Below are 72089 nucleotides of genomic sequence, written 5' to 3'. Positions count from 1 at the left end.
CTGAGTCTGCCGATAAGAATATGGTGATTGACAGAGTCGAAAGCCTTGGCCAGGTCGATGAAGACGGCTGCACAGTAATGTCTTTTATCGATGGCGGTTATGATGTCGTTTAGTACCTTGAGCGTGGTGAGGTACCCGTGACCGGCTCGGAAACCGGATTGCACAGCGGAGAAGGTACGGTGGGATTCGAGATGGTCAGTGATCTGTTTGTTGACTTGGCTTTCGAAGACCTTAGATAGGCAGGGCAGGATGGATATAGGTCTGTACAGTTTGGTCCAGGTGTCTCCCCCTTTGAAGAGGGGATGACCGCGGCAGCTTTCCAATCCTTGGGATCTCAGATGATACGAAGGAGAGGTTGAACAGGCTGGTAATAGGGGTGCGACAATGGCGGCGGACAGTTTCAGAAATAGGGGGTCCAGATTGTCAAGCCCAGCTGATTTGTATGGGTCCAGGTTTTCCAGCTCTTTCAGAACATCTGCTATCTGGATTTGGGTAAAGGAGAAGCTGGGGAGGCTTGGGCGAGTAGCAGCGGGGGGGCGGGCTGTTGGCCAAGGTTGGAGTCGCCAGGAGGAAGATTGCCAGCCATTGAGAAATGCTGTTTGAAGTCTTCGATTATCACGGATTTATCGTGTGTGACCGTGTTACCTAGCCTCAGTGCAGTGGGCAGCTGGGAGGAGGTGCTCTTGTTCTCCATGGACTTTACAGTACTCAGAACTTTTTGGAGTTAGAACTACAGGATGCGAATTTCTGTTTGAAAAAGCTGGCCTTTGCTTTTCTGACTGACTGCGTGTATGGTTCCTGACTTCCCTGAACAGTTGCATATCGCGGGGCTCTTCGATGCTATTGCAGTTCGCCACAGGATGTTTTTGTGCTGGTCGAGGGCAGTCAGGTCTGGAGTGAACCAAGGCTATATCTGTTCTTGGTTCTGCATTTTTTGAACGGCATGCTTGTCTAATATGGTGAGGAAGTAACATTTAAAGAATGACCAGGCATCCTCAACTGACGGGGTGAGGTCAATATCCTTCCAGGGTACCCGGGCCAGGTCGATTAGAAAGGCCTGCTCGCAGAAGTGTTTTAGGGAGCGTTTGACAGTGATGAGGGTGGTCGTTTGACCGCGGACCCGTGGCGGATACAGGCAATGAGGCAGTGATCGCTGAGATCTTGATTGAAGACAGCAGATGTGTTTGAGGCAGGTTGTCAGGATAATGTCTATTAGGGGCCCATGTTTACGGATTTAGGGTTGTACCTGGTGGGTTCCTTGATGATTTGTGTGAGATTGAGGGCATCAAGCTTGGATTGTAGGACTGGGGTGTTAAGCATATCCCAGTTTAGGTCACCTAACAGAACAAACTCTGAAGCTAGATGGGGAGCGATCATTCACAGATGGTGTCCAGGGCACAGCTGGGAGCTGAGGGGGGTCGGTAGCAGGCGGCAACAGTGAGAGACTTATTTCTGGAGAGATTAATTTTTAAAATTAGAAGTTCGAACTGTTTGGGCATAGACCTGGAAAGTATGACAGAACTTTGCAGGCTATCTCTGCAGTAGATTGCAACTCCTCCCCCTTTGGCAGTTCTATCTTACTTACAGTTGACCGGGGAAGCTCTAGCAGAGCAGACATTTGACGAACTGAATTGTTGGAAAGGTGGCATCCTATGACGGTGCCACATTGAATGTCACTGAGATCTTCAGTAAGGCCATTCTACTGCCAATGTTTGTCTATGGAGATTGCATGGCTGTGTTCTCGATTTTATACACCTGTCAGCAACGGGTGTGGCTGAAATAGCCGAATCCACTCATTTGAAGGGGTGTCCACATACTTTTTTATGTATAGTGTATATATATTATTTTCTATATACTTTTCCGCCCATACCCTACCATCCCTAGCCTGATTGGGGTAAACTAACAGACAACAATACTTCTACTGCTACTTACAGCTATTTCGCTCACATCTTCGGTACATGTAGTTAAATAATTATACATATATTCCTATTTTCCTCTTTCTGCAAGTGCTGGATTTTAACCCACAGCGGCCAATCCACCATTCATTGTGATCTTAACTCCAGCCCTCCGGTRTCCACAGATTAACCCATCTTTCCCAGTATAACGCCATTTAGCAATTTYCTTTTGCAATACATCCCTCCATTTTACTGTGATGTCTTACGAGAGTGTTGTGATATGTCCTATATCACCCTCTAACTGTTTGGATGCTTTGTCTTTCAAAGTTAATCTCACATGCTGAAAGTTGTTGTATGTAATATATAATAATTATACAGTAAATGCCATTTAGCTGACACTTTTATCCAAAGCGATTTACAGTCATGAATTGATATTTTTGAGTAGGACTAGGCACAGACAAGTCAAATACAAGTACTGCTGTAATAGCATACCAAACATACTTATGTTTATCCTACTACATTCTTATAAAAAAAGGGTTCCACATAGGCTAACCCTTTTTGGTTCCAAATAGAACCCTTTTGGGTTCCATGTAGAACCCTCTGTGGATAGGGTTCTACGTGGATAGGGTTCTACATGGATCTCAAAATGGTTCTACCTGCAACCAAAAATAGTTCTTCAAAGGGTTCTCCTATGGGAACAGCCAGAGATCCCTTTTAGGTTCTAGATAGCACCTTTTTTTCTAAGAGTGTAGTCCCTGAACAAACAATGTAATCCAAGTGTGGTGTGGACCGGCACTCTGAACCATAACGTTATAAAGTCTTGGTAAACGGCCCTTCCTACAGAATTCTGATCAACATAACCATCACAATATCATACTGGTCCTATGGGATCTGTGCCAGATTTGAGATGACTCCATAGAGGTTGGTAACGTCCTTTTAGTCAGTTGAGAGCCACGTTAGCTTCCACACAGGGTACAGTGAAGAGCTGGTCTGGGGTGGGTGATGATGGTGGCGGGGTTAGTATACAGGCCTGTCTCCCAGTATTTGCACTGTAAGCATAGAGAGCAGTGTGATAACATCTAAACCGAGCCTCAGCAAAACACCTCCTCAACTCATCCTGATCCATGTGCCCTGGCCTAGTCATCATGTTTGTATGCTGCAGCTCTCTGTGTTATGTCCCCCTGGCAAAACGTGCAGTCGTGTATGGGGATATTGTGCATAGATGACTAATATGGTTCACTTGAACAGCTTTTCCACCCTGTGTCTTATCTAATTCTACCTGGCATGTGTTTTCCACCCTGTGTTTACTAATTCTATGTGCATGTGTTTCGTCCCTGTGTTTTATCTAATTCTATGTGCGTGTTTCCACCCTGTGTCTTATCTAATTCTACGTGCATGTGTTTCCACCCTGTGGTTTTATCTAATTCTATGTGCATGTGTTTCGTCCCTGTGTTTTATCTAATTCTATGTGCATGTGTTTCACCCTGTGTTTTATCTAATTCTATGTGCATGTGTTCACCTTGGTCTTATCTAATTCTACGTGCATGTGTTTCACCCTGTGTCTTATCTAATTCTACGTGCATGTGTTTCCACCCTGTGTTTTATCTAATTCTATGTGCATGTGTTTCGCCCCTGTGTTTTATCTAATTCTATGTGCATTGTGTTTCCACCCTGTGTTTTATCTAATTCTATGTGCATGTGTTTCCACCCTGTGTTTTATCTAATTCTATGTGCATGTGTTTCCACCCTGTGTTTTATCTAATTCTACGTGCATGTGTTTCCACCCTGTGTTTTATCTAATTCTATGTGCATGTGTTTCGTCCTGTGTTTTATCTAATTTCTATGTGCATGTGTTTCCACCCTGTGTTTATCTAATTCTATGTGCATGTGTTTCCACCCGTGTTTTATCTAATTCTACGTGCATGTGTTTCCACCCTGTGTTTTATCTAATTCTACTGTGCATGTTTCCTCCCTGTGTTTTATCTAATTCTACATGCATGTGTTTTCCACCCTGTGTTTATCTAATTCTATGTGCATGTGTTTCCACCCTGTGTGTTTGATCTAATTCTATGTGCATGTGTTTCGCCCTGTGTTTTATCTAATTCTATGTGCATGTGTTTCCACCCTGTGTTTTATCTAATTCTATGTGCATTGTTTCGTCCTGTGTTTTATCTAATTCTACTATGCATGTGTTTCGTCCCTGTGTTTTATCTTATTCTACCTGCATGTGTTTCCACCCTGTGGTCTTATCTAATTCTACCTGCATGTGTTTCCACCCTGTGTTTTATCTAATTCTACCTGCATGTGTTTCCACCCTTGTGTTTTATCTAATTCTATGTGCATGTGTTTCCACCCTGTGTTTTATCTAATTCTACATGCATGTGTTTCCACCCTGTGTTTTTATCTAATTCTATGTGCATGTTTCCACCTGTGTTTTATCTAATTCTATGTGCATGTGTTTCCACCCTGTGGTTTTATCTAATTCTATGTGCATGTGTTTCCACCCTGTGTTTTATCTAATTCTACCTACATGTGTTTCCACCTGTGTTTTATCTAATTCTATGTGCATGTGTTTTCCTCCCTGTGTTTTATCTAATTCTACCTACATGTGTTTCCACCCTGTGTTTTATCTAATTCTATGTGCATGTGTTTCCACCCTGTGTTTTATCTAATTCTACGTGCATGTGTTTCCACCCTGTGTGTTTATCTAATTCTATGTGCATGTTTTCGTCCCTGTGTTTTATCTAATTCTACTGCATGTGTTTCGTCCCTGTGTTTTATCTAATTCTATGCATGTGTTTCCACCCTGTGTTTATCTAATTCTACTGCATGTGTTTCCACCCTGTGTTTTATCTAATTCTACCTGCATGTGTTTCCACCTGTGTTTTTATCTAATTCTATGTGCATGTGTTTCCACCCTGTTTTTATCTAATTCTACATGCTGTGTTTCCACCCTGTGTTTTATCTAATTCTATGTGCATGTGTTTCCACCCTGTGTTTTATCTAATTCTATGTGCATGTGTTTCCACCCTGTGTTTTATCTAATTCTATGTGCATGTGTTTCCACCCTGTGTTTTATCTAATTCTACTACATGTGTTTCCACCCTGTGTTTATCTAATTCTATGTGCATGTGTTTCCACCCTGTGTTTTATCTAATTCTATGTGCATGTTTCGTCCCTGTGTTTTATCTAATTCTATGTGCATGTGTTTTCGTCCCTGTGTTTATCTTAATTCTATGTGCATGTGTTTCCACCCTGTGTTTTATCTAATTCTATGTGCATGTTTGTCCCTGTGTTTTATCTAATTCTACATGCATGTGTTTCGTCCCTGTGTTTTATCTAATTCTACCTGCATGTGTTTCCACCCTGTGTTTTATCTAATTCTACCTGCATGTGTTTCACCCTGTGTTTTATCTAATTTACGTGCATGTGTTTCTCCCTGTGTTTTATCTAATTCTACGTGCATGTGTTTCTCCCTGTGTTTTATCTAATTCTACGTGCATGTGTTTCCACCCTGTGTTTTATCTAATTCTATGCATGTGTTTCCACCCTGTGTTTTATCTAATTCTAGTGCATGTGTTTCCACCTGTGTTTTATCTAATTCTACTGCATGTGTTTCCACCTGTGTTTTATCTAATTCTACTGCATGTGTTCCACCCTGTGTTTTATCTAATTCTACATGCATGTGTTTCGTCCCTGTGTGTTTTATCTAATTCTACTGGCATGTGTTTCCACCCCTGTGTTTTATCTAATTCTACTGCATGTGTTTCACCCTGTGTTTTATCTAATTCTACGTGCATGTGTTTCCTCCCTGTGTGTTTATCTAATCTTACGTTGCATGTGTTTCCTCCCTGTGTTTTATCTAATTCTACGTGCATGTGTTTCCACCCTGTGTTTTATCTAATTCTATGTGCATGTGTTTCCACCCTGTGTTTTATCTAATTCTACGTGCATGTGTTTCCACCCTGTGTTTTATCTAATTCTACGTGCATGTGTTTCCTCCCTGTGTTTTTCTAATTCTACGTGCATGTGTTTCCTCCCTGTGTTTTATCTAATTCTACGTGCATGTGTTTCACCCTGTTTATCTAATTCTACATGCATGTGTTTCCACCCTGTGTTTTATCTAATTCTACGTGCATGTGTTTCCTCCCTGTGTTTTATCTAATTCTACGTGCATGTGTTTCCACCCTGTGTCTTTATCTAATTCTATTGGCATGTGTTTCCACCCTGTGTTTTATCTAATTCTATGTGCATGTTTCGTCCCTGTGTTTTATCTAATTCTACATGCATGTGTTTCGCCCTGTTTTATCTAATTCTATGTGCATGTGTTTCCACCCTGTGTTTTATCTAATTCTATGTGCATGTTTCGTCCCTGTGTTTTTCTTAATTCTACTGCATGTGTTGTTCCACCCTGTGTTATCTATTCTCGTGCATGTGTTTCCTCCCTTGTGTTTTATCTAATTCTACGTGCATGTGTTTCCTCCCTGTGTTTTATCTAATTCTACGTGCATGTGTTTCCTCCCTGTGTTTTATTAATTCTACGTGCATGTGTTTCCACCTGTGTTTTATCTAATTCTTATGTGCATGTGTTTCCACCCTGTGTTTTAATCTAATTCTATGTGCATGTGTTTCCACCCTGTGTTTATTCTAATTCTATGTGCATGTGTTTCCACCTGTGTTTTATCTAATTCTATGTGCATGTGTTTCCCCTGTGTTTTATCTAATTCTACTACATGTGTTTCCACCCTGTGTTTTATCTAATTCTCATGTGCATGTGTTTCCACCCTGTGTTTTATCTAATTCTATGTGCATGTGTTCGTCCCTGTGTTTTATCTAATTCTATGTGCATGTGTTTCGTCCCTGTGTTTTATCTAATTCTATGTGCATGTGTTTCCACCCTGTGTTTTATTCTAATTCTATGTGCATGTTTCCCCTGTGTTTATCTAATTCTACATGCATGTGTTTTCGTCCCTGTGTTTTATCTAATTCTACCTGCATGTGTTTCCACCCTGTGTTTTATCTATTCTACCTGCATGTGTTCCACCCTGTGTTTTATCTAATTCTACGTGCATGTGTTTCCCCCTGTGTTTTATCTAATTCTACGTGCATGTGTTTCCTCCCTGTTGTTTTATCTAATTCTTACGTGCATGTGTTTCCACCCTGTGTTTTATCTAATTCTATGCTGCATGTGTTTCCACCCTGTGTTTTTTATCTAATTCTACGTGCATGTGTTCCACCTGTGTTTTATCTAATTCTACGTGCATGTGTTTCCTCCCTGTGTTTTATCAATTCTACGTGCATGTGTTTCCTCCCTGTGTTTTATCTAATTCTACGTGCATGTGTTTCCACCCTGGTGTTTTATCTAATTCTACATGCATGGTGTTTCCACCCTGTGTTTTATCTAATTCTACGTGCATGTGTTTCCTCGCTTTTTTATCTAATTCTACGTGCATGTGTTTCCACCCTGTGTCTTATCTAATTCTATGTGCATGTGTTTCCACCCTGTGTTTTATCTAATTCTATGTGCAGGTGTTCGTCCTGTGTTTTATCTAATCTACATGCATGTGTTTCGTCCCTGTGTTATTCTAATCTCTATGTGCATGTGTTTCCACCCTTGTGTTTATCTAATTCTATGTGCATGTTTCGTCCCTGTGTTTATCTAATTCTATGTGCATGTGTTTCGTCCCTGTGTTTTATCTAATTCTATGTGCATGTGTTTCCACCCTGTGTTTTATCTAATTCTATGTGCATGTTTCGTCCCTGTGTTTTATCTAATTCTACATGCATGTGTTTCGTCCCTGTGTTTATCTAATTCTACCTGCATGTGTTTCCACCCTGTGTTTTTATCTAATTCTATGTGCATGTGTTTCCACCCTGTGTTTTATCTAATTCTATGTGCATGTGTTTCCACCCTGTGTTTTATCTAATTCTATGTGCATGTGTTTCCACCCTGTGTTTTATCTAATTCTACCTACATGTGTTTCCACCCTGTGTTTTATCTAATTCTAGTGCATGTGTTTCCTCCTGTGTTTTATCTAATTCTACCTACATGTGTTTCCACCCTGTGTTTTATCTAATTCTATGTGCATGTGTTTCCACCCTGTGTCTTATCTAATTCTATGTGCATGTGTTTCCACCCTGTGTTTTATCTAATTCTATGTGCATGTTTCGTCCCTGTGTTTTATCTAATTCTACATGCATGTGTTTCGTCCCTGTGTTTTATCTAATTCTATGTGCATGTGTTTCCACCCTGTGTTTTATCTAATTCTATGTGCATGTTTCGTCCCTGTGTTTTATCTAATTCTATGTGCATAGTGTTTTGTCCCTGTGTTTTATCTAATTCTATGTGCATGTGTTTCCTCCCTGTGTTTTATCTAATTCTACCTACATGTGTTTCCACCCTGTGTTTTATCTAATTCTATGTGCATGTGTTTCCTCCCTGTGTTTTATCTAATTCTACCTCATGTTTTCCACCCTGTGTTTTATCTTATTCTATGTGCATGTGTTTCCACCCTGTGTCTTATCTAATTCTATGTGCATGTTTTCCACCCTGTGTTTATCTAATTCTATGTGCATGTTTCGTCCCTGTTTTTATCTAATTCTACATGCATGTGTTTCGTCCCTGTGTTTTATCTAATTCTATTGTGCATGTGTTTTCCACCCTGTGTTTTATCTAATTCTATGTGCATGTTTTCGTCCCTGTGTTTATCTAATTCTATGTGCATGTGTTTCGTCCCTGTGTTTTATCTAATTCTATGTGCATGTGTTCCACCCTGTGTTTTATCTAATTCTATGTGCATGTTTCGTCCCTGTGTTTTATCTAATTCTACATGCATGTGTTTCGTCCCTGTGTTTTATCTAATTCTACCTGCATGTGTTTCCACCCTGTGTTTTATCTAATTCTACCTGCATGTGTTTCCACCCTGTGTTTTATCTAATTCTCGTGCATGTGTTTCCTCCCTGTGTTTTATCTAATTCTACGTGCATGTGTTTCCTCCCTGTGTTTTATCTAATTCTACGTGCATGTGTTTCCACCCTGTGTTTTATCTCTAATTCTATGTGCATGTGTTTCCACCCTTGTTTTTATCTAATTCTACGTGCATGTGTTTTCCACCCTGTGTTTTATCTATTCTACCTGCATGTGTTTCCTCCTGTGTTTTATCTAATTCTTACGTGCATGTGTTTCCTCCTGTTGTTTATCTAATTCTACGTGCATGTGTTTCCACCCTGTGTTTTATCTAATTCTACATGCATGTGTTTCCACCCTGTGTTTTATCTAATTCTTACGTGCATGTGTTTCCTCCCTGTGTTTTATCTAATTCTACGTGCATGTGTTTCCACCCTGTGTCTTATCTAATTCTATGTGCATGTGTTTCCACCCTGTGTTTTATCTAATTCTATGTGCATGTGTTTCGTCCCTGTGTTTTATCTAATTCTACATGCATGTGTTTTCGTCCCTGTGTTTTATCTAATTCTACCTGCATGTGTTTCCACCCTGTGTTTTATCTAATTCTACCTGCATGTGTTTCCACCCTGTGTTTTATCTAATTCTACGTGCATGTGTTTCCTCCCTGTGTTTTATCTAATTCTACGTGCATGTGTTTCCTCCCTGTGTTTTATCTAATTCTACGTGCATGTGTTTCCACCCTGTGTTTTATCTAATTCTATGTGCATGTGTTCCACCCTGTGTTTTATCTAATTCTACGTGCATGTGTTTCCACCCTGTGTTTTATCTAATTCTACGTGCATGTGTTTCCTCCCTGTGTTTTTATCTAATTCTACGTGCATGTGTTTCCCCCTGTGTTTTATCTAATTCATCGTGCATGTGTTTCCACCCGTGTTTTATCTAATTCTACATGCATGTGTTTCCACCCTGTGTTTTATTCTAATTCTACGTGCATGTGTTCCTCCCTGTGTTTTATCTAATTCTACGTGCATGTGTTTCCTCCCTGTGTTTTATATAATTCTACGTGCATGTGTTTCCACCTGTGTTTTATCTAATTACTATGTGCATTGTGTTTCCACCCTGTGTTTTATCTAATTCTAGTGCATTGTGTTTCCTCCCTGTGTTTTATCTAATTCTATGTGCATGTGTTTCCACCCTGTGTTTTATTCTAAATTCTATGTGATGGGTTTCCACCCTGTGTTTTATCTAATTCTACATGCATGTGTTTCCACCCTGTGTTTTATCTAATTCTACGTGCATGTGCTTGGCGTTCCTCTATGCCTTTCCTATCTATTATCGGCTACCCTCTCAGTCTTCAGGCTATTGGATACATACCATGTGCCATTATTTTTTGTGTGTGTTTGTCTTGAGAATAATGTATGATAACAAAAAAGTCATTTTTGGAAGAGGGTGTTTTAATTTGTCATCTTTACCTCACTTGACTGTTTCTTTGAGGACTACTGGTCTGATAGAAACCTTCAAATAGGCATACCGTTGCTTGGTTAAAATAGGATATAAAGGATACCTCTTCAAACAGTATCTCCTCCTCACCTCGAAAAACCCCCACTTCACCAGTACTTGCACTTGGAAATAGGCATTTTCTATGCCTGTGATATGTGATTGTCCCACTTAGCTATCTTCAGATGAATGCAGTAACTGTAAGTTGCTTTGGATAGAGCGTCTGCTAAATGACTAAAATGTACTATGTAAGAAACTCCATTAAATACTCATATTCATGTTTACTTAGTTTCATCAAGGTATTACAAGAAAAGTGACATCCACAATCATGTGCGCGGGACAACATAACATAATTCACTCATCACGGAATAAGGCTCAGCTGAGACATGCGCTAACAAGCCTGGAAAAGAGGATTCATTTGCATGTCGTTTTCATAAGATCCTGGTTAGTTGGAGAGTGCCTGGAGTGTAGAGCAGGCTGTTAGTACCAACTGTCAGGGATTCCAGGATGAACCAACGGAAAAGGGGATGTGAGAGTGAACAGGATAAGAGGCTTTGCCAGCACAAAACAGACATATTATTCCAAACCCACTAAATATATAGACAGTTTGGAACAGTTAGAGATCTGGTGATCACGAAGAGTTGCTAACCTGTTGGAAACCACAGACAAATGCTTGAGGAGCTGATGTTATTGCTGATTTCACAAAGACCACACTGAATTCCCTGACTGCGCTTTGTTGCTTAGACAGACTCAAGTCCAGACAATTCCCAATGAGACACTGAAAGCTTATAATCTTTGTCAATGCTTTATGTTTTAAACAAAACTATATGTTCCTAGTTGAAGCTTTGAATGGATTGTAAGTTATCCTCAGTATTTAGAGCTCTTTTAGAATGCATGGTAATATAATACAGAAATGAATATCAGGTTGATTATCTAGTGGTCATAAAACAAGTAATCAGACACAGATCTGGTGATTTTGATTTGGTCTGTATGTTCAACATACATTATGTATTGTAATCATATGAAACAGAAAAAGAGCCTTGTAGCTCACCACGTGTCTCTCTTCACCAAACGAGATGGCATCATACATCCTGATGGTTCAGTTGTTTTGCTCAAAGCATGCTTTATCAAAGCTTGCCAAGACTTAGTCCTTAGAAACAATTTGACAGTCTTCAAAAAAAGAACCAACCAGTTGAAGGCTCTCTATCAGTTCCTGGTTATAGCCTAGTGACTAGTCGTACTATACTAAGCAATATTCAGGGAGACGTGAGTTGTATCTCACCACTCAGGGCCCAAGTTCTAATGAAAGCATTGTGTCTGATGCTCAACGGAATTTAGGCTAAGATATGTCATCGAAATCATTCTTCATTGGTGTTGGAAACAGTAGGGTAATAGTCGGATTCTATATTTCAAATATAATGTCTCAAGGTAAGATCACCTTATGGGTAACCATACTCTCTTGAAGAGTCCTATAGGTTGATCCCATGGGTTTGTCCTGCCTATTTGCTGCATACGTACTTCCAGTCTAGTCTACATGCTATACTACTTAGTCAACACCCAGTGTAATTCCGGCCTAATCTCCAGACCTGGCTGCATGGCGGGTACTCCCAACTCCCTCCCTGCCTGTATCCCTACCCTCTGGCTCTGCATGTCCCGAGTGCAAACAAAAACACGTCTTCCAGGAGAAGCAGGCCAGGTGCCCTTCCAACGGGATATATCAAAACAATAAAACAGGACGTGTGTGTGCTTGTGGGTGTTGGTGTGTGGGTGTGTGTGTGCATGTGTGTGTGTGGGGCGGGGGGGGGGGGGGGGGTGTGCCTCTATCAGCACGTTGGGATAAACTTTGCATCTTGCTGATAGCATCTCCAAAGCTCCTCAGATTAAGAAGAACTGCTGTTTATTTCCCCCCTGTGTGTCTCTTTTTAATTTGATCTGCGTTAAAGCTGGGTATTAAAGATTAGTGGTCCATGTAAATAGGGCTCTCCTCTGTATACCAACCCTACCTTGTCACAATGCAACTGATTGGCTCAAACGCATTAAGAATGAAAGAAATTCCACGAATTAACTTTTAACAAGGCCCACCTGTTTTATTTTTTATTTTATTTTTTTATTTTATTTTTTTACCCCCTTTTCTCCCCAATTTTCATGGTATCCAATCACTAGTAATTACTATCTTGTCTCATCGCTACAACTCCCGTACGGGCTCGGGAGAGACGAAGGTCGAAAGTCATGCGTCCTCCGAAGCACAACCCAACCAAGCCGCACTGCTTCTTAACACAGCGCGCCTCCAACCCGGAAGCCAGCCGCACCAATGTGTCGGAGGAAACACCGTGCACCCGCCCCCCTTGGTTAGCGTGCACTGCGCCCGGCCTGCCACAGGAGTCGCTGGAGCGCGATGAGACAAGGATATCCCTACCGGCCAAACCCTCCCTAACCCGGACGACGCTAGGCCAATTGTGCGTCGCCTCACGGACCCCCCGGTCGCGGCCGGCTACGACAGAGCCTGGGCGCGAACCCAGAGACGCTGGTGGCAGAGCGTCTCTGGCGCAGTGCCCTAGACCACTGCGCCACCCGGGAGGCCCAAGGCCCACCTGTTAATTGAAATGCATTCCAGGTGACTACCTCATGATGATGGTTGAGAGAATGCTAAGATTGTGCAAAGCTGTCATCAAGGCAAAGGGTGCTACTTAGAAGAATCTAAAATCTAAAATATATTTTGATTTTGTTTAACACTTTTTTGGTTACTACATGATTCCATATGTGGTATTTCATGGTTTTCATGTCCTCACTATTATTCTACAATGTAGTAAAAATAAAGAAAAACTCTTGAATGAGTAGGTGTCCAAACTTTTGACTGGTACTGTATGTTTAAGCAATAAAGCCAGAGGAGGTGTGGTATATGGCCAATATACCACGTCAAGGGCTGATCAAAGCAATGCGGAGTGCTAGGACACAGCCCTTAGCCGTGGTATATTGGCCATATATCACAAACTCCCGAGATACCTTATTGCTATTATACACTGGTTACCAACCTAATTAGAGCAGTAAAGATTTTTTTTGTCATACCCATGGTATACGGTCTGATATACCACGACTTTTAGCCAATCAGCATTCAGCGCTCGAACCACCCAGTTTATAATGACATTTACATTGTTTACAAACATTGGACTAAAACAAGCTTATATTTTGGGTTCTGATGGGGTACAACAATTGAACTAGGCTCCTGTGGCATTTATCCATAGCCTATTATACTATGCTAAGCATTCTAAGCTGTGGGAGGATCTCCTCCTACAACTTTGTGAAAATTTTCTTATTTTAGGCTCAAAAGAAGTGTATCATTCTCTTACATCAGACTGGCCACTTTATATTCCACGTGTTTTGTCTTTTGTACCCATAATGCTCATTGACTTGACATTCCAAAGTATTATTAAATAAAGCCCTGAGTGATTACTTCTACCAGGTTTCATTGAGTAGGCCAAAGAAACGGAATGCTGTTTACATTTGCTAAATCAAAAATATCACTATTGCGTCATCCTGCCAATGCTACTATGACCTCACTGAAGACAATAGTTTAAACAATTCTAACTGTCATTATTGCGTCATAATTTATCCCATGATGACGTCACTCCCGCACCCCGCCATCCATATGAAAAGTCATTCATAGTCTTATCTATCAATCAAAATGGCCAGAAGACGCAGACGATCCAGCCGCGCTGTCCGCAGGCGCCGCCGCCGCCCTAGGGCCCGGCGTCGTAGGAGAGGAGGCCGCAGGAGGCGCTAGACTGGCCGGGTAACATACCTGACCTAACTGCCCCGTTCCGGTTCTCCCGACCGACCCCTGGTAGTGTTAAAGTCTGCCTAAATAAAAGATGGGCTTTCAACTAAAACTATTATGACTGACTTTTTATTATTAGATGTTTTATAAGAGTTTTAGGCAGTTGAGTTAATAAATAAGTAGATAATAGTATCTGTTAGGGACATACAGTACATATACAATTTAAAAACTGAATAATTGTATGCCTATCTATTCCTAACAAATACATAAATACATTAAAACAATGTTATATTTAAAACATTGACTGACACATTCAATCATCAACAGTCAAGTCAGATGGATTGCAGCATAATGATTTAGTTTGCGCTCATTTACAGTATAGGTCCATCATTTCTTGATCCAACGGCTGATCCAACGGTCCAACCATTATAGGCAAATCACTATAGCTATAACATTGCACATTGACAGACAACTAAGGAAGAGCATAGACACGGGAATATAAATTAAATAGGCTATTAGTTGATAGAGGATAATTTCAAGATCCAACTATTATAAATGGTAAATCATCTATATTCTAATACAGTGAGCCTCTCAGCTGCTTTTACAGATGAGGCCTAAATGACATACATTACAGAAAATACAGACATCAATATAAATACAAAAGGGCGTCGCCCTCTTACATGCCACTGCCCACTTTATATTCTGCTGTGTTTTGTATATTTGTTTATTTTCCCGGTTTTGTTTTTGGAATGGCACGTTTACTGTGGCAGATTCAGCTGTGTTAATGACAACGTTTATAGGCCCATTTTGAATCTGTAGAATGACTGCTACCATAACCAATTGACTGAACATTCCAAATGACCATGGTAATTATGCATCACAATAGTTGTTATATTTATTTCTATGGTGAAGGGCCTTCTAAGGTCTAGGACAAGCCAGTCATTTTTGCAACCAAATTATTTTCCTGTGCCCGGTCACACACAGACTTTTATGGTCACACAAAGTGCAACAGGTGTATTCAAAATGAGTAGCCTAATTATTATTTACATTTTGCATTTGCAAACAAATATTTTTACTGTGCCTGGTCGCACACAGACTTGTATGGTCACACAAAGTGCAACGGGTGTATTCCAAATGAGTACACTAATAATTATTTCATGGCCCCAGTTGCATTTGCAAAAAAAAATAATCTGTATGAAATCAATAATAAGCATATAGTGTGAAAGTGAGCAAAATAATCATAGATAGGAAGTTGGCAATGGCTTTTACTAGGCAAAAATACATTGTATTTCTATGGTTGCAGTCCTCAAAGATGGTATTGATTTGAATCAAATGAATCAGATCCAGTGATTTACCGCCCATAGTAGGCCTAAGTTATATTCTTCAAGAATAAATGAGTGAATATTATTAATTTATAAATCCCTAAATTGCAGCTATGTAGCAACTAATGATTCTAGTTTATGCAAAGCACATACAAATTAGAATTGCTGGCAATCATGTTGCTTGTCTTATATTTTACATGTTTGTTCTTTAACAGACAGTCTTATCCAGAGCGACTTACAGGAGATAAGTGCCTTGCTCAAGGCAGATGTTTCAGCCTAGCTCAGTGCTTTAAGTGGTTATGGTGCAAGCCAGCAGAAAATAGGAGCATTGCACCGTGATTGGCTCAGTGTTCTGTCACTCATGGGGACACTACGTCATCGCCAAGTTGAAGTCCTTAGTAAGGGTAGACATCCAACATGTCAGCCCTTTGGGTCCTGCATAGAGTTATACTACAAGTGCCCTTCCAAGAAGTCTCAAGGTCATTGGCCACAGATAAAATGACTCAAATCACGTTATATGTAAAGTAGCTTTGAAAGGACTGATCAGTCATCATCATGAATCAAGTGAACAATATACTGGGAAATCCTTTTTAATCCTTGTCATATGAAGAGAAATAATGAAGAGAAATTATAGATAAAACCTATCGGTGTTCGTCGGCCATTGGTCATAAACATTACACAACAAATTGGAAATCGCAAATTCAACAATGAGTGGTTTGGATAGAATCGGTGACAGTGGCTAACTGCGTGCATTGCAACTGGGAAGTCGGGAATAAACGAGCTCAAAATACGTTTTGAACGGTCATCCAACTTGGAATTGTAAATCCTTTCTCTTTCTTTGATGACAAAATTTGCCCACGAAGGACCGCTGCGCCAACTTCCTGTTCAAGTGAGCACATCACAACAAGGTGAGTCCAAAAATGTCTTATATGCTGCTACATAAATTATGCAATATGCCARGGAGACATGTATACAGTAGCTAAGAAAGTAATACTGAGTGTATGTTGTATGTAGTAAGCTGTTAGTAGCCCATGTGCCTCACCCTAATAATTTGGTCTATTTACACCTCTTAATTTTGCCTAATGTTACTGTTCTGACTCGGTGGTGCACATGGAGTCAATAACCTGTTTTTGAAAAATGTCATAATCTAATATTATAAGAGCTTTCATTGTCTGCTTATATGCCTCCTTTATTTATCTAACGGTTCTGACTTGGTGTACAGGGAAAATACTTTAAGAGCAGCCCATGTTCTGCATTCTGTCGCTGTACATTTCAAAAGTGCTGAACACATAGTTATATTGACTACGTCCGTTTTAGCTCGCTCATTAATGTCATAATCGAAATTACAGAATGCCTCTTATCCGCTCATCATTCCCTTACGCCAATGTTTGTACATCTCAATTGTCAGTAGAAACCACATTTGTTTAAGCAAGTCAGCCACATCAGCTATGTGTTTTAAAAAGGCAGTAATCGAGGCAGTAATCGAGGCAGTAATCAAATTAATTGTTTCGCTGCCAGACAAGGCTCCGCTGATAGCCAGGAGTAGCAGTGGTATAGTGCAATTCATGTATTGTTTAGTGTTGTGTTGTGTAGTGGCTTTGCTGGCATGCGTCCCACTTTTTTTTGTTTTGCCCCACCAAGGTTTACATGCTAAAATCGCCACTGTCTAGAACTACACAATTACTAAACATTTACTTACTAGGAAATATAATAAACCATAAAAAWAAAAAAAATGTTTGCCCCACCAAGATTTACATGCCAAAGTCGCCACTAAGTGTGAGACGGTTATTTAAGCCTGCTACATTAGGTTACCCTTCATTCTGTCACAGTCCCATGTCACTGTCATCCTCATTGGCTCATGCTCTGGCTTCTAACCAAGCCCACAGGTAGACCAACACAAAGTACCAACACATGTTATTGACTATTGGGCTCCGCCCCTTACCTCGTTGTAGSCTAATCCAATCCCATGCCTTGTCACAGGTAAAACCGGCCACATATTCTCACTCTACACTCCAAAAGCGAGAAAAGCTGACAAAACCCGTTCGTTCAGAGACACCTTTGCCGTGGCCCTCATCGTGCTTGAGTTTTTCTGGTGAAAGTAGACAGATCGGATTTACAGTACCAACTAGAAAGTCCAGTTCCACCAACCGAGATGTCACAGGATCATGACAAGTAAGTGTTTTTAGTCACCACTGCAAGTCCAGCAGAACCAACGTGTTKAGCTCTAACAGTTTACTGAACTTTGGTGCAAAATGACCAATGGATATTTCTTTAGGTGGTTTACCCGCGCAGGTGGATTCTAACGGAGTTTCCTGGACTGTGTGAAAGTTGACTTTTTTCCTGCCAGGCAAAACGACTATGATTCAATCTCCTTCTTCATTGTGYTTAGTGATTCAATCTCTATTTATCGTGTTTAGGATCCGTGTGAGCGCCGTTTGGGGTTCATAGCTACAAGCGCTGTTTCTCTGGTCGGGTTCCAGCCTGCACGGCACAGGTGTATATCTCGCCACCTGTCGTGCTAGTTCAGGCGCCTGTTCCGAGTAACGTTCTGCCAACCCGTGTGTTATTGATGGGCGGTTCATTATTTGATTTGGCTCACAGTTATGTGGTTAGACTTTATTTTGTTTGTCGAAGATATTCGTCTTAACCCCCCCCCGTATTATTTTCCTAGTTGAGGTTTGAAATGTATTATTTGATGCCCTAATCCATGGTTGTAATGGCATTTCTAATCGATCATGCAACTTGAATCGAAAAAATATCATAATTGTCTTGTAGGATTTTTATCTTTGCTCCAGAGTGGTAATGTGTGAATGTATTTTGTCAGTTTTTGAGGGCAATGACAAGGAGACTGTTGACTCCAGTGAAATCGTACACCTTTTAGGCGTTGGCCCCTTTAGTCAGAGGAACAATGTAAGCAAGATTTTCTCCGTTGTATTGTAGACACAGTCACTGGACGAATAATTCATGTTGACATAATTATTTAATTGATTGAGATAGTCAATACGAAAATGTTATATTAAGAAAAGGGATTATAATATTCACAAATAGGCCCTTGTTAAAGAAAAATGATACAATGATAAAGACGAGCTTTTTCGTTTTCTTTTCTTAATCTCATCATTTTCAAACGATTAATTTAGGCCTTACCGCATAGGCCAGCCTGTTTCACGTGAAATCAAAATACGGTGTGAGGCAAATGGGCTTCTCTCTCTTCAACCTTTCAGGAAAAACAATTTAGGCTCAGCTATTTTTTCAGTATCCAATTGGGGGGGCGGTGAATAACGGATCTATCGGGTTGCAAATCCCTAACGCCCCAATTCGACCCGGGAAACATTTTGTGAATTAAACAATTAGATATTGGATTACTAATAATACGTTTGCCTTGACCATTCCGAATAAAATAATTTGCTGTAGCAACTATAGCTTGGAAACCATCCGTACATTCTATTTGTGCCACTCTGGAGACGCTTTTGTGTGAATTGAGGACAGAAAATGCATATGTCTCTTATCTCACACTAGCCTCTATAGCATTTGGTTTGTTAATTTAAGGGAGTATATTTAAGGAATTGAACAAATAAGGCGTGTCTTTTTGTCTAAGATGTCATCATTGTTTGCACTTTAAATATTGTGCTAAACCTCAAAGGTTCTGTTTGTGACTGTAAAATAATTCAGTTAAAAATAAAGGCAAACTATTTATTAAAACAATATTTGTGTGATCATCATACACATGTATATAACATAGAATTACACCATGCATGTTAGCCTACATTCAAATCACTGAAATACTACAATCTAATTGTTCAATAATGTAGGGCTTGTGGGCTATGTAACCCTCTCACATTCTATGCAATACATCTTGGTAAAAATTACTTATAGGCTTACTGTAAGTACCAAAATTGTAGAAAGTGTAATAATGGACCCTTTCTCTAATACGTAGAATCACCCATCCTGTATGCTCACTCCTATGTTCTCAAGGTAGATACACTTTTGTTCCTTGTACCTAATCGACCATGACTGACTGACTGACTGACTGACTGACTGATTGACTGACTGACTGTCTGATACAGTACAGAGAGGATGACTGATTTTCTTTGGCATTGAGTCAGTTAACGATGATTGTTCCAAACAGGTTCTTTAAAAATAAAACAACAACCCAGTCATATAAACTCTGGAATGTTGTACTAGATCCCTCCCTGGAGACAACAGACAGGTAACCAATAGGAAACACTTAACTGAAGACAGGTAACCAATAGGAAACACTTAACTGAAGACAGGTAACCAATAGGAAACACTTAACTGAAGACAGAGACAGGTAACCAATAGGAAACACTTAACAGTAGACAGGTAACCAATATGAAACACTTGCCAGCAGACAGGTAACCAATAGGAATCACTTAACAGCAGACAGATAATCAATAGGAAACACTTAACAGCAGACAGGTAACCAATAGGAAACACTTAACAGCAGACAGGTAACCAATAGGAAACACTTAATAGGAAACACTTAACAGCATACAGGTAACCAATAGGAAACACTTAACAGTAGACAAGTAACCAATAGGAAACACTTAACAGCAGACAGGTAGAGCATCTTTTCTCTCACAGGTTGCTGAGATTTGTCTCACAATCGACTTTCTTGTACAACAGGTCTGGAAGATAAAGAGTGACGTTGTTGATATCTCCAACCTGTTCGTCGGTTGTGAACAATGCAGTGATTGTTGCTCTGACTGTCTGTTGATTTACGTGCTGTCAGTCTKGCCTATCCATCTGATGTGAGTGACTCCCTGTCTGAATCTGAAGTGAACCAGTTAGAGAAACAGGACCATATTAACTAAATATTTATAACTCAGTCCGTCTTTTGTGTGTAGCTAATAATTATGCAGCTCCTGGTTTTGACATACACTTTATCTAGCTAGCACATGTTACTTTCCTTCAATAAATTTGTCACTGCACTCCTGCTAACATGTCTCTCTCTCTCTTTCTTTCTTTCTTTCTCTCTCTCTCTCTCTCTTTTTTTTTCTCCGTTCTCCCTCTCTTCTCCCTTCTCTTTCTCCCCCTCCCCAGTAAGAGGCCAGTCCTGTTGTTGCAGAATGAGCCCAGCTACGGTCAGCGGCGGCCATTCACCAACGAGGACGAGGCGTGGAAGTCGTTCCTGGAGAACCCCCTGACGGCCGCCACCAAGGCAATGATGAGCATCAACGGGGACGAGGACAGCGCCGCTGCCCTGGGGGTGCTCTACGACTACTACAAGGTAACACAGGACCCAGGCTGGTCGAATACAGGCTGGTACGACGCGTACAAGGTAACACAGGACCCAGGCTGGTCGAATACAGGCTGGTACGACAACTACAAGGTAACACAGACCCAGGCTGGCGAATACAGGCTGGTACGCCTGCACAAGGTAACACAAGACCCAGGCTGTCGAATACAGGCTGCGTACGCCTTGCTACAAGGTAACACAGGACCCAGGCTGGCGAATACAGGCTGGTACGCCTGCCTACAAGGTAACACAGGACCCAGTCTGGTCGAATACAGGCTGTACGCCTGCTACAAGGTAACACAGGACCCAGGCTGGTTGAATACAGGCTGGTACGCCTGCTACAAGGTAACACAGGACCAGGCTGGTGGACTACAGGCTGGTATGACTATTACAAGGTGGCCTAAAAAAAACAAAATCAGTTGAGTCATTACTGGTGACAGGACCTGTGCTCACCCACAGGTGTCATGACACTGTTGAGGTACGACATAAATCTGAGCCTTATAGACTAGGCCTACAACTCTAATAGCAACACAACCTCTCCAGTTATTACTGATACAGAGCCATTGTTCACCCACAGTTATTTTGATACAGGAGCCATGTTCACCCACAGTTATTACATGATACAGGAGCCATGTTCACCAACACTTTTACAGATCACAGGAGCCATGTTCACCCACAGTTATTACATGGTACAGGAGCCATGTTCACTAACAGTTATTACTGATACAGGAGCCATGTTCACCCACAGTTATTACAGACACAGGAGCCATGTCACCCACAGTTATTACAGATACAGGAGCCATGAGAACTCACAGTTATTACAGATACAGGAGCCATGTTCACCCACAGTTATTACTGATACAGGAGCCAGTGTTCACCACATTATTACTGATACAGGAGCCATGTTCACCCACAGTTATTACTGATACAGGAGCCATGTACCAAGTTATTACTGATACAGGACCATGTTCACCAGTTTACTTATACAGACCCATGTTCACCCACAGTATTACTGATACAGGAGCCATGTTCACCCCACAGTTATTACTGATACAGGAGCCATGTTAACCCCAGTTATTATGATACAGGAGCCCATGTTCACCCACAGTTAGGAGCCATGTTCACCCACAGTTATACTGATACAGGAGCCATGTTCACTCACAGTTATTACTGATACAGGAGGCCATGTTCACCCACAGTTATTACTGATACAGGAGCCATGTTCACTCACAGTTATTACTGATACAGGAGCCATGTTCACCCACAGGTGTTACGACACTGTTCCACAACAATCCGAGCCATAGAGATCGACAGCGTTGGAGAAACTAATTGAATTAACAGCTGTGAGGTCTTAGTACTATTGCCTCTTAGTCCCGACTGAAGTAGCTTTACTTCCTGCATCTGTGAAACAGCAAAAACTAGCAGTGTTGTCTATGTAGACATGGTTCTATTGGATGTGGTCAGACTCACAGCGGCTGTGTTTACCTTCCCATGCAGGTGCCCAGAGAGAAGAGAACAATATCCCAGACCAAGACAGAGTCAATGGGCTCTGATGTGGATCCCAACAAAAGGTCCATGTAGGTAGAACATCCCTTTACAAACCACTGGGGAGGGCAAATGTGCTGTGTGCGCATGTGTGCATTTATAGGAACTACTAGGAATTTAGAAGTGAGAGGAATACAGGTCCTCCACACAACTCACCACACCTCACTACACCTTACCTTACCAGACCTCACCTCAACTCACTACACCTTACCTTACCACACCTCACCTCACCTCACTACACCTTACTTCACCACACCTCACTACACCTTACCTTACCACACCTCACCTCGCCACACCTCACTACACCTTATCTTACCTCACCTCACCACACCGTCAGTTTGGTCCTTGTGATATTTCATCATAAACTGACATTTTACCTGCTGTGTTTTTTGTTTTTCTTCAGGCACTTGATGGCCCCCCTGCAGGAAGCTTCCATGGCGTCAGTGGAGAGCAGGATCCAGTTCCTGAAGGGCCCCATCAACATCCTGCTGCCCAACCAGCTAACTGGCCAGGACAACAAGAGAGGGGTCCTTTTCCCCTCCCCGGACACCACTGTCACCGTCTCCATCGCCGCCGCCCCCAACTACCCCAACGTCAAGATGGAGGTGCCCTCCCACAGCTTCCACTGTGCCGAGTCCGACAGCCACACGGCAGAGTTCGCCAGGCAGCTCACACACAGCCAGTACAGCCCTAGCACCCAGCCCCGTACCCCCGACTCCACCTTCCCAGAGACCTACAAGGATGGTTCCCAAGAGGTGTGGACACAACAACAGGAATCCAATAGCCTCTTCTCTAGTCTAAAACCCCCACCACCCTCCTCCACACCCCCACTCTCAGATCTCTCTCTCCAGTCAGACAATAACCCTTTCACCTGAGCCTCTGGAGCTTACAACAGTGGGTCTCAACCCTCCCTGTTTTTATTTGAACATTCCAAAATAGCAGGCCAGTGTGTTATTATGCCATTGTCTGGCCCACACAATAAAGTGCTGTACTATTTCCCCCCTTCAATAGCCCAGGCCTTTATCTCTCCTCGCTCTCCATTTAACCTGGAGGGGGATTACCTTGGAAAGGGATAACCCAACACAACCCCCTTCACACGGGGAGCAGAGGAAGGAGTGAGGGAAGGAGAGAGGGAAGGAGTGAGGGAAGGAGAGAGGGAGGGTAGGATGGGAAGTGGTTTGTTTCCACTTCAGTGAGAGAGAGCAAGAGAGAGAGAGAGAGAGAGCAAGAGAGAGAGAGCAAGAGAGAGAGAGAGAAAGTTTAACAGAGAAAAATAATGGTAGAGATGCAGCGAGACAGTGTAAGAAAGAAAGAAACACTAAGAGAGAGAGAGAGAGAGAGAGAGAGAGAGAGAGGGCTCCCTATACTCCCTGTAACCCCTGAGAGCGCTAGCTACAACCCTTGTCATGGATGCTTGTCTAAATCCAGACCCTCTCTCCCCACTTCTCTGTCCTCTTTGTGTGCCACAGGTGTTCTCCTTCCCAGGGGATCTCCAGTTACGCATGGCCTCCATCTCGGCAGAGGAATACAGCGTGTTTGACACCGTGCCTGGGTAAGCCTTCCAGCCCGGCGCCTGCCCGCTGTCGCTCGCACCCCGCCATTCAGCCCCTGATAGGAGAATAACCTCATTCACTACAGTCACCTGGGGGTCAGCAGATTCCCTCAGTTTAAAAGCTACAATGCCAAACGTAATGTTATCAGGGACTCAGTGACACTACGAGGATTCGGGGTCACAATCTAACCAATGGGAAGGGACTGATGAGGTTGGTCTTATTCAAGGGGTGACATTTGCAATGTATTTCAGATGTGGAAAATATAGATAATCAATATTTGCATAAGGTATATTCATAAATACTGAAAACACGTCTAGATTGTTTAGAATAAAGATAGATACCAGATAAACATCAGCTGAATACTAGATACATTACTTTTTCCATCTCTAGGCCTACTCTTTCCCTAGCCTGAAATCCAGGCCTGTTTTATGCCAAACATATGACACGGAGTACAAGGAGTGGAATGTCAGCACAAAGCAGGTCTGGATTTCAGGCTACTCTTTCCCTAAAGGAAAATACAAATGTAGCCTACTGTGGTTTTGTCACTAATATTTATTTCCTGATTAGGAATAATTTTGAGTACACCCTGGATGCTTCCAAGTCGCTGCGTCAGAAGACAGGTGACGGTACCATGACGTACCTGAACAAGGGCCAGTTCTACCCCATCAGCCTCAGGGAGACAGACAACAGCAAGCTGCAGCACCCCATCAGCAAAGTCAGGGTAAGACCACACCACCAAGCTAGTTAGTTGTTCTACAGTAGTTCATGGTCAATAACAGAAAACTTTTAGATTGGTCCTTGTCTGTAACTAAATATGTGCAGATAATTTGGCTAGGTCTCTCATGTTAAAGATACATTTTTTGACAGAAAAAACAGAGAAATCTTAGTCTAGTTGGTAGCTATTATGCTAATAGTAGCTAATGTACTAACAAGTAGGAACTTGTTAAGTGGAATGTGTCAGTTAAGCTAGCATGATTGATGGCCCTGGGGTTGTGTGCACCATTTCAGAGTGTGGTGATGGTGGTGTTCGGAGAGGAGAAGTGCAGAGACGACCAGCTGAAGCACTGGAAGTACTGGCACTCCAGACAGCACACAGCCAAACAGAGGTGTCTTGATATTGGTAAGAGCCCCTACATGGAACACTGGTCCTCACAAACTCTTGAAGGAGACGCTACACCAAGACATGAAATACCTCATTTACGGTGCAAAGCACAAGTTAGTACAAGTTTTCAACTGTTATTATCTAAAGCGAGGAAAGAAACTGGCTAAAACATGAGTTGATTTACCCTTTAAGATTGTTCATGAACCTTAAATGTTGTATTACCTCTGGGGAAATAACAGGTGCAAACTTCACATTACAAACGCTGATTAAATCAGGCCATAGTTTTTATGTCACATAAAGTCACCAGAAGTACTGCCTGAATGGTTCTGAATACATTTCATCATATTTACCTGACACTCTTCTTACCATACCATCCTGCGCTGTCACGAGTCACTGTTGTTCCCTGAGTTGTTGTGCAACAGTCACCTTCCATCTCCTCCCCCGTGTCACATGCTGTCTCTGTCTCAGCTCAACTCTCATGACCTAGAAGGAGAAGCAGCCAGCTAGCCAAGGAGCCAGGCAGACAGACCCACCAAATGAGCCAAAACCTCTATGCCACCTTAAATAAATAACTTAGTAGGAGATCTAGGATGATCACGTCCCCCTTGTCCATATACTCTTATTCTAAAAGGGGRAAATTATCCTGGATCTGATTGGTTGAACCTTAACAAACCTCTTTAGAACAATACACATGATTGGATGGAGGGTGATAATGTGAGTGGATATGGTACAAGGCCAGTTGTCCTATTTACTTTTACTTCACTACATTCCTAAATAAATGAATGTACTTTTTACTCCWTACATTTTCCCTGACACCCAAAAGTACTCRTTACATTTGGAATGCTTAGCAGGACAGAAAAATTGTCAAATTCACACACTTATCAAGAGAACATCCCTAGTCATCCCTAYTGCCTYTGATCTGGCAGACTCTCTAAACACAAATGCTTAGTTTGTAAATTATGTGTGAGTGTTGGAGTGTGCCCCTGACTATCCGTAAAATATGCTGTCTGGTTTGTTTAGTATAAAGAATTTGAAATGATTTATACTTTTACTTTTGATACTTAAGTATATTTTAGCAATTACATTTACATTTGATACTTAAGTATATTTAAAACCAAATACTTTTAGACTTTTACTCAAGTAGTATTTTACTGGGTGACTTTTGCTTGAATCGTTTTCTATTAAGGTATCTATACTTTCACTATGACAATTGGGTATGACAATTGGGTACTTTTTCCACCACTGCCTATTTGTTAATGATACCTGTGTCAACTGAGCTCCATGGTGGCTCTCTGTCGGGACAATACAGCAGCTTAATTCTCTGGAGGTAGACTGATCAATCTTACTCTGCATGCACACACTGTGAAAGGAGAACTTAGTTCTGCTTGACAGAGGAAAGTGTATTGTCTCACTTGCAGTCTGACTTTGATGGAAGGACTGTGGGCGAAAGGTGACCATTGAGACAATCTGCTTGCTTTCGACTAAAGTAGTCAGTCAGCAACGTAGAAGTGCCCTACTAAAACAGTGTGGTTTCTGGCATAGGGGTATAGGTCTAATAAGGGACTTTGATGGGATTGGTCAGAATGTAAAGTTTGGAGACAAGCGCCTCAATTTCCGAAAAATGGCATAGTGAAAACGTTTTCTGAAGGATTAGACTTGTAGTACTACAACGCAAGACTACGAGACCAATACCACGGATCAAGCTTTTTAAGCCGCACCTTTTGAGGACAAAAAGCTTGTTTGTTTATCAAACATCTAAGATGTGGGATGGGAGCTCACCAGGGTGGGAGCACATTCTCAATGGTTGTATCTAATACGAGCTACTGACCTTCACTTCATTCTTATGCAAGGCTCCTAAAACCTTTCATTCAGCCCAGTCCTAATAATGATAATAATAATACTAATAAAATAGCCTTCCACCTCTCCATACTTAGTTTCATAACTTAGCCACCGCCACGCTTATCTTAGCGCCCTCTCTTCATTGAGCGTCTTATGTCAGTGCTAACTGTACTAACAGCCCATTATGTGTCCCATGGTTCCCAGCTGACTACAAAGAGAGCTTCAACACAATCAGCAACATTGAGGAGATCTCCTACAACGCCATCTCCTTCACCTGGGACATCAATGAGGAGGCTAAGGTGAGGTATAGGAAACACACCTTTTGGTATGAGGAATCAGAGAACAAAGGTGAAGAGAGATGGAAAGATAGTTGTAAGCCTAGTTGTTTTCCCTAGAACACATGATGATACCAAGTGTTTCTGGAGGATTCGGTTCATCTGATCACAATTTCCTCATCAACATTCTGTGTAAATGTGGCTGAAGATTCTTCCAAAAATAGACTGCCTTCCCTTGCTCTGAAGGTTAGGATGTGTTTTGGCCATCACAGAAAAGGTGTCAGGTGATGCAAACCAATTTGTCAGCAAGCGATCGTCACACGCTTTGTCCTTTGTTTTCTTCTAAACGCCTATTATGGAAAGTGGTCCTTCGAGTTTTGATCGGAAAATAAAGACATTTATTGGCCCTTGGGGAGTAAGGGGAGTTTTTCCAGTGTTTTGGGTCTATGGTTGCTTAGAGACCATAGTGAATAGGTGTGTAGGTGTTTGTCTGCCGTCGAGGCCACATGCTGAACTCGTTCTCGTCACCCCAGTTGCTGAGCTAAAGTGATGCACGTACAAGGGAGGCCTAAGGATCTAGGACTTGCCTACTGCCTAACAATGGGAGTTGGAATGAGGAAACGCGGCAGGGGGGCAGAACTGGATTTGACAGCTAGCGATGGAATCCCGTCCGACCGGGTACGAGGTGACAGACATAATCCACCGTCCCTGACCAGTTTGTTGGGTTGTGAGGGATGGCGTCAACAGACAATCTCACAGACGCTTTAGCTAGCGCTCTATGTTCATGGGGTGCTATGACACTGCTACTGTTGACTGTTGTACTGTTAGCCTGGGATGCACAAACAGACTAACAGCTAGACAGTTCATCTATCCCTTCCATCTCCTTGCTCTTTGGTTTTCACTGAGACACACACACACACACGCACACACGCACACACACACGCACACGCACACGCACACGACATTCAAGACCGTGATTGTTAGAGTGTTGTAGAGGATGATCCAGGGTGTCCAGGACTGGCCGTTTCGACACAACACACAGCACACACACACACAACACACACACCACACACACAACACACAACCACACACACACACCACACACACACACACACACACACACACACAACACACACACACACACACACAACACACACGCGCGCATGCATACATACATATAACCAGGGTGTGGATTCTTCTCATCTCATGACCTGAGGCCTGTGTCCATAGGACTGAGGACTTCCATCCTTGTGTTTGTACTGTGTATAATCACCTGTGTCTATGCACTGTCTGTTTGTTAGAACCACATATGAGTCAGGTGTAAGGTGTCACACTAAGGATGGTTTTGTATGTGTGTGCGTGCGTGCGTGCGTGCGTGCGTGCGTGCGTGCGTGTGTGTGTGTGTGTGTGCGAGTGAAAGACGCTTTACCTTCTCTCGCTGTGTCCCCTGATGATTTAATAACTTAGGCACACACAGTTTACTCAGAAGGAGGAAATGAAACAAGGAAATGAAACAAGGCAGAGTAGGAGCAGCCTTTCTCAAATGTTGACGCGCTTTGGGCTTCTTGACAAAACACTCTGCATGAGAATAGAGCATTATACGATGAGATCATCTTTACTGAAGATGAGCAATTGCAAAAACGTTGAAATGGAACATACTTGTATTCGTAGCTCGTGAAACTATGTTGCACCATACATGACTTTACATGAAGTTAGCCACATAGCCTGCTGGTTACCCAAAGTGGTAAGAAACTATTTGATTAAACCAAGGATCTCATTTAGAAAACTAGTTACATTCTGCTTAAAATGAACTGCAAAAACGTGTTATGAAATAGTTACTAGGTGGCTATACCAATAAATTAACAGTTCAGTCTAACTACATCAAATCTGTGCAACTTGCAGTAAAGGTTTTTCAGTATAGTGGTTATATGTTAAGTAAGCATATTGATATAGTTATTTCTCTAGTAAGCGATCTATTGRAATAGCTTTCCGCAACCTTGTTTTAATGGTTGGCAGTAGAACCAAGAGTCAACATGTAATTACCACTCTCTGCCAAAAGAGGGAGACACACACCAGTTCAGTGAAGACAGCATGTTCATAAACAAGGAACCAGACAAAGAGATCCTTTGCGCCTGAGAATTCAGTGGGAGTGGAACCAGTGGGAATGCTCTTGAATAACTATTATCTAATTTACTGTGTATGGAACATCAGTTAATGACAAAGAATATAATTAACATTTTACAATTTGCATTATTATTATTATTTTATTTAAAAAATCTATTCATTTTTTTAATGTAACCTTTATTTAACTAGGCAAGTCAGTTAAGAACAAATTATTATTTACAACGACGACCTACCCCGGCCAAACCCGGACGATGCTGGGCCAATTGTGCGCCGCCCTATGGGACTCCCAATCACGGCCGGATGTGATACAGCCTGGATACAAACCAGGGACTGTAGTGACGCCTCTTACATTGAGATGCAGTGCCTATATTCTGTGTCCAGAATATATAAACAAGGTATATGCCTTAAGTGTAAGATACCATACACTGTGCACAATCACTATAATGTTTAACATAGAGGCAATGGAACACATCTCTTTTGTTAATTTATCAAACTCCCACCTCCTCCCCCTCCCTTCTGTCCGCCCCCATCCTCCTATGAGCCAGTCAGGAACCACCTCCTATGTAATTCAATGTAATTCCAATTTGCATGTTATGTGTTGCTATGCACAGTTTTAATGTACCTGAATTACTCCACAAACAAAATTCGAAAAAACAAAGTCATAAATCTTGCTCCTCCTCTTCCGCCTTCATCATCCTCTTCCTCCTCTTCCTTATTTTCCTTCTCCTCTTCCTCCTCCTCAGATCTTCATCTCGGTCAACTGTCTGAGCACAGACTTCTCTTCCCAGAAGGGTGTGAAAGGCCTGCCCCTGAACCTGCAGATAGACACCTACAGCTACAACAACCGCAGCAACAAGCCCATCCACCGGGCCTTCTGCCAGATCAAGGTGTTCTGTGACAAGGGAGCTGAGAGGAAGATCAGAGACGAGGAGAAGAAGCAGTCCCGTAGGAAGGGCAAGAGCACCGACCTCAACACCAGTCTGGGATCATGTGAGTTCCCACTGAACACACACACACACACACACACACACACAGTCAAAGCATGTGTATACGCGCTTATATTATGCTATATTTTTTTGTGATCACACACACACGTCTATCTTGCAATGATGCACATCAACAAGTCTCATTATTTGTCATTTTTGCCCCTCCATAGATGTGGACGTTAAAGTCCCTTTCCTTCAGAAGCGTAATGATGTCACAACCTTTAAGATGATGACTGACTTTGAGACCCAGCCGGTTCTCTTTATCCCTGATATCCACTTCTCCATCTTCCAGCGCCATGTGAGTACCTAGCCCCTAAACACTGATATGTGGTCAGTTTTTCATTTTACCCTCTAAAGGTTAAGGTTAGGACTTGGGGAGGGTAAGCTGATCCTAGATCTGTGTCTAAGGGTCAGCATTCTGGGCTAGGTCACGGGTTATGCAGAGTATAGCTACCACATAAATCATGTTAATCAACGGAACCTGTGACATTCAAACTGATATAAAAACACAGTTTGGTTTTCCTAGTATAGTGTAGTTGTGGTGATAAGGCTGTTATCAGATTCATTGGAACAAAATGATAAACCCCAACCCTTTTTTGAATGCATTCCGCAAAAACGTTAAAAAAACTAAAAAAACATTGTTTTTATCTATGTACACTCCCGTTCAAAAGTTTGAGGTCACTTCGAAATTTCCTTGTTTTTGAAAGAAAATCTAATTTTTTGTCCATCGAAATAACATCAAATTGATCAGAAATACAGTGTAGACATTGTTAATATTGTAAATGACTATTGTAGCTGGAAACGGCAGATTTTTTATGGAATATCTACATAGGCGTACAGAGGCCCATTATCAGCAACCATCACTCCTGTGTTCCAATGGCACGTTGTGTTAGCTAATCCAAGTTGATCATTTTAAAAGGCTAATTGATCATTAGAAAAACCTTTTGCAATTATGTTAGCACAGCTGAAAACTGTTGTCTGATTAAAGAAGCAATAAAGCTGGCCTTCTTTAGGCTAGTTGAGTATCTGGAGCATCAGCATTTGTGGGTTCGATTACAGGCTCAAAATGGCCAGAAACAAACTTACTTCTGAAACTTGTCAGTCTATTGTTGTTCTGAGGAATTAAGGCTATTCCATGCAAGAAATTGCCAAGAAACTGAAAATCTCGTACAACGCTGTGTACTACTCCCTTCGCAGAACAGCACGATGTGCCATTGGAACACAAGAGTGATGGTTGCTGATAATGGGCCCCTGTACGCCTATGTAGATATTCCATAAAAAATCTGCCAGCTACAATAGTCATTTACAACATCAACAATGTCTACACTGTACTTTTGATCAATGTGATGTTAATTTAATGGACAATTTTTTTTATTTCTTTTTAAACAAGGAAATTTCTAAGTGACCCCAAACTTTTGAACGGTAGTGTATATTTGCACAAGTGGTTAACAACAGCCATGCCTTTAGATAACATAGTAGTTATATCTATTAAGATAATATACAGTACTTGGTGCAGATTCAATCATAAAAACCGTATCAAAGGGCATTTGAATGCAACTTCAATCAGCCTCTGACTCCAAAGAGTCCAGTCCACCCTCTCCATGTCTCTTTCAGACTTCTAAAGAGCCACTCATTCTGGCAGTCCTTCACTAAATACCAGGAGTTCTTTAGAGAGTGGATATCCCCTAAGGCAATCTTACTTTAGGGTGTATTGGCTTTTGCCTATTGTTAATAGATGAATTAGAGACCAAACCCTAGTGTTTGAAGTCTAAGCCCTGAACACCATTGATGTCCAGTGATTTTCTGGGGATGCGTAGTGCATTATGGGGGATCAGAGTTAAGACATTTCAGAAATGTTCCCAAAAATTCCCAGGTTTTCCAGAAATCCTGGTTGAAATAACAGAATAGTTTATTTTGGAACTCTACATAGGGGGATGTGCTATGTCTATGCCATGTTATGACCTTGTATAGCCCGCCCAGCACTCCTCATGACAGTCATTCCTCTCCAGCTGGTTGGGCCAGGTCACGGGTCATTCCTCTCCAGCTGGTTGGGCAGGTCTACGGTGCATTCCTCTCCAGCTGGTTGGGCCAGGTCACGGGTCATTCCTCTCTAGCTGGTTGGCCAGGTGGCGGGTCATTACTCTCGAGCTGGTTGGCCAGGTCACGGGTCATTCCTCTCTGCTGGTTGGGCCAGGTGACGGGTCATTCCTCTCAGCTGGTTGGGCCAGGTCACGGGTCATTCCTCCTCAGCTGGTTGGGCCAGTGACAGGGTCATTCCTCTCCAGCTGGTTGGGCCAGGTCACGGTCATTCTCTCTAGCTGGTTGGCCAGGTGACGGGTCATTCCTCTCAGCTGGTTGGGCCAGGTCATCAGTCATTCCTCTCTAGCTGGTTGGGCCAGGTGACGGGTCATTCCTCTCCAGCTGGTTGGGCCAGGTCACGGGTCATTCCTCTCTAGCTGGTTGGGCCAGGTGACGGGTCCCAGACCCCACACTCTGGCAGTCTCTCGCAGAGTGGTGTTCTCTGGGATGTATATATGATCACCATGGACAAGCAGCTCTTTCTGTTTTCAAGACCTATTAGAAAGAACGGACTAGTCGACTGGTGCYTGGCCAATGTCATTGTCACTTTGTCACTATGAGATCAGAGGGTTTGTCCCAAATGGCACCCTATTTACTATGTAGTGCAGTACACTACTGTTGACCATAGCCCTATGGGCCTTAGTCAAAAGTAGTGCATCTATTTCATATATAGTGCACTACTTTTGACTAGGGACAAAACGTAGTGCACTATATAGGGAGCTATTTCAGACACAACCATATAATTTGTTATGATTTTTTTAACCTTTATTTAACTAGGCAAGTCAGTTAAGAACAAATTCTTATTTTCAATGACAGCCTAGGAACAGTGGGTTAGCTGCCTTGTTCAGTGGCAGAAGGACAGATTTTTACCTTGTCAGCTCTGGGATTCAATCTTGCAACCTTTCAGTTACTAGTCCAACACTCTAACCACCAGGCTACCTTGGTCACACCTTATGTGGTTGCTGGCTGGTAAACAGTTTCAACTCCTACTCAGGACAAGGTGCAGGTCAAGGTGACTAAAATATACAGTGTTTGGCCAATTGGCCAGGATACTGTAATCATGTAATATCATGGGATCGGGGGTTGGTTATATAACCTGGGAGGTTCCAGTGCCATCTGATAGGTGGAGATGGCCTTGGGAGAGATCCCAAGGTTTCTAGGTGTGTGAGTCAAATGATCTTACATGGTGCTTCAACGAATCCAAACATGTTTGGAATCACTCTCATATGTGTGCATATCTCATCATTTCAATATCAYTGATTATGGAAGCCCAGTGGTTTCTTAATACGGCACCTAATGCAGTATGTCTAGAGTAGACTGCACCTGTTGCACTTGTGACTTGGCTTTATGCGAAGGGGACAGGAGACAGAGGGGAGTGTAGCACACGKCTGTCTACGTGTGGTATGTCAGGTCGCTCTCTCCATTCCCCAACAACACACCTCTTCCTGGCACTAGCAGTGCTCCTAGCCACCCCTGGACTCTGAACCCTCCTTGGCTTAGCAATGTGATATCACATGGCCCTCAGGGTRGTTGCAGGAAGCCTAGAGTGAACCATTTTCCCTAGACTTGTAAGATGGGCAGACAGTTGTTTTGATTCATCCCTGTGGCTCTGTAGAAAGTGAACTTTGACTGCCCCCTGTTGGCAACAGTGGCACCAGGGTCCGTTCATGAGGTTTGCGTATTTGAAAATATTATTGCAACAGAAAACGAACATGAGTGTTTCACATTGGACAAGTCCAGGTAGTCCCTCCCTGTTTCAGTCCGTTTGGTGCATAATGAACATGACCCAGCTGAGCTGACTGAGTTCTCTGGTTTCTGGGCCACATGACGTTGCTGACATGCAGGGTGGACCGAGCTGAAAATAAACCTTTACTGTTTACCATTCTGATCCAGCCTGGAAGGAAACATTTCTTTTGACACACGATTGGCATAAAATGGCAACCCAGTAAATCTCTAGCGCTCCTATCAGTTAGTGATTAGCAGGGGGACTTGGTTTCCTCTGAGAATAGACTATTGATGTGGTCTGGTCCAGGTGTTTAGTACGTGCTCCTTAACTACATAGTGGAGGAGTACACACTAACAACCAGAGATAATATTGATTATACATTCCAGAATTCCCCCTAAAATATGGACACTGCTTAGTTACAACACACGACTGCACTCTGTTACCTGTGAATGTGTTTAGTATTGATAAGACAATCAATGAAGGAATGGAAACCAGGTTAGAAGGCAAGTGGGCCAATTAAATGTATCCTTCTAACCAGGTCAGAGAGCGAGTGGGCCAATTAAATGGATCCTTCTAACCAGGTTGCACTTATCTTGTGCTGCAAGAATGGCCTTTAGGATTTAGGAATCGAAAGTGTTACTCAAAATAATCTGAACTGCATATTACAGTAATAAATTAAAGCATGCTCTCATGTTGAGGGGAAAATATTTAAATCATATCCAAAACACTGCCATCAGTTTTGATTCAAGAGGTCCCTTAGGATTGTTGACACGGCCCACAAAGTTCAGTAGACCTGTTCCATATTAGATCAAATGACCTCTTTCATATGTATGACTGTGTTATTTCACCCTTGACCCATATCATTCCCTCCCCTCATTCTCTGTTCTCTCCCTCTTTCTCCATCTTTCTCCCTCTTTCTCCCTCTTCTCTCTCTTTCTCCCTCTATTCTCTCTCTTTCTCCATGCAGCCCTTCTCACAAGAAGATGGAGAGGAAAGGTGAGTTCCTGGAAACATTGACTTCACGCTAATTAGTTTTATTGGACAAGTAGGTGGAAAAGGGCTGGAGTAAATAAAGTATGGCCACTCATATGGTTGCTGTTGGACCGAGACAACCTTTAGCTCTTCCAGTTTCAACCTTTAGCTCTTCCAGTTTTCCACCGTTTAGTCTTCCATTTCCCAACGCTTTAGCTCTTCCAGTTCCATTTAGCTTTCCAGTTTCACCTTTAGCTCTTTCCAGTTTCAACCTTTAGCTCTTCCAGTTTCAACCTTTAGCTCTTCCAGTTTCAACGCTTTTAGCTCTTCCAGTTTCAACTTTTAGCTCTTCCAGTTTCACTTTAGCTCTTCCAGTGTCACCTTTAGCTCTTCAGTTTCAACCTTTAATTCTCTTCCAGTTTCAACCTTTAGCTCTTCCAGTGTCCACCTTTAGCTCTTCCAGTGTTCCAACCTTTAGCTCTTCCAGTTTCAACCTTTAGCTTCTTCCAGTTTCCAACCTTTAGCTCTTCGCAGTGTACACCTTTAGCTCTTCCAGTGTACACCTTTAGCTCTTCCAGTTTCACACTTTAGTTTCAGTGTCCACTTTTGCTACACCAGTGTACACCTTTAGCTTCTTCCGTTACACCTTTAGCTCTTCAGTTTCCACTTTAGCTCTTCCAGTGTCCACCTTTAGCTATCCCAGTATCACCTTAGCTCTCGTGTAACCTTTAGCTCTTCCAGTTTCAACCTTTAGCTCTTCCAGTTTCCACTTTAGCTCTTCCAGTGTCCACTTTAGCTACACAGTGAAAACCCCTGTTTCACGTGAAGAGTCTAAACTTCTAAGAAAGACGCAGAGTTGTTTGTGTCATGGTCTATTACGTAGTTGTTAGGTTGTTAGGGTGGTTGTTAGGGTTGTTAGGGGGTTTGGATGGTTGTTAGGGTTGTTAGGATGGTTGTTAGGGTGGTTGGATGGTTGTTAGGGTTGTTAGGATGGTTTGGGTGGTTGTTAGGGCCTTCCTGTTATTTCTCTGGAAGAGGGCCTCATAGGCTTAACTGGAGTGTGGTGTGTGTGTGTGTGTGTGTGTGTGTGTGTGTGTGTGTGTTGTGTGTGTGTGTGTGTGTGTGTGTGTGTGTGTGTGTGTGGTGTGTGTGTGTGTGTGTGGTGCACGTGTGCACGTGCCGCGGCTGCCGCGTGCGTGCGCATAAGCGCTCTAAACCAACCTGTCGTGTGTGTCCATTGCAGTTCGGGCATGAAGAGATCGCTCTACGCTGAGGATGAGTTTGGTTCACCTTCCAATAAGCTGGCCAGAATGGACAAGCCCAAGAAAGGTATGACGTGTGTGTGTGCACACCCACCAATGCGCTGTGTATACACTACTGATAAGGTCACTGTCTACCATGAAACCAGAGAGAGAGCTAGGTATGGAGAGGGAGGAGTGTGTGTGTTATGGCTTGCCTTGAAGGCCACCAACACCCCACCACACACACACACCTTACCCATAAATGTGAGGCACGTGATTTCTTATTTACCCAGCCCCTGAAAACACAACAGCAGTATCCCCCTTCCCACCGTGAACAACACAATATCATTGTTCATTCTCACCTCTCTCACACACAAGGACACGTTCTTCATTCTTCATCAGCATATGAACACACATGCAAACACACACAGAAAAACATACACACAGAGAGCTGGGCAGTATTTCTGTTCAATTCATTAGAAATACGTATATCAACTACCTTTGACTGTTTTGTAATTTGCATTTCATTAGCCTGTTACACTCCATGTAACAAGACACTTTCGAGAGTTGTAATTTTTGTTTTCAAAATACTTTTCTAAACCATTTTGTTATGGTGGTTCACAATTTTGTAGCCCCCTTTTAGCCTGCATTGTTGTCAGAAGTCTGATTGCACTATAGTGTTATAAGAGACTCTGTTAAATGACCTAAATGTAAATGTCAAAATGAACACTTGCAAAGCATGCTGAGTATTATTCTAAAGCACTCCGACCCCGAAACTAGGCCAATAAAAAACCCAGTGTGCTTTGCAGTTGATCATTTACATTTTGGTCATTTAGAGACGCTCTTATGCAGAGTGACTTACAAGTAGTGCATTCAACCTGGGTAGATGAAAAAACATATCACAGTCATAGCAAGTAAAAMGTTTCTGTAACCATTACTGAGAATGTTGTTGTTAAGGGGGTTAATTGCCAATGTATTTTTTTATTTTTTTATACAATTTAGCCAGTAGTTCTGAAAGTAGCGCCCTCGTGCCAAAAGTGTCCCTGAAAATTGCACATACAGTGAGCTCCAAAAGTATTGGGACAGTGAGCAATTAATTGTTGTTTTGGCTCTGTACTCCAGCACATTGGATTTGAAATCATACAATGATTACGAAGTTAAAGTGCATACTGTCATCTTTAATTTGAGGGCATTTACATCCATATCGGGTGAACCGTTTAGAAATTACAGCACTTTTTGTACATAATCTCCCCATTTTAGAGGACCAAAAATATTGTGACAAATTCACTTATGTRTATTAAAGTAGTCAAAAGTGTAGTATTTAGTCCCATATTTATAGCACGCAATGCTTAAATCAAGCATGTTACTTAACAAACTTTGTTGGATGCATTTGCTGTTTGTTTTGGTTGTGTTTCAGAGTATTTTGTAAAAATAACCTATAACTTCCGTTCTCAAAGCATTATTGAAACCTCTCAGGAAAACTTTCAAGGAACCAGAGTAAAATGCTCTCAGAACCTCCCTGCAACCTAAAGATAAACGTTCCTAGAACAGGCAGCATTTTCACTTCTGTTTTCAGAGCATTTAAAAAACGTTACATTTTACTGGTCAGGAAACGTATGGCTTCGTTCCCACAACCAATATCAAACCAACAACATACCAAATCAAATCAAATTCTATTTGTCACATGTACCGAATATAACAGGTGTAGGCTTTACCATGAAATGCTTACTTACTAGCCCTTTTTTGCAAAAAATAAAAAAGGAAATAGTCATAAAATAACAACGAGACTATATACAAGGAGTACCGGTACCAAGTCAATGTGGGCACGAGGTAGTTGAGGTAATTGAGGTAGTATGTACATACATACTGAACAAAAATATAAACGCAACATGTAAAATGTTGGTCCCATGTTTCATGAGCTGAAATAAAAGATCCCAGAAATGTTCCATTTGCACAAATTTGTTTACATCTCTGTTAATGAGCATTTCTCCTTTGCCAAGATAATCAATCCATCTGACATGTGTGGCATATCAAGAAACTGATTAAACAGCATGATCATTACACAGGTTCACGTTGTACAGGGGACAATAAAAGGCCAYTCTAAAATGTGCAGTTTTGTCACACAACACAATGCCACAGATGTCTCTGTTTTGAGGGAGCATGCAACTGGCATGCTGACTGCAAGATTGTCCACCAGAGCAATTGCCAGAGAATTTGATGTTGTTTTCTCTACCATAAGCCACCTCAACTTCATTTTAGAGAATTTGGCTGTGCATAATTTTTTTATGTAACCTTTATTTAACTAGGCAAGTCAGTTAAGAACAAATTATTATTTACAATGACGGCCTACACCGGCCAAACCCAGACGACGCTGGGCCAATTGTGCGCCGCCCTATGGGACTCCCAATCACAGCCGGTTGTGATGCAGCCGATTGTGATACAGCCTGGCTCGAACCAGGGTGTCTGTAGTGACGTCAGAAATCATCTCAGGAAAGCTCATCTCCGTTCTCGTCGTCCTCACCAGGGTTTTGACCTGACTGCAGTTTGGCATCGTAACCGACTTCAGTTTACAAATGCTCACCTTCTATGGCCACTGGCACGCTGTAGAATTGTGCTCKTCACGGATGAATCCAGGTTTCCACTGTACCCGGCAGATGCCAGACCACATGTATGGCATCATGTGGGCGAGCAGTTTGCTGATGTCAACGTTGTGAACAGAGTGCCCCATGGTGGCAGTGGGGTTATGGTATGGGCAGGCATAAGCAATGAACACAATATAATTTTATAGATGGCAATTTGATTGTTGGCATGCTCTAGATCGAYGTGTACGACAGCGTTCCAGTTCCCGCCGATAACCAACAACTTCGCACAGCCATTGAAGAGGAGTGGGACAACATTCCACAGGCCACAACAGCCTGATCAACTCTATGCAAAGGAGATGTCTCGCTGTATGAAGTAAATGGTGGTCACACCAGATACGGACTGTTTTTCTGTTCCAAGCCCCTAGGGTATCTGTGATCAACAGACGCATACCTGTATTCCCATGTGAAATCAATAGATTACATTCCCATATGAAATGTAACTCAGTTGCCTAGCGGTTAAGCACGTTGGGTCAGTAACAGAAAGGTTACTTGTTCGAATCCCGGAGCCGACTAGGTGAAAAATCTGACCATGTACCCTTGAGCAAGGCAGTAAACCCTACTTGCTCCTGTAAGTTGCTCTGGATAAGAGCGTCTGCAAAWTTTTTTGAATGTTGCGTTTATATAGCAGCAGTGCGCTGTGTGTTACTATGCTGTGTGAGGTATTGGCCACTTGAGACTGGGACATAGTGAGATGCTCAGATGTCCAAACCCACATCAAGGGCTTTACCACTGTTAGCTTCAGCAGAAAAGATATCTGACTTTGCCAAGTTAATGTGTTGTGTGATTCAGGGTGTGTGTCCTGCTATGACCATTTCAGTGTGTCCGTGTGTGAGTCCATTTCTGTTTGTTGTGTGTGTGTGTGTGAGTGATCAATATGTCTCACTGCATGCCTCGTCTCTCCTGTGTAGTTCTGCTGTACGTGCGTAGGGAGACAGAGGAGGTGTTTGATGCGGTCATGCTGAAGAACCCAACAATGAACGGGCTGGTGGAAGCAGTAAGTTCTTACTCAATATGAACAGGAAATTAACACTGCCAGACATATGGTGTCCGTTATGGGAGGCTGGTCACATTGCATCACTCCAGTGACACGGTGGGTGGCACTGTTTGTGACACGGCCCACTCTGCCACACAGACTCCTCTATCCTGCAATTACCCATGTCCACTATCTGTCTCTCTCAGCTTGATCCTAATTCAACTCAGCATGAGAGAGAGGGGGAGCTATGACCTCAACTCTTTCCTCAAAATGAAGTAGAGGGACAGMCAGAGAGCGAGAGAGAATGAGAAAGGAGGATGCTCAAGGAGGACAGAGGCATTACCATGTGTAGGGTCTCCGCTTTTCCGTAAAGTCATTCAGCCTTCCCGTCACGTGGGGGTGCTGTGGTTCTGATCAGGGGGGTCTGTCTGTCTGGCGTAGTGCACTAAGACAAAGGTGACATAGGATATCCCTCAGCAGGAGGCAGCAAGGTCTGTGAGGAAACTAGACATGGGTCTCCAACCACCTCCGCAACAGGCCAAATGAGTCCTGACAGGACTGGACCTGGCCTCTCAACAGGCCAAATGAGTCGTGACAGGACTGGACCTGGCCTCTCAACAGGCCAAATGAGTCGTGACAGGACTGGACCTGGCCTCTCAACAGGCCAAATGAGTCTGACAGGACTGGACCTGGCCTCTCAACAGGCAAATGAGTCATGACCAGGACTGGACCTGGCCTCTCAACAGGCCAAATGAGTCGTGACAGGACTGGACCTGGCCTCTCAACAGGCCAAATGAGTCATGACAGGACTGGACCTCGTCTCTCAACAGGCTATAAGAGTCATGACAGGACTGGACCTGGCCTCTCAACAGGCCAAATGAGTCATGACAGGACTGGACCTGGCATCTCAACAGGCCAAATGAGTCGTGACAGGACTGTACCTGGCCTCTTAGTTTCTCTGGGAGGGAAGTGTGGTCAGCTGGGGAGAAAATGTGGGCAAAGATACCGCACACCTCTCTTTTCTTTCCTGGTTGAATTCAGATTCTGTTTAATGTCTGCCATTCAACCTGAGTAATTGTTAGAGTGGTGTATTGTATATTTCATTTCCATTCTCTTCTTTCAATAGAGAGACTACTGTATTACAAGCCTTTGTTGCTCCGCTTCTTCTAGATATCCGAGAAATACAACGTGCCGCTCCAGAAAGTAGGGAAAGTCTACAAGAAATGCAAGAAAGGGTAAGTTGTTCTCATCAATGGTAAATCTATTTACCACGATTTAAGAATTCTACAACAAGTAAGTTATATTTGTGAAGAATCAGGCCTTTTATGTATTTTTACACAACATAAGACTCTGACCATAGAAATGTAATGATTCGATTTTATTACTGCGATACTGACATTTCTATCTGTCCCTCTGTTAGGATTCTAGTCAACATGGATGACAACATCATCAAACACTATTCCAACGAAGACACCTTCCAGATCTCTATGGAGGAGCTAGGGGGCATTTATAAACTCACCCTGACTGAAATCTGATTGGCCCAAAGGGAGGGGTGGGGAGTGATTGACACTATCACTGCTCAGTCCGCAAAGAGTGTGGCGATAGGGCAGCTTGTAAAGTTGTTGTAAATGTAAAGACTCTTAGTTTACAGATACACATGGCATTGGCCCAGGCACCAAAAATGGACAGAATGTCTCAGACATTAGCCATATCTACAGTCCACTAGCCTGGTCTCAGATCTGTTGTTAGGCTTGCCAATGATCATTGCAGTTTCAAGACAGCATAGACAGATCTGGGACCAGGTTTAAACTGTCCACCTGTCTAAGAGTCCGTGTTCTTCTTTATTTGTGACGTCACTAATCCAAGTTACAAAGCCACTGCTCTTATGCCATGATGACATTGTGTTGATGGCTTGATGTAGACTTTTCATACATTTTTGATACTTTTGTATTTAAGAATTGAGTCTGACAAGAAGCCCTCTTAGCTATGTCTTATAGGTATGCTGAGGCCATTTGAGAATCTTTGTTTGTTTGTGTGGTGTGTCTCTCAGTATCTTTGTGTTGTACATGGTATAAGTGAAAGCATCAGTCTAATAGTGCATTGCTTTTGCTTTTGGCAATAGTGATCTGGAGATGTATGCAATCGTTTAGCCTGGTCCTCGATCTGTTTGGTCTGTCTTGCCAATTCATGTGGGGATTGTCAAGCCAAACAAGACAAGACAGTGAAAACACAACTGGGACCAGGCTAGCTATCCTTATGCCTCAGGCTGCATTCTATCTGCCCCCTTGGAAAGGGTTGTCACTAGTTACCACAGCTACAAAGTCAAAAATGGTCTATATTGTAAAATGAATGAAAACTAAAATGCCGCTTTTTGGTCTTAATTTAAGGTTAGGGTTAGGAATAAGGTTAGCAGTGTGGTTAAGGTTAGGGTTAAGGCTCGTGTAAGGTTTAAAATCAGATTTTAAAGATTTTTTTTTTTTTTAATAGCCGGGGTTTAGCCATAACTATGACTATGTGGCTGTGGTAACTAGTGACGAACCTCGGAAAGCCATAGTACTGAAGACAGATCTTAATCTATTAAACTAGGATATCTAGTAGGATATCTATTAGGAGATCTAGTAGGATATTTCGCACACAAGGTGAGTGCAAACGCGTATTGTAAATAGAGAGGATGGATTGGCCTGGTTGGCTTACTCACTGTATTGATACTAAACATCCTGGCAGTATTTAGTATGTATGTAATGTACACGCTACCACAGTCTGGCAGTTAGTATGATATAATCTGTGTTTGTTGCTACTGTATGTGTGTTTTGAGAATGAGCATGTAATGTATGTGTGTGTCATATGGATTCTGAATAGAATGGAGAGCAGACATTTTCCCTCATACTGCTTTAGCATATGGCCTCTTCATAAGTATTACATGTCAAAAAATGATAATAAGATAAAAATGTATCAACCCTTCTGTCACTCAGCTATGGTGTGAATAGGATTCAGACCACAGGAGGCTGCTGAGGGGAGGTCGGCTCATAATAATGGCCAGAACAGAGCAAATGGAATGGCATCGAACAACTGGAAACCACGTTTAATGTATTTGATGCCATTCCACTGATTCCACTCCAGTCAATACCACGAGTTTGTTCTCCCCAGTTAAGGTGCCACCAACCTCCTGTGATTGACTATTAGTCTATTAGTACAAAGGAAGTGCAATAAGTCAGTGATTGAAGCTCAAACACATTCAGATGGACAGATTTTCCCTTTCTTTTCATACACATATCAGACACAGTAATAGTGTGATAACATGACATTTGTGTCCATTTGAAAATGTGGGGGACATTTCTTTCCTTGTGTACCTTCGCAGCTCCTATTTGCACCAGAGTAACAAAGTGATGCTCCAGTGCTTATGAATAGTTTCAGCCAGTAGTTTTAAAAGTAGTGCTCACGAGCCAAAACCTGTTCCCGGATATTGTCGACTATGTTATCCATTTCGTATGATAAGTTACGTCCTGCAAAAAAAAAAAATGCTTTAAAATGTTTTATTCGTATGATATGTTAAGTGCTTAATATCCCGGACTGCATCTTTAATGTCTATATATTTATTATGAGAATGGGAAATAGGGTATTTTTTACCATATACACTGAACAAAAATATAAATGCAACAATTAAAATGTTGRTTTTCATGAGCTGAAATAAAAGATCCCAGATATTTTCCATATGCACAAAAAGCTTATTTCTCTCAAATGTTTTGCACAAATTTGTTTACATCCCTGTGAGTGAGCATTTCTCTTTTGCCAAGATAATCCATCCACCTGACAGGTGTGGCATATCAAGGAGCTGATTAAACAGCATGATCATTACACAGGTGCACCTTGTGCTGGGGACAATTAAAGGCCTCTCTAAAATGTGCAGTTTTATCACACAATAAAATGCCACAGATGTCTCAAGTTTTGAGGGAGTGTGCAATTGGCATGCTGACTGTAAGAATGTCCACCAGAGCTGTTGCCAGATAATTGAATGTTCATTTCTCTACCATAAGCCGCCTCCAAAGTAATTCTAGAAAATTTGTCAGGACGCCAAACAGGCCTCACAACCGCAGACCACGTGTATGGCTTCGTGTGGGCGAGTGGTTTGCTAATGTCAACGTTGTGAACAGAGTGCCCCGTGGTGGGGTTATGGTATGGGCAGGCATAAGCTATGGATAACAAACACATATGCATTTTATCCATGGCAATTTGAATGCACAGAGATACTGTACCGAGATCCTGAGGCCCTTTGTCGTACCATTCATYCGCCGTCATCACATCATGTTTCAGCATGATAATGCACGGCCCCATGTCACAAGGATCAGTACACAATTCCTGGAAGCTTAAAATGTCCCAGTTTTTCCATGGCCTGCATACTTACCAGACATGTCACCCATTGAGCATGTTTGGGATGCTCAGGATCGTCATGTACGACAGTGTGTTCCAGTTCTTATCCAGCAACTTAGCCCAGCCAAGAGGAGTGGGACAACACTCCACAGGCCACAATCAACAGCCTGATCAACTCTGTGCGAAGGAGATGTGTCGCGCTGCATGAGGAAAATGGTGGTCAACCCAGATACTGACTGGTTTTCTGATCCACACCCCTACCTTTTTTAATGTATCTGTGACCAACAGATGCATATTTGTATTCCCAGTCATGTGAAATCCATAGATTAGGGAGTACTGAATTGTCCAATTGAGTGATTTCCTTATATGAACTGTAACTCAGTAAAATCATTTAAATTTTTGCCTGTTGCATTTATATTTTTGTTCAGTATATATACTGTATACATTGAGTGTACAAAACATTATGAACACCTGCTCGTTCCATGACAGACTAACCAGGTGAATCCAGGTGAAAGCTGTGATCCACTTTAATCAGCGTAGATAAAGGGGAATAGACAGGTTAAAAAATTAATTTTAAGCCTTGAGACAATTGAGACATGGGTTGTGTGTGTGCCATTCAGAGGGTGAATGGGCAAGGCAAAAGATTATCGCCTTTGAACGGGGTATGGTAGTAGGTGCCAGGCGCACCGATTTGTGCCAAGAATTGCAACCGTTTCCTGTGTGTATCAAGAATGGTCCACCACCCAAAGGACATCCAGCCAACTTCACACAACCGTCAGAAGCATTGAAGTCAACATGGGCCAAYATGCCTGAGAAACGCTTTTGACACCTTGTAGAGTCCATGCCTAAGGGAGGGGGGGCACAACTCCATATAAGGAAGGTGTTCTAATTATTTTTACACTCAGCGCTGTGTGTGTGTATGTGTGTGTGTGTTGTGTGTATGTATGTATGTATATATATATATAATATATATAATATATATATAATATATATATATATATATAACAGTACCAGTCAAAAGTTTGGACACACCTACTCATTCAAGGGTTTTTCTTTATTTTTACTATTTTCTACATTGTAGATTATAGTGAAGACATCAAAACTATGAAATAACATATATGGAATCATGTAGTATCCAAAAAAGTGTTAAACAAATCAAAATATATTTAATATTTGAGATTCTTCAAAGTAGCCACCCTTTGCCTTGATGACAGCTTTGCACACTCTTGGCATTCTCTCAACCAGATTCATTGTGTAGTCACCTGGAATGTTTCCAACAGTCTTGAAGGAGTTCCCACATATGCTGACCACTTGTTGGCTGCTTTTCCTTCACTTTGCAGTCTAACTCATCCCAAATCGGGTGATTGTGAAGGCCAGGTCATCTGATGCAGCACTCCATCACTCTCCTTCTTGGTCAAATAGCCCTTACACAGCCTGGATGTGTGTTTTGGGTCATTGTCCTGTTGAAAAACAAATGATAGTCCCACTAAGCAGAAACCAGATGGGATGGTGTATCACTGCAGAATGCTGAGGTAGCCATGCTAGTTAAGTGTGCCTTCAATTCAAAAATAAATCACAGATAGTGTCACCAGCAAAGCACCCGCACACCATCACAACTTCTCCATGCTTCACAGTGGGAACCACACATGCAGAGATCATACTTTCAACTACTCTGCGTCTCACAAAGACACAGCGGTTGGAACCAAAAATCTCCAATTTGGAATCATCAGACCAAAGGACAGATTTCCACCGGTCTAATGTCCATTACTCGTGTTTCTTGGCCCAAGCAAGTCTCTTCTTATTATTGGTGTCCTTTAGTAGTGGTTTCTTTCCAGCAATTCGACCATGAGAGGCCTTATTCACGCAGTCTACTCTGAACAGTTGATGTTGAGATGTGTCTATTACTTGAACTCTGTGAAGCATTTATTGGGCTGCAATCTGAGGTGCAGTTAACTCTAATCAACTTATCCTCTGCAGCAGAGTAAATCTGGGTCTCCTTCTGTGGCGGTCCTCATGAGAGCCAGTTTCATCATAACGCTTGATGGTTTTTGCAACTGCACTTGGGAAACTTTCAAAGTTCTTGACATTTTCCGTATTGACTGACCTTCATGTCTTAAAGTAATGATGGACTGTCATTTCTCTTGCTTATTTCAGCTGTTCTTGCCATAATATGGACTTTGCCTTTTACCAAATAGGGATATCTTCTGTATACCAAGCCTACCTTGTCACAATGCAWCTGATTGGCTAAAATGCATTAAGAAGGGAAGAAATTCCACAAATGTACTTTTTAAAAGGCACACCTGTTAATTGAAATGAATTCCAGGTGACTATCTCATGAAGCTGGTTGAGAGAATCCCAAGCGTGTGCAACGCTGTCGTCAAGGCAAAGGGTGGCTACTTTGAAGAATCTCAAATATAAAATATATTTTGATTTGTTTAACACTTTTTTGGTTACTACATGATTCCATATGTGTTATTTCGTAGTTTTGATGTCTTCACTATAATTCTACAATGTAGAAAATAGTAAAATAAAGAAAAACCCTTGAATGAGTAGGTGTGTCCAAACTTTTGACTGGTAGTTTACTTATGTAGTGCCTTCGGAAAGTATTAAGACCCCTTGATTTTTTCCACCTTTTGTTACGTTACAGCCCTATTCTAAGAAGGATCAAATAAAAAAATTAAAATCCTTATCAATCTACACACAATACCCTATAATGACAACGTGAAAACAGGTTTTTAGAATTCTTTCAAAAAAACTGAAATAACTTATTTCCATAAGTATTCAGATTCTTTGCYATAAGACTCAAAATTGAGCTCAGGTGCATCCTGTTTCCAATGATCATCCTCGAGATGTTTCTACAACTKGATTGGAGTCCACCTGTGGTCAATTCAATTRATTGGACATGATTTGGAAAGGTACACATCTGTCTTTMTAACGTCCCACAGTTGACAGTGCATGTCAGAACAAAAACCAAGCCATGAGGTCGAAGAAATTGTCCGTAGAGCTCCGAGACAGGATTGTGTTGAGGCACAGGTCTGGGRAATAGTACCAAAACATTTCTGCATTATTGAAGGTCCCCAAGAACACAATGGYCTCCATCATTCTTAAATGTAAGAAGTTTGGAACCACCAATACTCTTCCTAGAGGTGGCCGCCTGGCCAAACTGAGCAATCGGGATAGAAGGTCCTTGTTCAGGGAGGTGACCAAGAACCCGATCGTCATTCTGAATGAGCTCCAGAGTTCCTCTGTGGAGATGGGTGAACCTTCCAGAAGGACAACAATCTCTGCAGCACTCCACCAATCAGGCCTTTATGGTAGAGTGGCCAGACGGAAGCCACTCCTCAGTAAAAGGCACATTACAGCCCGCTTGGAGTTTGCCAAAGGGCACCTAAAGGACTCGGACCACGAGAAACAAGATTCKCTGGTCTGATGAAACCAAGATTAAACTCTTTGGCATGAATGCCAAGCTTCACATCTGGAGGAAACCTGGCACCATCTCTACGGTGAAGGATGGTGGTGGCAGCGCCATGTTGTGGGGATGTTTTCAGCGGCAGGGAGTGGGAGACTAGTCAGGATCGAGGGAAAGATGAACGGAGCAAAGCACAGAGAGATCCTTGAAAAAACCTGCTCCAGAGTGCTCAGGATATCAGACTGGGGCAAAGTTTTACCTTCCAAAAGGACRACGACCCTAAGCACACAGCCAAGACAACGCAGGAGTGGCTTCGGGACAAGTCTCTGAATGTCCTTGAGTGGCCCAGCCAAAGCCCGGACTTGAACCCGATTGAACATCTCTAGGGAGACCTAAAAACAGCTGTGCAGCGACACRCCCCATCGAACCTGACAGAGCTTGAGAGGATCTGCAGAGAWGAATGAGAGAAACTCCCCAAATACAGGTGTGCCAAGTTTATAGTGTCATACAGRAGAAGACTCGAGGCTGTAATTGCTGAAAAGGTCCTTCAACAAAGTAGTGAGTAAATGGTCTGAATTTTTATTTAAATGTGATGTTTCCGTTTTTTATTTGTAATAAATTTGCAAACRTTTCTAAACACCTGTTTTTGCTTAGTCATTATGGGGTTTTGTGTGTAGATTGATGATGAAAAACAACAATTGAATCAATTTTAGAATAAAGCTGTAACGTAACAAAATGTGGAAAAGGTTAAGGGGTTTGAATACTTTCTGAATGGACTCTATATACATTAAATATACAAAAGTATGTTGACACCCTTTCAAATGAGTTGAATCGGCTATTTCAGCCACACCTGTTGCTGACAGGTGTATAAAATTGAACGCACAGCCATGCAATCTCCATAGACAAACATTGGCAGTAGAATGGCCTTACTGAAGAGCTCAGTAACTTTCAACTTGGCACCGTCATTTAAAAACAAAAAACAAAACATTTATTTAACCTTTATTTAACTAGGCAAGTCAGTTAAGAACAAATTCTTATTTACAATGACGGCCTACCGGGGAACAGTGGGTTAACGCCTTGTTCAGGGGCAGAACGGCAGATTTTTACCTTGTCATAGGATTCTACCTTTCCAACAAGTCAGTTCGTCAAATTTTTGCCCTGCTAGAGCTGCCCCAGACAACTGTAAGTGCTGTTATTGTGAAGTGGAAACGTTTAGGAGCAACAAAGTCTCAGCCGCGAAGTGGTAGGCCACACAAGCTCACAGAACAGGACCACCGAGTGCTGAAGCGAGTAGTGAGTAAAATTTGTCTGTCCTCGGTTGCAACACTCACTACCAAGTTCCAAACTGCCTCTGGAAGCAAAGTAAGCACAATAACTGTTCGTCAGAGCTTCATGAAATGGATTTCCATGGCAGAGCAGCCGCAAAGACGCCTAAGATCACCATTCGCAATGCCAAGCGTCRGCTAGAGTGGTATAAAGCTCGGCGTCATTGGACTTATGAGCAGTAGAAATGCGTTCTCTGGAGTGATGAATCACACTTCACCATCAGGCAGTCCGACAGATGAATCTGAGTTTGGCGGATGCCAGGAGAACGCTACCTGCCCCAATGCATAGTGCCAACTGTRAAGTTTGGTGGAGGAGGAATAATGATCTGGGGCTGTTTTTCATTGTTCGGGCAAGGCCCCTTAGTTCCAGTGAAGGGAAATCTTAACGCTACAGCATACAATGAATTTCTAGACGATTCTGTGCTTCCAACTTTCTGGCAACAGTTTGGGGAAGGCCCTTTGCTGTTTCTGCATGACAATGCCCCTGTGCACAAAGCGAGGTCCATACAGAAATGGTTTGTTGAGATCGGTGTGGAAGAACAGTGTGGAAGAACTTGACTGGCCTGCATAGAGCCCTGACCTCAACCCCATAAAACACCTTTGAGATTAATTGGAATGCCGCCTATGAGCCAGGCCTAATCGCCCAATATCAGTGCCCGACCTCACTAATGCTCTTGTGGCTTATTGGAAGCAAGTCCTGCAGCAAAGTTCCAACATCTACTGGAAGAGCAGGTGTCCACATACAGGTGTCCACAACAGAATGCACCCATTATTTCTAATATGTTTTATGTTTCTTGTTTTATATGTAATTGTTATAACATAGTATTTACAGTACATGTAAAGGGAAGGTTTAATATTTGAACATGTCTTTGTTTTTTAAATTACATCATGTCTTTCCYCAAACTGTCAACAACAGAAAAAGCTCCAGGAGCTGAACTGGTGTCTCGCATCCCAAATGGCACCCTATTCCCCGCATTGTGCAGTACTTCTGACCCTATGGGCCATGGTCTAAAGTACTGCACTATATAGGGAAAAGGGTGCTATGATGCACTATATATGGTGCCGTTTGGAATGCAGCCTGGCCTCAGTCTTCCACAAGCCCATATGTCTGGGCACCAACCCCAAAGCCCCACTGACAGGAAACAGGCGTGAAACCAGTAACACCCAGCCTCGCTCGCCAGTYGCCACATTGCGCCGAAAACCCCCCGATGCCCTCAAATGGACTCGCCATCGTAGCCTCTCCCTCTGCCTGTCCACACAAAAGATATAGTGGTATGGTATTGTTTGGTATAGTGCGTCCAGACCAACCAGACTGGTTTATATTTGGGTACTATTTTCAGACATGTTAGGCTAGAGAAACAGGTGAGTGCAGCAGAGAATGAGCCACTTCATAGGGCCAGGTGCTGTTTGTGATTATGCAATAGGTGACATGGAAGTACAGTATCCAGTCTGCTAAAGTCTGTGAGGATTCTACATTGCGTTGAGCTGGAAAAAGCCCCTCTCTTTACTTCTAATACACGTATCAGTTTAGGAGCATTACACCTGTTACATTAGTATTACTGTAGATATTATGTACAGGGGTTCCCCTTAAATGAGCAGGCCAATGTCGGTTGGTATTGTTGAGTGGGCGTCCTCTAATTAACAGGGAGCCAGAACCCTCGAAAGATAAACTAATTGTAGTTTTTTCTTTTGAGGGTTTATCTTTGAGGGTTATGTATTAGAAGTAAAGAGAGGGGCTTTTTCCAGCTCAACGCAATGTAGAATCCTCAGACTGACAGAGAGACTTATATGGCTGTGGATGTGAATGGGCCTGGCCTGCTGTAACCAAAGCAGGATACTGTGAAATAAATCTAAATCTGAGGCTGAGTGGGTGGGTGGGTGGACAGGGCGGAACTATACAACCATGACTGAGCCACTAACTGAGATTTCTGGGTATGAAGATAAGAGGCATTAGGCGAGGCGGACAGATTTAGTTAAACTTTATACACCCAGGCAAGCCTCGAGTGCTACCCATGAGCACTAGGCCATCTGCTCTCTTCCACTCATCCTCCCTTTTTCTTGTCTGGCACAGGACTGGGTAGAGGAGGAACACCTGATAAGAGAGGCAACGTAAATTCTTTCTTGGCTGGGGTCCATAGACTGCCCTTAGGGAGTGAAAAACAGACTTGAATAGCTTGAGGGAAGTAGTGCCAGAGACTGACTGGGCCTGCTGCTGTARACTGGTGGGGTGGGGAAGACATGGTTGCTTAGCAACTCAGTTGCATTTTTCTCAGAATGTCCTGCATTTTACCCCAGAGACTCTTTCGTCTCACCTGTTGGCGCTTACAGGTTTGTTTTGAGMCACTATTTCCATGGCAAGTCATTATTTGCTAAAAAAACACACATTCAGGTTCAGTTTGAACAATACCGTATGTACAGTATATGAGTTATTAATGCTTACATCCTGTGTAACCCTGTCAGTCATTTTATTAATATCTTGAGTTTGTGTTTTAATTTCAGCTCTTTGGAACATATCTCCAAGAGCCAATGAAGTTGAGCCATATCTTTTTGAGAACATGTGTTTGTTTTGCTACCAGGGGTTTGTAACCCTGGACTGCTCTACTGTGGGAATACCAAGTGAAAGCATGACTGTCTGATGTTTCTTTGTTTGGTCAAGACAGTGAGACCTCAAATGCAGGTCAACACCTCTATTTTCATCAGTGATGGTTTTGTTTTAGTCTGCGTGTTTGTGCAAGATTGATCGAGATATTTATAGGGAGTCCATTCAAGTAGACATCCCGTATCAGTTATATAATGCTGTTCAGTCTATCCTAATGTGTGGACTCATTTTGAGGACTATTGATTCTGTGACAGGTCTTCATTAATGATTGGATGGTTCTTAGGCGTTTGTTCAGAGCTCTCAAAATAGCATCATAGTAGGAGTGTCACGTTCTGACCTTAGTTCCTTTTTTATGTCTTTATTTTAGTTTGGTCAGGGCGTGAGTTGGGGTGGGCATTCTATGTTGTTTTTCTATGTTTTGTTCTGTATGTTATATTTCTATGTGTTTKGCCTAGTATGGTTCTCAATCAGAGGCAGGTGTCAGTCGTTGTCTCTGATTGGGAGCCATATTTAGGTAGCCTGTTTTTCATTGTGTTTTGTGGGTGATTGTTTCCGTTTCAGTGTTTGCACCATTCGGGACTGTATCGGTTTTCATTTGATTCGCTTGTTCTTTTTTTTTGTGTTCATTCTCGATTAAACATTTATTATGGATACGTACCACGCTGCATTTTGGTCCTCCTCTCCTTCCACCAACGAAAGCCGTTACAAGGAGAACATTCTCGATCACAAGTCATGATTAACAACACTCGTTGAAATACTTCTGGGTCACTAATAAAGTCATCTGGAAAGAATGGTATTATTGCTAGAGATGCAAGGTGCTCTCTTTATTTCTCCCGAGTCTCTACAGTATGCATTAAGGTCCGAGGGGATGAGGTATGTGGCCAATATACCACGGCTAAGGGCTGTTCTTACGCACGACGCAACACGGAATGCCTGGATACAGCCCTTTGCCCTGGTATATTGGCAATATACCACAAACCCCTGAGGAGCCTTTATTGCTATTATAAACTGGTTAGCAACGTAATTAGAGCAGTACAAATACATGTTTTGTCATACCCGTTTTATATAGTCTGATATTACCCTGGCTATCAGCCAATCAGCATTCAGGGCTTGAACCACCCAATTTATAATGTGGCATATATTTGTGTAAGTACTGTATGTCAACAGCGCCCCTGCAGACTACTGTATCCAATAGCGATTGCAGCATGTAAATCTTGGTGCGGCAACAATAAAACGTTTTATGCTTGCCACCACAGAACACAACACTAAACAACACATTAATTGCACTATAACGGTGACAAACAGTTTTTTTTATTTTTTTTATTTAACCTTTATTTAACCAGGTAGGCAAATTGAGAACAYGTTCTCATTTACAATTGCGACCTGGCCAAGATAAAGCAAAGCAGTTCGGCAAATACAACAACACATAGTTACACATGGAGTAAAACAAACATATAGTCAATAATACAGTGAAAAAAATAAGTCTATATACAATGTGAGCAAGTGAGGTGAGATAAGGGAGGTGAAGGCAAACAAATATATGTATAAATAAATAAAAATATAAAAAAGGCCATGGTGGCGAAGTAAATACAACACAGCAAGTAAAATAAAAAATAAAAACACTGGAATGGTTGGTTTGCAGTGGAAGAAAGCGCAAAGTAGAGACAGAAATAATGGGGTGCAAATAGAGCAAAATAAATAAATAAATACAGTAGGTAAAGAGTAGTTGTTGGGCTAAATTATAGATGGGCTATGTACAGGTGGCAGTAATCTATGAGCTTCTCTGACAGCTGGTGCTTAAGCTAGTGAGGGAGATAAGTGTTTCCAGTTTCAGAGATTTTGTAGTTCGTTCCAGTCATTGGCAACAGAGAACTGGAAGGAGAGGCGTCAAAAGGAAGAATTGGTTTTGGGGTGACTAGAGAGATATACCTGCTGGAGCGCTGCTCAGGTAAGGTGCTGCTATGGCCCACGCTGAGATAAGGGGGGACTCTTACCTAGCAGGTCTTGTAGATGACCTGGAACCAGTGGGTTGGCGACGATATGGAGCAGCCAGCCAACGAGATGTACAGGTCGCAGTGTGGTATGTATATGGGGCTTTGGTGACAAAACGATGGCACTGTGATGACTGCATCAATTTATTTGGTAGGTGTTGGAGGCTATTTTGTAAATGACATCACCGAAGTCGAGTTTGTAGGATGGCAGTTTTACAAGGGTATGTTTGGCAGCATGAGTAAAGGATGCTTTGTTGCGGAATAGGAAGCCAATTCTAGATTTAACTTTGGATTGAGATGTTTTGATGTGAGTCTGGAAGAGTTTACGTCTAACCAGAACCTAGTTTTGTAGTTGTCCACAATTCTAAGTCAGAGCCGTCCAGAGTAGTGATGTTGGACAGGCGGGCAGGCAGCAGCATCGGTTGAAGAGCATGCATTTAGTTTCCTTGTATTTAAGAGCAATTGGAGCCACGGAAAGAGTTGTTATGGCATTGAAGCTCGCCTGGAGGTTGTTAACACAGTGTCAAAGAAGGGCCAGAAGTATACAGAATAGTGTCGTCTGCGAGAGGTGGATCAGAATCACCAGCAGCAAGAGCGACATCATTGATGTATACAGAGAGAGGTCGGGTCCAAGAATTGAACCCTGGGGCACCCCCATAGAGACTGCCAGAGCCGGACAACAACTCCGATTTGACACACTGTAACTCGATCAGAGAATAGTTTGGTGAACCAGCGAGCAATCATTAGAGAAACCAAGGCTGTCGAGTCGCATGAGGATGTGTGATTACAGAGTCAAAAGCCTTGGCCAGGTCAATTGAATACGGTAGCACCGTATTGTTTCCTATCGATGGCGTTAATATACTTATGACCTTGAGCGTGGCTTAGGTGCACCCATGACCAGCTCTGAAACCAGATTGCATAGCGAGAAGAGTATGGTGGATTCGAAATGCTCGTAATCGTTTGTTGACTTGGCTTTCGAAGACCTTAGAAAGAGGGTAGGTAGATATAGGTCTGTAGCTGTTAGGTCAAGAGGGTCCCCCCTTTGAAGAGGGGGATAACCGCAGCTGCTTTCCAATCTTTGAATCTCAGACGACACGAAAGAGAGGTGAAGAGGCTGGTAATAGGTGGCAAAATTTCAGCAGATAGTTTTAGAAAGAAAGGTCCAAGATATCTAGCCGGCTGATTGTTAAGGTCCAGATTTGCAGCTCTTTTAGAACATCAGCTGACTGTATTTGAGGAGAAAAATGGGGAAGGCTTGGCGAGTAGCAGAGGGGCAGTGCTGTTGTCCGGGTGGAGCCAGTAGAAGCATGCCAGCCGTAGAAAAATGCTTATTGAAATTCTCACATTATAGTGATTTGTCGGTGGTGACAGTGTTTCCTATCTTCAGAGCAGGTTGGAAGCTGGGAGGAGTGTCTTATTCTCATGGACTTTACGTGTCCCAGAACTTTTTTGAATTTTGTTGCAGGAAGCAAATTTCTGCTTGAAGCTAGCCTTGGCTTTTCTAACTGCCTGTGTATATTGTTTCTGGCTTCCCTGAAAAGTTGCATATCACGGGGCTGTTCGATGCTAATGCAGAACCATAGGATTTTTCTGTTGGTTAAGGCAGTCAGTCAGGAGAGAACCAAGGCCTATATCTGTTCCTGGTTCTAAATTTCTTGAATGGGGCATGCTTATTCAAGATGGTGAGGAAGGCATTTAAAAAAAATGACCAGCATCCTCTACTGACGGGATGAGATCAATATCCTTCCAGGATACCTCGGCCAGTCGATTAGAAAGGCCTGCTCGCTGAAGTGTTTCAGGGAGCGTTTGACAGTGATGAGTGGAGGTCGTTTGACGACATTACGAGGCAGGCCAATGAGGCAGTGATCGCTGAGATCTTGGTTGAAAACAGCAGAGGTGTATTTGGAGGCAAGTTTGTTAGGATGATATCTATGAGGGTACCCGTGTTTACGGAATTGGGTGGTACCTGGTAGTTCATTGATAATTTGTGTGAGATTGAGGGCATCAAGCTTAGATTGTAGGTGGCTGGTGTTAGCATGTTCAAATTTAGGTCCCTAGCAGCACGCAGCTCTGAAGATAGATGGGCAATCATTCACATATAGTGCCAGAGCACAGCTGGGGCAGAGGGTGGTCTATAGCAGGCGGCAACGGTGAGAGACTTGTGTTTTAGAGAGGTGGATTTTTAAAAGTAGAAGTTCAAATTGTTTGGAACAGACCTGGATAGTAAAACAGAACTCTGCAGGCAATCTTTGCAGTAGATTGCAACACCGCCCCCTTTGGCCGTTCAATCTGTCTAAATCTTGTAGTTGGGGATGAAAATGTCAGAATTTTTGTGGTCTTTCTAAGCCAGGATTCAGACACGGCTAAAAATCATCGGTTGCAGAGTGTGCTAAAGCAGTGAACAAAACAAACTAGGGAGGAGCTTCTAATGTTAACATGCATGAAGCCAAGGCTATTACGGTTACAGAAGTCATCAAAAGAGAGCGCCTGGGAAGAGGTGGAGCTAGGTACTGCAGGGCCTGGATTCACCTCTACATCACCAGAGAACAGAGGAGGAGGATAAGGGTACGGCTAAAAGCTATGAGAATTGGTCGTCTAGAACTTCTAGAGCAGAGAGTAAAAGGAAGTTTCTGGGGCGATAAAATAGCTTAAAGGAATAATGTAAGACAAAGGTATGGTAGGATGTGAATACATGTGAGGTAAACCTAGGTATTGAGTGATGTGAGAGAGATATTGTCTCTTAAACAATCATTGAAACCAGTGTATGTCATCGCATATGTGGTGGTGGAACTGAGAGGTTGGATATGGTATAGTGAGCAGGGCTAGAGGCTCTACAGTGAAATAAGCCAATAAACACTAACCAGAACAACAATGACAAGGCATATTTACATTAAGGAGAGGCATGCTTAATCGAGTGATCAATAAGGCTCAGTGAGTAGAGGTTGGTTGTCACGGCGATCCAGACAGCAGGCCGGGTAGATGCTATCGGTAGCAAGATAGCATAGGATGGAGGTCTAATTGTAGATACCTCGTGCGTTTCCGTCGGTAGGTTAGTGGGGTCCGTGTGGTAGAGGGGATCAATCCAAATTGGCAAAATAGATATAGTGACCCAAGAAAAAAAAAAAAAAAATTAATAATAATAATAATAATAATTGTCCGATATACTTATTCAGATAGCAGCCGATAAGACAGATAACGATTAGCGGGCCCCAGATGAGCGTTCAGGTAACGTCGGGACGGGGGTGCCAGTTGGATAGCTCCCTCGGGCAGATAACGCCGCCAGTCAGTCGTGAAGGCCCGGTGGGGCTCCGTATCTGCAGCAACAACAGCATTTACATTTACATTTACATTTAAGTCATTTAGCAGACGCTCTTATCCAGAGCGACTTACAACAACAAAAAACGGGTCCGGATAGGTGACTGTAGCCCAGGAATGGCTGATGGAACTCCTCAGCTGGCTGGCTCCGGAATAAATTACGTTTGCTCCGGGATCGACGTAAGCCAATAGTCACACGGTTTGCAGCTAGCTAGCTGCGAGATCAAGGTGCAAATGTCCAGAGCCTGCGGCTGAAATCCGGTGATGAAGTAGAAAAAAAATCTGGTGATGTGGTAGTGAAAAAGCAGTCCTATATGCTCTGGGTTGATATCGCGCTTGCAGACTGGCAGGTATTGGCCCGAGCTGAAGCTGGCTGGTGTCCGAGTTAAGGGTGAAGACCGCAGCAGTGGCTAACTGACTACTAGCTAGTTATCTGGCTAGCTTCTGATTGGGGTTACGGTTCTAAAGTATAAAAGAAATAGCAGATCCGTACCACATTGGGTGAGGCGGAATGTATATTCAGTTCCTAAATGGAAAGTGAAATTAAAATATATACGAAATGCATACGAAAAAAAACGAGGACTATTTACGCGGGACAAGACAAGACAAGACAAACACACGTCCGACTGCTACGCCATCTTGGTCGACAAACTGTTAGGGCCTACATAAAGCTGTCCCAACAGCAGAGTCCCAACAGCAGAATCCCAACACCTTACCACTGTTACACCTGGCTATCAGCAGAACCTTGTCTGCCAGCGAAACAGTTCATTCAGCCTCATTTGCTGCCTTTAAAAAACATTTGCTGATATGGCTGACTTAAACAAATGTGGTTTCTACTGACAATTGAGATGTAAAAACTATGGCATAAGGGGACGACAAGCGGATAAGAGGCCATCCGTAATTTCGATTAAGAAATTAATGAGCGAGCTAGGACGGACGTAGTCAATATAATTATTCGTTCAGCACTTTTGAAATGTGCAGAGACAGAATTCAGAACATGGGCCATTCTTACAATGTTCTCCCTGTACACCAAGTCAGAACCGTAGGATAAATACAGGGGGCATATAAGCAGACAATGAAAGCTCTTACAATATTCAATGATTACATTTCTCTAAAACAGGCTACAGGCCACATGTGCACCACCAAGTCAGAACAGTAGGCTAAATTAAGAGGGGAAAATAGACCACTTTTTTTGGTACATTGTTTGCAAACTCTGCCCCACCTTCCCTGAATGACGGGTCACCACTGACAGTCCCCATACTTTGAGATATAGATCAGCCCCCCGCATTTCAACAAGTCCTYATGATTCAGCATGGTCTTGATAGATTGCATGAGTGAGTATCTCACCCCACTTATGAGACCAACTCACCCTCCTCATGAGTACCCTGAAATGTTTCCCACATATGTATAATGATTATTTTGTTGCTGGTTTGATACATTCCAAACCTGTTTRTCATGGGAAAGCCCCAGCTTTCCCCACTCACTGTTTGCATGTTTCCTTGAGAGTATTTTGATATTTTTCATTAGTCCATTGTTGATACAGTTCCAAAATGTTTTGCAGTTCAGCAGTCACGTTTTGAAGTTTTGGGACTTACAAGAAGCAAAGTGTCACCCGGCCACATCATCACGGGATTAATTTTGCGTCATCATGATGATGTGGCCGGTGACACTTTGCTTCTTGAGGCTGTCTGAACCTCTGAGGCTTACTTGGCCCTCCGCCTGACCCATATTCCCAAGAATCTCTGAGCCTATCACATAGACCCGTATGTGTCCATACACAACACAGTGAGTTGGCAGTGAGGGCAGTGCTTCATTTGAAAACCGGGAGGTGCCGTGATAAAAGGTGAGTGTGAGAATTTTGCCTTTTATAAATGCATTTCATGCAATTCTACGTCATTTTACATGACTGGAGACTTTGGCAGAATCTTTTATAATTTGTGAACAAGTCTTATAAATTGATATATTCTTTCTACAGCTTATTAGCGTACACCTAATATGTTCCCCCTGTTGATGATGCTCATTATACATTGAGGTTGAACCAAAAGATTACAGGTAACAAATATGAAATGAAATACGAAACAACTATGTGAAATTGAATTAAACAATAATGTGTATAATGTATAATATTCAATTATGTTTCTATATGATAACAATAGCGTAATATATTTAATATGCCATAAACTATTGTTTTTTTAGCTGTTTCACTAATTCATTTTAATTAACTTCATCATTATGACAAACCCCTCACTATTGTCATTGGTTGCACTAATTGCACTGTTTGTCTACATAACCTGGTTCAAGTATTCATGACTTTACCCTGAGGAAGGCACAGTGATGCTGAAATGTTGGTAAATACCCATTAAATTGCTGGCAGTTTATATACGGAGTGTGCGACTTTCTTTATTTTGATMATTTATAGTTTATTCGCCGTTAGTCAGCACCTCCACACAAACATTTTTTTCTGGGTGTGCGCCAGCTCATGTTTTTTAATCTAGAATATTTTATAATACCACACAAATTATCGAAATGACAGGATCATTTGACATTGACAAACTGAGAATCTGAAATCAATAAAAATGACCTTATCTTCAATCCATCAATAGGCTAGGTGTATGTAGACACATATTGTAGTCTACAATATGAAGAGGAAATTCTAGTACTAAAAATGCTTTCCAGTTTCACTGACTCACTCAATGATGTGCAGCTCACTCTCTGGTGATGGCTGATACGCTCGTGCTCGTGCGCTTTAATTTTGTAAAACAATATTTGGAAGTTGATCAAATATTTTGGTAGCCTGCAACAGATGATCTTCTCTCTTCAGCAGGAGACATTTGCTTTCCAACCTGTGTTTTCCCGAGATTGTATTTGAAATACTGCGAAGGCCTGTTTTGTCTGCATGCTGTTTGTTCACTGACAGATATACCGCATGTTCCCGACTGTAGGCTAGGCCTGGTAATTGGACTAAACTCCACAGTCAGGATATGTTTAAAAAAAAGCTATTGATCCTCTCTGGCTAAATTACAGGCTTTCTGTCACACCCTGACCTTAGAGAGCTTTTTATGTCTCTATTTTGGTTTGGTCAGGGTGTGATTTGGGGTGTGATTTCTATGTTCTTTTTTCTATTTCTATGTTTTGTATTTCTTTGTTTTGGCCGGGTATGGTTCTCAATCAGGGACAGCTGACTATCGTTGTCTCTGATTGGGAACCATACTTAGGTAGCCTTTTCCCACCTGTGTTTTGTGGGTAGTTGTTTTCTGTTTAGTGTTCTGCACCTGACAGGACTGTTTCGGTTTCGTTTATTCACTTTGTTATTTTGTTCTAGTGTTCAGTTTAATAAAATCACGAACACTTACCACGCTGTGCTTTGGTCCGATTCTTCCTCATCAGACGACGACAACCGTTACACTTTCTCAGGCTATTCTGAATTATTTAATTTATTTCTGAACAGACAGCAGTAACTCTATAACTTTGGCAAATGTATTTAAATTTATCAGGGGTGCTGCAACGCTAGAGAGATGAGAGTTACAGGCTCGTGTCTATCAGAGTAGAGAGATGAGAGTTACAGGCTCGTGTCTATCAGAGTAGAGAGATCATAAAAGAAAGTACATTTCATTCTAGTTCTGTGAGAGATACAGGCGGACTTCTCACACAGCCACACGTTGGTCTCAAACATAGTTTACAATGTTGCGCAAACCATAAACCATAACCAAAAACTACTTTTTCACATTACATTTTCTTTGGGGGGCAGGAGAATTAACGAAGAGGCAACTCAAATGAACTTTGATCACTTTTATTATAATTTTCACATTGCAAAAAGTGAAGGAAAACAATTCATGCCAAGAGAGGTACTGGATCCGGTCAAATAGGTTCCTGAACAAAACAGTCGAAAATTGAGAGGTGCTGGATCCTGTTCCGGTCCGGCTCAAATTACGCACTGAGTGGAGGCATTATTGGACTTAAGTGAAAGTGCACTTGGCCAAAGAGGGAACTTCACAGAGTGGGATCTGGAAAAGGCCTCCATGTAAATTTGCTTAGTGGTCACAGTTGAACTATAACATGGATAGATTATTAGAGTGCACAATTAGATTCCCTTTGCTGCATAGCACCCATCTTTTCCAGTTGTTATTGAGATTGTAGGACCATAAGTAGAGTACAGTGCATTCAGAAAGTATTCAGACCCCTTGTTACAGCCTTATTCTAAAATGGATTCAAATGGATTCAAAATAAACAACTGAAATATCACATTTACATTCAGTATTCAGACCCTTTACTCAGTACTTTGTTGAAGCACCGTTGGCAGCGATTACAGCCTCGAGTCTTCTTGGGTATGACGCTACAAGCTTGGCACACCTGTTTTTGGGGAGTTTCTCCCATTCTTCTCTGCAGATCCTCTCAAGCTCTGTCAGATTGGATGGGGAGCGTCGCTGCACAGCTATTTTCAAGTCTCTCCAGAGATGTTCGATTGGGTTGAAGTCCAGGCTCTGGCTGGGTCACTTAAGGACATTCAGAGACATTTCTCCCGAAGCCACACCTGTGTTGTCTTGGCTGTGTGCTTAGGGTCGTTGTCCTGATGGAAGGTGAACCCTTGCCCCAGTCTGATGTCCTGAGCGCTCTCGAGCAAGTTTTCATCAAGGATCTCTCTGTACTTTGCTCCGTTCATCAACTCTGGAGCTTTTTCAGAGTGACCATCGGGTTCTTGGTCACCTCCCTGACCAAGGCCCTTCTCCYCCGATTGCTCAGTTTGGCCGAGCACCCAGCTCTAGGAAGAGTCTTGTTGGCTCCAAACTTCTTCCATTTAAGAATGATGGAGGCCGCTGTGTTCTTAGGGACCTTCAATTCTGCAGAAATGTTTTGGTACCCTTCTCCAGATCTGTGCCTCGACACAATCATGTCTCGGAGCTCTACGGACAATTCCTTCGACCTCATGGCTTGGTTTTTGCCCTGACTTGCACTGTCAACTGTGGGACCTTATATAGACAGGTGTGTGCCTTTCCAAATCATGTCCAATCAATTGAATTTACCACAGGGGGACTCAATCAAGTTGTAGAAACATCTCGAAGAGGATCAATGGAAACAGGATGCACCTGAGCATAATTTTGAGTCTCATAGCAAAGGGTCTGAATACTTATGTAAAAAAAAATATATATATATATATTTTATACATTTGCAATATATTCAAAAAATCTGTTTTGGCTTTGTCATTATGGGTTATTGCGTGTAGATTGATGAGGGAAATGTTTTATTTAATACATTTTAGAATAAGGCTGTAACGTAACAAAATGTGAGAAAAGTCAAGGGGTCTGAATACTTTCCGAAGGCACCGTAGATATCAACATCTCTTCAACCTTCCACTGACTGTTCAGTTACTTTTTTGCAACTGCAGATAAAGCTTGAGTGTTTATAGGGAGACATAAGCAGCACAGATGGATGGTAGACACTACTATCTTGTTGTATTGATCCTGGTGCCAGAATCCCCTATCTTCAAAGACCACAAACAATAAAACAGGCACTGATCCCAATACCTTGTCCAAACACAAATTACTCCAATTCTCTCGAATTTCAGAGGTAAGCATCAGACAAACCACACATGCCCAGACCGTCTCAATGGAGCTCCACTAGGGAACCGCCAAGCCTTCAAACCTGYCTCGCCGCCCGCAGTTACCTAGACAACAGCCGGCAAATTTAGCAGCTAATGTGTTCATGTGTCATAGTAACAGATTGGTTTTGGCATCCAATACACACCAATCCTGAGTGAGTCCTGTTAGGAATTGCACTGCTATGTCTTTGGGGGGTGTGTTTTCAGATGATTGATAGACAGTACTCCCACWAAAGGAAAATGGCCGACTTGAACAGATAGCCTAGTACGGAATATGGTTCACCTGAAAACGGAGATTGCTGCTTAACCAGCATTTCACATTTAAATCTGATGAGAACTGCTTATTAGCATTTGTTTGCTTAATAATTTGCTGTTAATTGTGCTTATTTTGATGAATTTTAATTAATCTTGATCTTATATTAATCAATCAATGTACAATGTATAGTCAATTTAGAGGGACAAAGAAGCTTGGAGTCAAATCAGTCAGTCTTGATAAGGGTAACACTTAACAACAACAAAACACACACACAAAGAGGCATAGCACAAGCCAAAACCTTTTTCCGAAACAGATAGGCTAACACACTGATTGACATCAAAATAGAGCATAGGTTAACAACTTGTCAGCAATGTAAAAGGAAGTAGTACAACTAATCCCCTACCTATGCCAGGCATGGCATGGCATGGCACAGTGGCTGTGCCCCACAGGGCAGGTTGAATTCTGCATGCCAACAGGCACAGTGACAGGTCATAGGACCATTGGGACATGTGCCACTCGGTGACACGGTAGGTAGACGGTCTCCCTTGCTGTTGTCCTTTCACCCAGATGCCAACCCCCCTGTGGCTTCAATGACCGACTGTCAGCGCGAAATGTCATCTCTCCGAGGTATTTTAGGCAGGCCCTCCTCGGAACCTCATGGTCCCATGCCCAGTGAAGCTTCCACTAGGGGATGGGTTCAGCATTCCTCAGACACACAAACAAACACACACTAGGGCATGGGTTCAACGTTTCTCGTGGCTCCCTGTCTGAATTGACAGAGCAGAAGACAGGTGAAGACAGGTGTSTATGTAGACCACAGGAGGTTGGTGGAACCTTAATTGGGGAGGACGGGCTCGTGGTAATGCCTGGAGCGGAATAGGTGGAATGATATCAAATACATCAAACACATGGTTAGATGCCATTCCATACGCTCCATTCCAGCCATTATTATGAGCCGCCCTCCCCTCCACTGATGTAGATTCAGGTGCTGCTGCCGTATGTTTCCTGGAGACCATAATGAAGTTCTGGAATATGAAGTTCATACTCAGAGTTCTCACCATTTAACTAGATGTTGATAACATCTGAACAGGACAGAATTTTAGAGGAACACACATTTAGTTTACTATGWACAAGTATTTCCTTTTTTATAGTACACAGCAATTAGTCATAATAAGGACTTTGCATTTATGGTTACAATTTATTTGGATAGTCCCATATAGATCATCTCCAGATGGTCATACCATCAAAAAATAATTATTTATTAACCAACCTTAGGGTATTGGTTCAAATTAGAACTCAATGCAATACATGTAATTTGTGCCTGTGGGATCAAATTTGCCCAATAGTAGTTTGTTATAATGCTGTCATGCACAATGTTGATACCCTGATCAATAATTTTGAGGCCCCTTGTCTGTTTGTTTAGTTGAGGCATTTAATCATTATCCTCATGTTACTGCCAAAACAAAATTCCTGTCCATTGTGCCATCACACCAGCTGATTATATCAAACCCTCTCTTGACAAATCCAAACAGGTTTGTTATCATTAATACACTATTTGGTGTATAGTCAGCACAAGTTTGCAATAACGCATGGCAGCAACCTGGTCCCAGAGCATTTGGTATTATTCTGTATGTAAATCTGGGAAACTCCTTTAGTATGATATGTTACGTTTCGTATGGTATGTATTAATTTGTGGCTGTCCATCATCCATTCCGTATGAAATGTTACAAATTCAATTTCGTATGATATGTTCCCGAGTTAGCAAAACGTATAGTATGTTACACTATGTTACAAGATTTTGCAAAACATATGATATGTTACAAATTCCAATTTGTTGTGGCTAACACTAATGTTAGCTAGCTGGCTAACGTTAGGGCTAGGGGTTAGGGTTAAGGTTAGAAGTTAGGTTAAAGGGTTAAGGTTAGGGTTAGGGTTAGCTAAAAGGGTTAAGGTTAGGGTTAGGCTTAGAGGAAGGGTTAGCTAACATGCTAAGTAGTTGCAAAGTAGCGAAAAAGTATTAAGTGTTTGAAAAGTTGCTAATTAGCTAAAATGCTAAACTTGTCCGTGTTGAGATTAGAATACGCAACCATTGGGTTGCTACACCCTGACTAACCACCTCCTTTTGTTTTGGCCTTAAGTAACATTCTGTCTTATGTAACCATGCCAAACGTAACATATCATACGAATTTGAGTGTCCTGGATTTTCATGTACTATGTTACGTCTAGTCTATGAGACCAGGCTGATATCTGAGAGGTGCACTTCTGTGAGAATGACTATTCCTCTACTTGACTCTGCTTCCCTGTCCGAAGTGTCCGCATATCAGGGCTTGGGGGTGGGAGTGAGTGATGGCCTCTGGGGTGGTATATCTAACTCTCACAGGGCGACTGCCCTCAACTCCCCCTTTCTGTGTCCCCTAATGGAAGTTCCTGAGAGGAGGAGTTATCAGGCAAGGGGAGGTGTGAGCCTAGATTTGACCAGCGTTAACCTTTCCTCCAGTTTTCTWGTTGGCCGAGTTCATACGGTTCTACCCCACTTATATCACAAACAGTTTCTGTTGCTGCTGCAGCCTCTATCTCTAGCCCTGCTCCTCCCTTTGCACCTCTCACTGCTTATGCTGTGCTGCTGGCACTGGGTTGCATTGTACAACCAAGCCCTACTCAGCCCTGCTGCCTGAGGTCATTCTTATGTGACTCGAAGTGGGGCACGGCCTCCCGGGTCGCTCCTGACATACCGGGGTGTTTGGGTGGGAAAACTGGTTGATTGAACTACAGAGAGAATGAAGATGACCGGTTTCATTTGAATCTTTTCAGAGGTTCAGAGAATGGGGAATGTAGAAAACATTTAAAAGTCTTTTTTTTAAATGTGTTAAGTGTGTGTCAGATATCTTAGATTGCAATATAATTACATAGGCTACTGCAGTTGCAGAGTTTTTGACGTACACTATAGTTTCTTCCATCATGTAAACAATTTTGATGATGCAACGTTTCGTAGATGTAGGTCAGCACTCATTTGAATTTGTGACATGCAATTCTGAGAAACCATACATATAGAGGCACAGGAGGCTGCTAAGGGGAGGATGGCTCACAATAATGGTTAGAATGGAGTGAATTAAATGGTATCAAATACATGGAAACCGAGTGTTCGATGTGTTCGATACCTTTCCATTTATTCCATTCCAGCTATTAAGCCCGTCCTCCCCATTTAAGGTGCCACCAGCCGCCTGTAATGTAGAGACATGTACAATAACTGCAACAACAAAATAATATTTGGATATTTAATACAGTTTCGATATTACATTAAATGTGATGCCCATGGTTAAAGCACAGCTATGCTCTTGGTGCAATGAAATGTTGAGTCCAGAGCTACAGTAAGCATTCTCTGAAGCCATATGATGCATTGTCTTTGTTATAAGTTCATGACATATTAAATTATGTATTAGGCCTATACAACATCCTGTGATTTTGACATGATATATCCTACATACCGGTACTCTGCTTTTCCGTACCATAACAATGGGGGCCGGGGCAAAATGTTGGGCTCTATGGACAAAAACAGAGAGGCTAGGTTGTTCACAAGCTCCACCCTAGAATTCCTTTAAAGATGTTTTTTACAAGCCCATATAAACCATATGGGGTTGAGAGAGGTGGGTCTAAAAACAATCTTTAACTCAAATATGACCCAACAATGTTTATATTACTGTGGGGTGTTGAATATTCAATGTGATTTTGGATTTAGTTGAATGTTTGTTATATATTTTTATGCTTTAGGCAACCTGAGGCCTCTGAAGTTCACAATGGTCTCATGCAGTATTTGAAAACAGAAGTGTCAAAATAAATCTAACATGTGCCAAACATGTATTAGCTACATAGTAATATATCTACTAGAAGTAGCAATAAGTAGAGACATTTTGTAACAGATATAATATGAACGTTACTAAGGTATGATACAATGTTCATTTTACGCCTGCTTTGTTAGGTTAAATACGATGTGACAATGGTGTAGCTTGAAATGCACATCATTAAGGTGGTAAAATAGAGTAAGACGTTTTACTGAATTTGAAAACCAYGACATTGTGATTTTAATAGCTGACAAACTACTCTAACTGACAAAAAACGAGAGCATTCATTGGCCAACTCTAAAAGCTTTTAGATATCCTGTAAAAAATAATAAACATAAAAGTATGTCAAAACATATGGGAAAAACTCAGGAGTCCCCTCATTCAGCACTAGCTCCGCGTTCAAAACATCTGGGAACTCGGAAAAATACGAGGTTAAATCATGACGTCAGTGATATTCAGGTCGGAAATTCGGAGCTCTAGAAAGAGTCCCGAGTTGGAATTCTGAAATTCTACCCGTTCAAATCGATTAATCCCAGTCGAAGCTAGTTTTTTTCCGAGTTCCCAGTTGTTTTAAACGCATTGAAGTCAGAGATTTCCGAGTTCCCAGTTGTAATGAACGCGGCATAAGACCTTTCACCTAGTTTTCAGACTTGCAGTTCATCGGGTTCTTTCTGACACCGATGACCCCTTTGCACGCCCACCAACAGCCACGCACCCTATTTCCTCCAATCCTCAGGCGACCATGCACTGATCACGTGTCATCTCGCCTGCCATTGGCTAATGTCTCACACACATTTGTTTTTCATTGGTGGCATGTTGCCACCCGCCTGTGTGTTGTGAATTTGTTTTCCTTTTTTTATCCTGATGTTTTACACAGCTGAGAGAGGACGTAGTGAAAACGAATTGAACAGCCAGTCTCTACTGATCGGGCGGAGTGGCACCGCTTCTTTTGTTCCATATCCGGTTGACGCTAAACTTAATTCAAATATACCTAAACAATGCCGTCACAAAAATGTTCAGAAATTGAAGTCTCATATGGGGTAAGAATATATATTTTTTTTAATGAATATTATTATTTCAAGTCAACATGCGTGTTATTTCATATGACTAACGTTCAGCATTCGAATAATGGGTCAATAGGATACTGTATTTGTTTGTCACTAGTTTATTAGTTTCACTTTGGACTTTTTACGTTACAATATTATTCAGTTGGTAATTGAGTCATGTTAGTTCAAAAGTATTGAGAAAAAAGATTAATTGAGACTTATTTACATTAAACCATCCAATCATATTATCCAATGAATAAGCAATGATTTACTGTTGGTCCAATATCTTTAATTCAACAGTGCCCAGTTGACAGAATTGTGCAATAATGTAGCATTTGTTTTATTGACCGGTGTTAATGTTACCCAACGTCACCCTATGATAACCAGGTAGCCCAGTAGAGTGGTATTGTTTTGCCTAGGTTGCCTAGGCGGGCTACTCTTTCACTATGTGAAACTGGTCACATTATTTGATGTTGGGAGTGGCCATACGATCACTGATGGTGTCATTGTGGACAAAGCACTTCCTGATGCAGCGTTCATACTGGGTAACATCCCCTGTGCATGCGGGTTTCGGTCTCACGTGGCTAGTGGTAGGGATACATCACTAGTTGGTCTATATTTGGCAACGGGAGGTTACTTGGCTCGTAGCCTTAGGGCAGATGGGATGTAATCTCAAAATCCTTCTCCTTCAGCACTCTAACGGCCACACTGTGACAACCTCGCAGCAACTGGCACTTGACATTAAGCTAATGACTGGTAAGAATAGAAACATTTCAGACAATTATTTGAGGTCATTTGGATGCTTCCCTTGGTATGCAAATGAATACATCTAGCTGTATGGTTTTGATTGGGTCTCACTTCCCAGTTATCGTTGTGATTTGTCCCTATGGTGACTCACCAGTCTTCTATTATATCATCATCAGAAAAACTTTCTTTCCTCCAGGTGAATGGGATGGTGATGGACTATTGTGGCTCCTATCTGAAGAGGAAGAGGCACTACAGTGAGCAGTCGTCCCCAGGCTGCAGTCTGGAGTACACAGACCTGGAGGCTGCAGAGGCTCTGGTCTGCATGAGCTCTTGGGGCCAACACCGCCCCAACCCCTGCAAACCCAGACCCCTTACCCCCGCCTCGGACTCCTGTGACTCCCTCTTGCCTCCGGACCCACCGGAGCCCCCCAAGGACTTTGTCTCGCTCTCCTCCCTGGTAAGAGTGTATTCTCTATGGACAACCATAAACACCACACATCCCAAAACAACCATCACACATAAACATCTGTGAGTCCTAGCTTTGACTTACTGTGTAAACCAGCGTTGAGGCAGTGTCTTTATCTCAGGTTGGTGTGTTTGCTAAAAACTTTGCATGGCTTATAGGGGTTGGAGGGGTTAGGGAGGTTGCTGCACAGGTATCAGGAAAGAGATAATGAGATAGTGCCTGATAGGCGGTTTCAACTTCACCCAGTGCTCATCTCTCTCAGCTGCTGGTTGTAAAAATCACTGTTTTACAGCCACCCAGCTGTACTAGAACACCCCGGTGGCTGTACTAGAACACCCCGGTGGCTGTACTAGAACACCCCGGTGGCTGTACTAGAACACCCCGGTGGCTGTACACGTAAGTCAAGCACCTGCTAGCTAGCCAGCCTCCCGAATAGCAGCATAGCAGCTCTGGAGAAACGATTACATTACAACGGAAACGACTTGATTAGTGTAGTGTTAGCTGGCTACATAGTTCTCTTTGCTATCTTTGTATCTAAAGATAATTGTGTAGCTTAGAGTTGGTTAGAGTAATTATTCGGTTAACAGCCAGCTATTTTCGTCCACCGGCTGCGCTGCCGTCTCCCTACCTAGTCAACACTGCTAGCTAACACTGCTAGTTAGCCAACTTCTACCGAATAGCAGCACTGTAGAAACTCACACTACTTATTCAACAGAACGACTTGATTACGGTAGTGTTGTAGCTACATAGTTGTCTTGTGTGACTTCACAGTATCCACAGTAGTTTGAGAATAGTGAGATTCCAGATCGCGCACTCAGCCACTGCATCCAGCACACAGCCTACTATCACCGCCAGCAAGTTATAATCATGTTAGTCAATAAGATTTTATAAGCAACAATTTTATTTATTTTTGCAACGTAAGCTTAACTTCCTGAACATTCGAGACGTGTAGTCCACTTGTCATTCTAATCTCCTTTGCATTAGCGTAGCCTCTTCTGTAGCCGTAACTATGTGTCTGTCTATCCCTTTCTCTCCTCTCTGCACAGTAACAATGACCTAACCGCGTGGCTGCCATTCTAACCTGGTGGTTCAGCGCGCACGACCCACGTGGAGTTCCAGGTCTCCGGCAGGCACTGATAGCGCGCCAACAAGGGTCGACCTATTGGCATGCGTTCCCTCCAGCCTCGATCTCTTGGCACTGACGAAACAGATGGATTACCACTGAACAACATGCTACTCCTACTTCGCCTCTCGTGTGTTCTCGCACACCCGAGAGCTTCTGGTCAGCGGGGCGGTGGCATGGGATCCTCATCTCTCCCAAGTGGACATTCTCTCTTTCTCCCCTGAACCCATCTGTCTATCGCCTCCTTCTTGAATTCCATGCTGTCACAGTTACCAGCCCTTTCAAGCTTAACATCCTTAATCATTTTATCGCCCTCCAAGTTCCCTTGGAAGTTCGATCAATGGAGCTTGACGCGTCATACTGATAAGTTCACTTCATCGAGGATAGGCAATCACATCTCAACAGTCTCTGCGTGGCGCACGTTTAACCTTACCATATCCCTACCTCCATTCACTCTCACTTTACTAGCTTCTCCTCCTCCGTAACTTAGTGCCAGCCTCCTCTCCTCTTTTTGACCGTCATCCCTAGCTATCACTTCCCGCTCCGTCTTACTCACATAAGTGCAGGCAATACGCTTGACCGTCATTCTTACTAGGATGCTCGAGTTGCTTTCCACTAATTCTCACTGCAAACTCCCCTCCCCAAGTCTCCGACCACTTACCTTGTAGTCCTTTTCTTCTCTTCGCTCCCTAGCCAACAGTCCATTCTACACTTCCAACACTGCCCCTACTCAGCATGGTATCGTGTGCGCCGTCCCAACCTTCGCTCTCTCTCCCCCGCTACTCTCTCCTCTTCCATCCTATCATCTCTTCCCGTCTGCTCAAACCTTCTCCAACCTATCTCCTGATTCTGCTCCTCAACCCTCCTCTCCTCCCTTTCTGCATCCTTTGACTCTCTATGTCCCCTATCCTCCAGGCCGGCTCGGTCCTCCCCTCCTGCTCGTGGCTCGACGACTCACTGCGAGCTCACAGAACAGGGCTCCGGGCAGCCGAGCGGAAATGGAGGAAAACTCGCCTCCCTGCGCCTGGCATCCCTTTCACTCTCCTCCTCTCACATTCTCCTTCTTCTGTCTACTGCTGCTAAGAGCCACTTTACCACTCTAAATTCCAAGCATCTGCCTAACCTAGGAAGCTCTTTGCCACCTTCTCCTCCCTCCTGAATCCTCCTCCCCCCTCCTCCCTCTCTGCGGATGACTTCGTCAACCATTTTGAAAAGAAGTCGACCGGACATCCGACCTCGTTTGCTAAGTCAAACGACACCGTCGTGGTTCTGCTCACACTGCCCTACCCTGTGCTTTGACCTCTTTCTCTCCCTCTCTCTCCAGATGAAATCTCGCGTCTTGTGACGGCCGCCCAACAACTCTGCCCGCGTTGACCCTATCCCCTCCTCTCTTCTCCAGACCATTTCCGGAGACCTTTCCCTTACCTCACCTCGTCATCCCAACTCATCCTTGACCGCTGGCTACGTCCCTTCCGTCTTCAAGAGAGCGAGAGTTGCACCCCTTCTGAAAAAACCTACACTCGATCCTGTCCGATGTCACAACTACAGACCAGTATCCCCTTCTTTCTTTTCTCTCCAAAACTCTTGAACGTGCCGTCTTTTGGCCAGCTCTCCTGCTATCTCTCTCAGAATGACTTCTTGATCCAAATCAGTCAGGTTTCAAGACTAGTCATTCAACTGAGACTGCGCGCTTTCTCTGTGTCAACGGAGGCGCTCCGCACTGCTAAAGCTAACCTCTCTTCCTCTGCTCTCATCCTTTCTAGACTCTATCGGCTGCTTTGATACTGTGAACCATCAGATCCTCCTCTCCACCTCTCCGAGCTGGGCATCTCCGGGGCGGCCCACGCTTGGATTGCGTCCTACCTGACAGGTCGCTCCTACCAGGTGGCGTGGCGAGAATCTGTCTCCGCACCACGTGCTCTCACCACTGGTGTCCCGCAGGGCTCTGTTCTAGGCCCTCCTCCTATTCTCGCTATAGCACCAAGTCACTTGGCTCTGTCATATCCTCACGTATCCTTCGATTGTACGCGCTCTGAGACCAGCTACATGTTCTGCCTCATCTATCCGATACTGCATCTGCTAGGAGCAGACAACAATTAATCTTCTCCTTTCCCCCCCTGATAACCAGGGTGCGAATCGCATCTCTGCATGTCTGGCAGACATATCAGTGTGGATGACGGATCACCACCTCAAGCTGAACCTCGGCAAGACGGAGCTGCTCTTCCTCCCGGGGAAGGACGCCCGTTCCATGATCTCGCCATCACGGTTGACAACTCCATTGTGTCCTCCTCCCAGAGCG

At 42.6% G+C, this 72089-nt stretch overlaps 2 protein-coding genes across 6 annotated transcripts in view; both read left to right on the top strand.

Moving 5' to 3' along the window:
• The first annotated feature begins 17387 nt into the window (after positions 1–17387).
• Positions 17388–43421, top strand: LOC111968885 (grainyhead-like protein 1 homolog). Of its 4 annotated transcripts, none has more exons than XM_023994822.2 (15): positions 17388–17568; positions 20458–20644; positions 22151–22230; positions 22602–22953; positions 23668–23750; positions 24319–24472; positions 24760–24871; positions 26897–26991; positions 29835–30081; positions 30248–30375; positions 34850–34878; positions 36098–36183; positions 39646–39731; positions 40881–40945; positions 41131–43421. In XM_023994822.2, exons 1-15 carry the CDS (start codon positions 17549–17551, stop codon positions 41243–41245), a joined length of 1839 nt encoding a protein of 612 aa, XP_023850590.1. In that variant the 5' UTR covers positions 17388–17548; the 3' UTR covers positions 41246–43421. The 4 variants fall into 4 exon arrangements, with proteins under 4 accessions (XP_023850590.1, XP_070301348.1, XP_070301347.1 ...); XM_070445247.1 differs by lacking the exon at positions 17388–17568 and adding an exon at positions 17599–19911 and having other exon boundaries at positions 19976–20644; XM_070445246.1 differs by lacking the exon at positions 17388–17568 and having other exon boundaries at positions 17599–20644.
• Positions 43422–67260: 23839 nt separating this feature from the next.
• LOC111968884 (Krueppel-like factor 11) overlaps positions 67261–72089 on the top strand; it is an 11486-nt gene continuing 6657 nt past the window's right edge. The window contains exons 1-3 of one of the 2 annotated variants that reach the window (XM_023994820.2): positions 67261–67448; positions 68147–68210; positions 68398–68658. In XM_023994820.2, coding sequence (XP_023850588.1) covers positions 68407–68658 — 252 coding nt within the window. In that variant the 5' untranslated portion in view covers positions 67261–67448; positions 68147–68210; positions 68398–68406. The remainder of the gene's footprint in view (positions 67449–68146; positions 68211–68397; positions 68659–72089) is intronic. The other variant, XM_023994819.2, reaches the window with a different exon arrangement.

This window comes from Salvelinus sp. IW2-2015, linkage group LG9, assembly GCF_002910315.2.
Source record: "Salvelinus sp. IW2-2015 linkage group LG9, ASM291031v2, whole genome shotgun sequence".
NCBI classification, from domain to species: Eukaryota; Metazoa; Chordata; class Actinopteri; order Salmoniformes; family Salmonidae; genus Salvelinus; species Salvelinus sp. IW2-2015.
Note: the sequence above shows the minus strand (reverse complement) of the source record. Positions and strands in the feature narration are given on the sequence as shown.

Bases quoted from the DNA above. Each gene is read 5' to 3' on its own strand.
- LOC111968885 (XM_070445247.1), top strand. From the start codon at position 20,357: ATGTCTCTCTCTCTCTTTCTTTCTTTCTTTCTCTCTCTCTCTCTCTCT. The intron at 20,645-22,150 runs GTAACACAGGAC...CTTCCCATGCAG, and splicing joins TGCTCTACGACTACTACAAG to GTGCCCAGAGAGAAGAGAAC. The intron at 34,879-36,097 runs GTGAGTTCCTGG...TGTCCATTGCAG, and splicing joins CAAGAAGATGGAGAGGAAAG to TTCGGGCATGAAGAGATCGC.